This window comes from Triticum urartu, chromosome 3A (genome assembly GCF_056163025.1).
Source record: "Triticum urartu cultivar PI428250 chromosome 3A, HENAU_Tu73, whole genome shotgun sequence".
Classification (NCBI taxonomy): domain Eukaryota; kingdom Viridiplantae; phylum Streptophyta; class Magnoliopsida; order Poales; family Poaceae; genus Triticum; species Triticum urartu.
Window position 1 is genome coordinate 132,788,846 of NC_141875.1, and position 72,089 is coordinate 132,860,934.

Genomic DNA, 72,089 nt, shown 5'->3' on the forward strand with positions numbered 1-72,089 from the left:
GTCTCGACCATTTCGAGACTCCTCGTCATGTCCCTGATCTCATCCGGGACTCCGAACTCCTTCGGTACATCAAAACTCATAAACTCATAATATAATTGTCATCGAAACCTTAAGCGTGCGGACCCTACGGTTCGAGAACAATGTAGACATGACCGAGACACGTCTCCGGTCAATAACCAATAGCGGGACCTGGATGCCCATATTGGCTCCTACATATTCTACGAAGATCTTTATCGGTCAGACCGCATAACAACATACGTTGTTCCCTTTGTCATCGGTATGTTATTTGCCCGAGATTCGATCGTCGGTATCCAATACCTAGTTCAATCTCGTTACCGGCAAGTCTCTTTACTCGTTCCGTAATACATCATCCCGCAACTAACTCATTAGTTGCAATGCTTGCAAGGCTTAAGTGATGTGCATTACCGAGAGGGCCTAGAGATACCTCTCCGACAATCGGAGTGACAAATCCTAATCTCGAAATACGCCAACCCAACATGTACCTTTGGAGACACCTGTAGAGCACCTTTATAATCACCCAGTTACGTTGTGACGTTTGGTAGCACACAAAGTGCTCCTCCGGCAAACGGGAGTTGCATAATCTCATAGTCATAGGAACATGTATAAGTCATGAAGAAAGCAATAGCAACATACTAAACGATCGGGTGCTAAGCTAATGGAATGGGTCATGTCAATCAGATCATTCACCTAATGATGTGATCCCGTTAATCAAATAACAACTCTTTGTCCATGGTTAGGAAACATAACCATCTTTGATTAACGAGCTAGTCAAGTAGAGGCATACTAGTGACACTCTGTTTGTCTATGTATTCACACATGTATTATGTTTTCGGTTAATACAATTCTAGCATGAATAATAAACATTTATCATGAAATAAGGAAATAAATAATAACTTCATTATTGCCTCTAGGGCATATTTCCTTCAAGCGCCACCAGTCGGCCCAGTTGGGAGTCGGCCCCCAGGAGTCGGCCGGCCCCTCCCACGGGCCCCACGCGCCATTAACCAGACGCGACAGGGAGTGGCCACAGTGATCGCCCGCCAGACGGCGGAGCTTTCGCCACGACCCCAAGACCGAGCCCACGTCATTAGAGGCACGGCTACAGTAATCTGCAGCCGGCAAGACCCGCCCACGGTGGACGCGTCCTGTCGGCTCCGTACCGAGCCAGTCGGCGGGGCCCACCAGTCGGCGGGCCCCAGGAGTCGGCGGATAAGATGGCGGCCAGAGAGACTGACGGCTGGGCCCGCGTCCAGCCGGATTACCATTGTACCCCTGGGGTAGGCCTATATAAACCCCCCAGGGCACCCATGCAAAGGGTTGGAATCCATTAGCACTAGACCAGATCATATAGGAAGGAGAGAGCTAGCCTTGCCTTCTCCTACCTCCAGGAAACAGCTCAAGGAGCAACCGTGTACACACTTTGCCATAGTGATCATGCGGAGACCCCGCAAAGCAGCAGTAGGGGTATTATCTCTACGGAGAGCCCCGAAGCTGGGTAAGATTCGTCGGCGTGCATGCCTTCGCCTTATCCCATTTCCAGGCACCGACGACGTTCTACTCGCCCCACCATGATAAGCCATCATTTGGCATATGTCGCACCCAACCCCCGACATTTGGCACCCACCGTGGGGCCTGGTGCACCGTCGTCCGGAGACCTGCTCTGGACGGGAACCCTTTTCCTCCCTGGCGAGCGCAGCCAGCCCGGCACGCCAGACGGAGTTTGCGCCGACACGCTCCATGGCGCTGAGATCGCCTCCGCAGCCAGCTGCCTCGCCGATCTTGTCGGCGAGGTTCGCCTCTCCGACGAGCCTGCATCCGATGCAGGCACGGGCGGCCCCGAGAGCCTCCTCGCAGGCCTCCTTGACCAACTCCACGTTGCCGGCGAGCCTGCCGTGGACTTGGAGTGTGTAGGCTCCACCGACCCGATGTTGGTCGACTCCGACACCGCGTCGCTCGACGCGTTCCCCACCAACGTGGTGGTCTACGATGAGCCGCTCCCTCACGCAGAGAGCGAAGGAAGCACCGTCACAGAGGTGCTCGTCATCGGTCATGACGAGCCTCCCGGCGAAGGAGCGCATGACCCACTTGGCATGGCACTACAAGACCTGACCGCACCCATTCCGGAAGACGCTGACGCGGAGACGTTGGAGGCGCGCCGCCTTCAGCTCGTCGAAGGCGCGAAGAAGCTGGCTAGCATGAGACGCTTGCCAGAAGCCTACCAGCGTGAGATGGATCGCGCTGTGGGTGGCTCGCCAGTCCCAGCTGGGCCCAACCGCTTAGGCACGGTCCAGCAGCGCGGCGTGGCCATCGCCAACCTATTCGGGGCAAATCGCCCTGTATACGCCACGCCTGCGGAGAACATTCGAGCCGCCCAGGCGGCGGTGGACGAGCTGGACAACTTCGAGGGCGAAGAGCGCCGCCTGATGACGGAGCGAGTCCAGCGGCTCCTCGACGCGGCTGCCGCGCAGAACGAGGCCGGCTGTCGCACAGAGGCGCCGCAGCGACAAAACGACGACCCGCCTCCACGCCAAGACCAAGGCGCGACGTCTCGGACGCCGACTGGCGGCGCCCGAGGAAGGAAAGATAAGGATCCGGCTGTCAGCCGCAGTCGGACTCGCATTACCATAGAGCGCGACCAAGACGGCCGCCCGAGGGCAGTGGAACGACGGGACGACTATCCGCCTCCTCCTCCTCGCAGGGAAAGGCGAGTCTCCCCGCCGCATGTTTACCATCCGACTCTCGGCGAATGCCTTGGCCGCCGAGAGGGAGTCAGAGAAAACGACGCCCGCCACCGGATCGACCGACTTCACCGATCCCTGGCACGGGAAGAAGAAGACGAGTTGGGTCCGCCTTGTTTCGGGCCCTGTATTCGAGACGAACCCTTTCCCAAAGGGTTCACGCTCCCAAGAGACACGCCCAAGTACACCGGCTCCATGAAGCCAGAGGACTGGCTGGTTGACTACTCCACGGCCGTCAACATAGCGAACGGCAACAAGCGTGTTTCCGTAAAATACGTTCCGCTCATGCTCCAGGGCACGGCCCGGACATGGCTGAACAGCTTGAAGCCCCGCAGCATCAACAGCTGGGTCGACTTCACCGATGCATTCATTCGCAACTTCACAAGCACGTACAAGCATCCTCCCAAACCTCGACAGCTTTCCTTGTGCGTGCAAGGCCCCAACGAGTCGACTCGTGACTACCTCACGCGTTGGGCCGAGCTCCGGAACTCTTGTGAGGGCGTGCACGAGGTGCATGCTATCGAGTACTTCACCACTGGGTGCAGAGAAGGCACCCTCCTCAAGCACAAGCTCCTTTGCGACGAGCCAGAAACCCTCGACGAGCTGCTGATCATAGCAGACAAGTATGCCACGGCCGACTCCTCCATGAAGGCGGAGATTCAAGTTACTGCGACTGGCAAAGTGGCCCCTCAGGCTCCTAGAACTCCAGCTGGAGACGCCAGTCGGTGACTGCAGCCAAGCGACCACAAGCGCAAGGCCCCGCAGCCGGCTTCCAGCAGCCGGCAGGTGGCGACAGTCGAAGACCAGCAGCCGGATGGGCAGCCTCCACCCAAGCGACAGAAAGGCGGCAAGCCCAACTGGTTGCCGGCTTTCTCATACGAGCAGACTCTGGATGGTCCTTGCAAGTTCCACAGCAGCGCGAAGCCATCGAATCACACCACCCGGAAGTGCCACTGGCTTACCAGGATCGCTAAAGGAGACGACCTCCTGCCTCCCCCGCCTGCTGGGCAGCAGCCTCCGCCTCCGCCTAGCAGCCGGCTGTCAGGCCAGTCGGCACAGTACAAGACGAGTACCCCGAAGAGCACGGGGCCTACGTGGTATTTACCAGCGTGGCTGACGATAGACGCAGCAGGCGGCTGCAGCAGCAAGAGGTGAATGCAGTAGCATCAGAGACACCAGAATTCATGCACTAGTCCGAGAAGCCTATCAGCTGGAGCAGAGCTGATCACCCAGAGGTGATGCCGAGTCCGGGCTCCTATGCCTTGGTCTTGGATGCCACCTTTGCCACAGATAGACGAGCTGCTCGTTTCTCGCGAGTTCTGATAGACGGAGGCAGCAACATCAACATCCTGTACAAGGACACCATGGAGAAGTTGGGGATCAAGCAAAGACAACTTCAGAACATCCGGACTATGTTCCACGGCATTGTTCCTGGCCTTTCCTGCTCACCAATCGACAAGATCCTGATTGACGTCCTCTTTGGGGACAAAGATCACTTCCGCCGAGAGTCAGTTTGGTTTGAGTTGGTGGATCTCGAGAGCCCATACCATGCATTACTTGGCCGACCCGCCCTGGCCAAGTTCATGGCGGTCCCCCACTATGCCTACCTCAAGATGAAGATGCCTAGTTCCAAGGGGATTCTGACCGTAGCCAGCGACTACCGGAAGCCGTCTGCCTGTGCGGCTGAAAGTAGTCGGTTGGCCGAGTCCCTGGTGATCGCGGCCGAGAAGCAGCTCCTTGACCGAGTTGTGGCGATGGCCGGCAAGTGGCCAGAGGTGCCTCCTAACCCCAAGGAGTCGGAGGCCGAGGGTTCGTTCAAACCGGCCAAAGAGACGAAGAAGATACCCTTGGACCCGGAGCACCCAGAGAGGTACGCTATCATAGGTGCAAACCTCGACAGCAAATAGGAAGGCGAGCTCGTCGATTTCCTCCGTGAGAATCGGGACATCTTCGCATGGTCCCCCAAAGACATGCCAGGTGTACCGACGGAATTCATCGAGCACAAGTTACATGTCCGATCTAATGCAAAGCCAGTCAGGCAGCCCTTGCGCCGCCTATCAGAAGAAAAGAGAAGAGTTGTCGGAGAAGAGATAACCCGACTCCTAGCCGCCGGCTTCATTATGGAAGTATTCTTTCCAGAGTGGCTAGCCAACCCGGTTCTGGTACTGAAGAAGAACAAGCAGTGGCGAATGTGTATTGACTACACAAGCCTCAACAAGGCTTGCCCCAAGGACCCGTTTGCTTTGCCGAGAATTGATCAGGTGATAGACTCCACAGCTGGATGCGAGCTATTGAGCTTCTTAGATGCATATTCAGGATATCGCCAGATCAAGCTGAACCGGGCTGACAGACTAAAGACCGCCTTCATCACACCGTTCGGAGCCTTCTGCTACCTAACCATGACGTTCGGCTTGAGGAATGCCGGCGCCACCTTTCAGCGTTGCATACAGAAATGCCTCCTCAAGCAACTCGGTAGAAATGCCCACGTTTACGTGGACGATGTGGTGGTGAAGACGGAGAAGCATGGAACATTGCTGGAAGACCTCAAGGAGACCTTTGAGAACCTGCGCTGATTCCAGATCAAGCTCAACCCTGAGAAGTGCGTTTTTGGAGTACCAGCTGGCCAACTCCTTGGTTTCCTGGTCTCTGAATGTGGCATAGAGTGCAACCCTGTAAAGATCAAGGCCATTGAGAGGATGGACGTACCCAGCCGACTGCTGGACGTGCAAAAATTCACTGGCTGCTTGGCGTCCATCAGCCGATTCATCAGTCGGCTGGGCGAGAAAGCTCTCCCCTTATATCAGCTCATGAAGAAGACCACTTTTTTCGAGTGGAACCACAAGGCGGACGAAGCCTTTCTCCAGTTGAAGAAGATGTTGACTACTCCACCCGTTCTGGCGGCTTCGACTCCTAAGGAGCCCATGCTCCTGTACATCGCCGCCACCAGCCGGGTAGTCAGCACAGTCATTGTAGTGGAACGCAAGGAGGAAGGCAAGGCACTACCTGTCCAGAGACCGGTATATTACCTGAGCGAAGTGCTGTCGACCTCCAAGCAGAACTACCCCCACTACTAGAAGATGTGCTATGGCATGCACTTTGCCGCCAAGAAATTGAAGCCTTACTTTCAAGAGCATCCAATCACTGTGGTCTGCACGGCCCCACTTGCCGAGATCATCGGAAGCCGAGATGCTTCTGGCCGAGTGGCCAAGTGGGCCATAGAGTTGGCTCCCTACACCATCTACTACCAGCCCCGCACCGCCATCAAGTCACAAGCACTGGCCGACTTCCTCGTTGAATGGGTCGAGACCAAGTACCTACCACCAGCGCCCGACTCCACCCATTGGCGGATGCATTTCGATGGCTCCAAGATGCGCACCGGCTTGGGAGCCGGCGTTGTCCTCACTTCTCCTAAAGGCGACAAGCTCAAATACGCACTGCAAATCCACTTTGCCGCCTCCAACAACGTCACCGAATACGAGGCGCTCATTCACGGGCTCCGGCTTGCCAAAGAACTTGGCATTCGCCGGATCCTGTGTTATGGCGACTCGGACTTAGTGGTCCAGCGGTCGTCTGGCGACTGGGACGCCAAAGATGCAAACATGGCGAGTTAGCGTTTCCTCGTGCAGCAACTCAGTGGATATTTCGAGGGGTGCGGGTTCCTCCATGTGCCAAGAAACGACAACAACCAAGCAGACTCACTGGCACGAATCGGCTCTACCCGCCAAGCAATACCATCCGGCGTCACCCTTCAACGCCTCCTCAAGCCGTCTGTCAAGCCTTCACCAGAATCAGACTCCATCTTTGTGCCGGCTCCTCCCAAAGGATTTTGGCAGATGGCTCCAAAGCCGCCACAGTCGAAGCCGGCCCAGGGACTGCAGAACCCGGCTCGGGGACTGCGGCCGCCAGCCCGAAGACTCCAGAACTCGGCCCGAGGGCTGCACCAGTCGGCCCGGGGACTTCATTAATCCAACAAGAGGTTGCTGACTCCAGCCCGCCGCCTCCCAGCCCAGCCGCCCTCGTCCAAGTCGCAGTTCTGGTAGTCGAAGAAATAGCAGCACCCTCATGGGCCCAGCCCATCCTCAAATACCTGGTGAGCAAAGAGCTGCCGACTGATGAGACCTTAGCTCGGCAAGTACAACACCGAGCGGCAGCCTACACCATAGTCAACAGAGAGCTGGTCAGGCGCAGCGTCACTGGTGTCTACCAGCGCTGCGTAGAGCCAGAGCAAGGCCAAGCAATTCTCAAAGACATCCATCAAGGCGAGTGCGGCCACCATGCGGCTTCAAGAGCACTCGTCGCCAAAGCCTTCCGACACGATTTCTTTTGGCCAACGGCCTTAGAAGAGGCCAAGGAATTGGTCCAAAAATGCAAAGGGTGCCAGAAGTTCCGCTCCAAGCTGCATCAGCTGGCTTCTGCACTCAAGACCATCCCCATTGCCTGGCCCTTCGCAGTTTGGGGCCTAGACATGGTGGGACCATTCAAGACGGCACGAGGTGGCTTAACTCACTTACTTGTCACGGTGGACAAGTTCACCAAGTGGATAGAAGCGAAGCCAATCAAGAAACTGAATGGTTCGACTGCCGTGACTTTCATCTCCGACATCACAATTCGGTACAGCGTACCGCACAACATCATCACCGACAATGGCACGAATTTTGCCAAAGGCGCCTTGGCCCGTTTCTGCGCGATACAGGGCATCTGACTGGACCTAGCGTCCGTCGACCATCCACAGTCAAACGGCCAGGTGGAGCGAGCAAACGGCCTCATCCTGTCCGGCATCAAGCCCTGACTGGTCGAGTCTCTGGAGCGCTCGGCTGGCTGCTGGCTCGATGAGTTGCCAGCCGTCCTCTGGAGTCTGCGCACGACTCCAAATAAGTCAACCGGCTTCACGCCTTTCTTCCTCGTCTACGGTGCTGAAGCCGTCATCCCGACGGACATAGAGTTCGATTCCCCGCGAGTCACCATGTACACCGAGGAAGAAGCAGAAGAAGCACGTCAAGACGGCGTCGATCTGCTGGAAGAGGGCCGGCTGTTGGCACTCAGCCAGTCCATCATCTACCAGCAGAGCCTGCGCAGATACTACAACAGGAAGGTCAGGCCGAGATCTTTCCAAGAGGGCGACCTTGTGCTCCGACTGATCCAGCGAACAGCCAGCCAGCACAAGCTGTCTGCGCCTTGGGAAGGCCCCTTCATCATCAACAAAGTGCTGGGCAATGACTCCTACTACCTGATTGACGCTCAGAAGCCCCGAGCACGCAAGAGGGACGACTCCGGCAAAGAGACAGAGCGGCCATGGAATGCAAACCTCCTCCAAAATTTTTACAGTTAAACGCAGTATGTACCACGCTACCTTTTGTATTAAAAGTACCAAGACTTCGGGCCCCCCCGAGAAGAGCTCGGGGACTGCCCTCTTTTATCTATATGATAAGAATTACGCCTTCGAGTATATTACTCTTTGTTATGCCGCTTGGCACCGGGTTCGACTAGTCGGCCCGGGGACTTGCCGCCCTGCGCTATGAAATGCTTCCTGCAGCCGGACAAGTAGTGTGTGGCGCCTAAGCCGTCTCCTGTCAGAAGCCGCAGCTCGCAGAGCGACTGTCTGGTGGGCAGGAGTAAGGAAGAATGGGCGTCCACATGAAAAATGGCTAAGGACTCAAAGCATAAACATAGCTTAAAGCCGGCTTCCAGCCTTTTTTCGCAAACCGACACTTGAACAGTTGGCTTGCCGCCTTCTATCCGACTTGCTAAACAACTCTAAAACGGCTAAGTACCTGCCTTCCCAAAGTGACCAAGAATTTGATCCAGCGGCAGTCCGCAGAGCGGCTGTCCGACTGACAAAGACGGCAACTGAGGGAAGGCGGCAAAGGAAAAAGCCAAAAGAGCAATGAGCAAGAAAAGATAGAAGTCAGATGAATATTTACATAACAAAGGCCCTTGGCCGAATCTTCGAGCAGAATTTTAAAATACACCCCGCGGGTGGAATTGTATGAATTATATTAAAACAGATAAAACAAAGATAAGGCGGCAGCCTAGGAGGCGGCAGACGGGTTCGGAGGATCAGAGGAGATGGCGGTGTCGGATGTTGGGGCGGCCGGCTGGGCGGTCTCGTCTTGGTCACCTCCGGCGGCAGTCGGCTCGGGCGGGCACGGCTCGTTGCTGGAGGCGTGGTCGAACTGAGGCTGGCCGTCCGCTCCGTCTTCCGGTGCCTCCGTCTCACTTCTGTCCTCCGCCTCGTCTTCCTCCTCGACACTGGAGCCGATCACCTCCGCCGAGTCCTCGCCGTAGTCTGGGTTCATCCCAAACCACTCCGGCGGTACCTCCCCGCCGTCTTTAGCCCGCTCGGGGACAAAGATGCTGGTGTCGGTGTACTCGGCGATCGCCGCCACACGCTTGACAAGGGCGTCTTCCGCGGCTGCCAGCTCCAGCTGGGCCTTTGACCGGAGTGTGGCCAGCCGGTCTAGGTCCAGCCCCGGATACCATGCCTTGACAAATTCCAAGGCTCGGCGCGCTCCAGCCCGGGCCGAGGAACCCTTCCAGGACTCAAGACGGCCAGCCGCGACCTCCAGCCAGTCGGCAGTCCGACTGGGGGTGCGCGGAGCCTGCATGTCTGGCCACAGGGCGGCGATCGCTTGGGCGCCGACACGTTGAAGCCGGCGCAGCATCCGGTGGACCGGCCGCAGACGAGCCCCAATGCTCAGAATATGCTCGTCAAGGGTCCGGGGGGCGTCGGCGGCGATCTTCGCGCCATCTGCCCTCCGCTCCTCGCGGTCAGCCTTGATAGCTTGAATGGCGGCCTGCGAGTGGCCGGGGAAGAAGTCTTCCAAGACGGAAAGAATGAAGAACAAGTCAAAAAACCAGGAGTCGGCTCGACCTATAGTCGGTGGCTCGAAGAAGAAAAGCAAAGAAGCTCACCGTCGACGAGGTCCTCGATCTCGTGGAAGCCGGAGGCCAGCATTGCCTCCTTGTCAGTCCAGGAGGAGCGCTCGCTCGCGAACTCGGCCAGGAGGGCGACCTCCTCCTCTTCCGCCTCCTTCTGCGTCTTCTTAAGCAGCTCCTTCTGCTCTGCCAATTGTGTGGCCAGCAGATTGCGCTCTGTGGCGAGCTTGCTGCACTCCTCCCCCTTGGCGCGCAACGCGGTGTTGGCTTCGCTCAGCTGCTGTTGAAGAGTGGCGTTGGCCTTTAAAGAGAAAGAAGAAAGAAGGCGTTAAGTCATCAACAAAGAAGGTCGCCGGGGAGATCTGGCCCGACTGCTCAGCAGTCGGCCCGAATCTCGGGGACTACAGCCCGCGGGTGCGCCAGCGTGTCCCCGCAAAGAAGAAAAATGACTCACTCCGGCTCTCCGACAAGTCGGCGGTCCGCTTGCCCAGCTCTTCAATGTTGCGGTTGAAGGCGGTGACACGGAGGTTGTGATAGTCCTGCGACAAGTATTTTAGACAAAAGTTAGTACCCGAAACTCACCAATTGGAGTTCCGGGCCGCCTGCTCAGCAGCCGGCCCGAAACTCGGGGACTACACCCAGTGGGTGCGCTGGCGTGCCCCCACAAAGAGGAACAAAAAAAACAGAGACAAAGGAGAAAACATACCCGGATGGCTGCCCGCGACGCCAGGTGCGCCTTGGTGCAGTTTTGGATAGCGTCGCTCTTAGCTCGCAGCTTTGTCTGGACATCCAGAAGCGCTTGGTTCAGCGGGCCCATGCCGCCTCCTCGCACCCACCCAATGGGCGCGGCGCTCGTCGCTTTGGCGTCTGGGAGCGTCGAGCTTGCGGTGCCGGTCTCCAAGGGACGTGGCGCCGAAGTCGCCTTCTCAAGACGGCGGTGCGTTGGCGAGCCAACTTTAAGGAGTAGCCTTGCCACGGCCTCGTCTTCAATCGGCGGCAAGGGCGGGTCCGCCGGCTGTTTGCCTTGCGCGCTCCTAGACGGCGGCGGGGGTGGCGGGGGCGGCACGACCGCGCCCAGCATGGAGGCGTCGCCGCCGCCTCTCTCCACGATCGGGAACTCGTCGCCGGCTTCCCCTGACTGCCCCGTGAACTCCTGGGGCGGCGACACAGAGTTCAGAGGGGTGACAAACACCGTCGACCGCCGGTGCACGACTTCCTTAGCCTGCCGCCTTGCCGTGATGGTGGCCTCGGCCTCCTCCAGCTTTTTCAGGGTGGAGGCCTCCGCCTTCTCGGCCTCTGCTTTTTCTAGGCGGGCGGCCTCTTCCTCCTTGCGCTTCTCCTGCGCGTTCCGCTCCGTCGCCTCCCGGAGGTCGGCGGCGGGGTCAATCCGCCGAGTAGTGGCAGACGTCTCCGCCGACCCCATAACGGAGGCGGCGACAACCCTCTCAAGAGTGAGGGGAGCTCTGAAGTAAGGGAAGCATATGAAGGACTCAGACAAGATCAACAAAGAGAAAATAAAGATGAGGGACGGAGGCGCTTACGCAGAGACCAGCGGCGGCTTCTTCACTTCCTTGCGAAAGCGGTTGGCCTTCGCGACCGCCTCTTCCCGCTTGGTCGCGGCGGCCGCTCCCTTAAATTTCTTTGACCGGCCACCAAGCGTACTCGGCCCGGCCCGGTGCTTCTTCGCGCCGCCTTGAGCGTCCAAGGCGGCGGAGGAACTTGCGCTTGGCTGGCCAGCCTTTGGCTGGTGATGCGGGGCGACTTCCCCCTCGGCATCGTCATCAGGCCAGTCGGCGAAAGTGGCCATAGGCCTGGAGCCGCCTGCTTCTCCTCCTCCTTCCTCGGTGTCGGCCTCCATGGTCGGCGCCCCCAAGTCAGGATCGTTGACGTCGCTCTCCGCCTGATCGGGGACAAACTGACGAGCCGGCCCCGTGGTGCCGGCCGAAGGAGGGACGAGAGGGCTCTGATTCAAAACAAAAACGGTCAGACTGGACAAGTCGGACTCTGCAACAAAAGAAACAGAAGAAGGAGGAGGACAACTTACAATAGGCGGGGGGTTGGCGCGTGAGTACGGCTCCTTGCCGAACCGCCAATCCACCAAGAGACCGCAGTTCGCGATGTAGTTCACTGTGTCCGCCACCTCCGCGTGAGGCATGTCCTTGGAGCACATCCGACTCGGGTCCCGATGACCGCTCATCTGGCAGATCAGGTGAGGTCGGCCTTGGAGTAGGAGGACTCGGGGCGCCACGAAGGCGGACAGCAAGTCGGCCCCGGTCAAGCCCTCCGACTGCGTCAGCACTCGGAGTCGCGCGACGGCGACAGCACCAGCAGGAGACAACGTCTTGGCTCAGTGCGACCAGCTGGGGAGCCTTTCAGCCGGCGCGCCGGCTTCGTAAGCCGACAGGTTGACCCAGTCGCCTTCTGGGGCGACGTTCTTCACATAAAAATAGGACCGCTGCCACATCTTCACCGACTTAATTAGTGCGATGGTGGGAAACGGATTGTCGGCCACTGATCTCCGCATCGCGATAAACGCACCGCACTGGGCCGACACGCCGGCGACGTGTGTGCCGAGCTTGGACTGGAAGAACTCACCCCAGAGCTCGATGGTGGGGAGAACGCCGAGGAAACCTTTGCACAAGGTGGCGAAGGCAGCCAGCAGCACCACCGTGTTCGGAGTAAGGTGGTGCGGCTGGAGCCCGTGGAACTCCAAGAAGGAGCGGAAGAAGCCACTCGCCGACAGCCCCAGGCCGCGCATAAGGTGCGAGCGGAATATGACCCGATCGCCCTCCTCCGACGCCGGCGATATTTCCCCCTCCGGCGCGAGGCGGACCCGCACTAAGCCCCTGCCGGGCAGCCGCCGTGTCTTGCGGAGGATCTCAACGTCGTCGTTATCGACCTCGGAGCCGTCCCACACTCCGGAGCACATAGCAGGAGGCGCGGCGGCGAAGGAAGAGCTCATCGCTGCGGGCGCGGCATGGTTCGGAGCAGCAGCGGCGAGAGGAAGAAGAAACAAGAAGGAGCGAAAGGGAGTGGGGAGGATGGGCGCGCGTGCTTCGCCGCCCCCTCCCCCCGCCTACTTGTAGGCTCGTGGGCTGAGAAGCCGAGGGGGCAGTCGTGGGATTAACTGCGCCCAGGACACCACGACCCCCACGATTTACCATACGAAGTTACTGCGTGCAATAACCGCGCGGGAACCCCAACCGTCCGCACAGCCACAACGGATCCGTTCACATGTCGAGGTGCGGTAGCGGCGGGCCCCGCCTGTGGGCCTGTCCCGCCGCGCGCGTGGGTAGGTAGACTAGCTCAGCCACGCGGCGCCTCACGATGGGTCCACAACGGGCGGCAACCCGGAGGCTTATCAGGCACGCCGCCTGGGCTCCGCCGCGATGTTCAAACTTTTTTAGGGGCAACTCGGCCTTAAGCAAGCCCGGCTCCAACTAGTCGGCTTGACAGAAGACGGCTAGCGAGGCCCAAATCCAACCGCCGGAAAGAATAAATTGTTGAGGCTCCTCGACATATCGCCCTCGGTGCCTCACCAGATTCGGGGACTACTATCGGAGTAATGGGCCACGGGTAGGCTAACCCAGGCCAAGAACCTTCCAAGACATCGGGGCAGGCTGCACCCCTCAAAACTCCAGGACGAAGAGCCGCCTTCTGAGAGTCGGCTGCGAGGCAGCCGACTGCCCACTCGCGGCCGAGTCCCGAGGACGACTCCAGGATGAGTCGACTCCTGACTGGCGACTTCCAGAGAAGCCGGCCATGGGGAGCCAGCCCGCGACGCCAACAACCCCATGCCCTCATAAAGAGGGACGAGATGGGGAGTGGCCACAGTAAGGTCCACTCCCACCCTTTTCCAAGGGCAGGCGTGGCCACAGTACGCCGTACCCGCGGAGATCTCCGCCCGGCGCGACACTGTTGCCATGCCGGCCCTGACGTTAGCCCAGTGGGCGGAGTCCTGTGCCCACGACGGCCTGCCGGTACGACCCAGGGACGACGGGTCCCACCAGTCGGCGGGCGTACGGAAGACGGCGAGAGCGCCACCAGTCGGCCCAGTTGGGAGTCGGCCCCCAGGAGTCGGCCGGCCCCTCTCACGGGCCCCACGCGCCATTAACCAGACGCGACAGGGAGTGGCCACAGTGATCGCCCGCCAGACGGCGGAGCTTTCGCCACGACCCCATGACCGAGCCCGCGTCATTAGAGGCACGGCTACAGTAATCTGCAGCCGGCAAGACCCGCCCGCGGCGGACGCGGCCTGTCGGCTCCATACCGAGCCAGTCAGCGGGGCCCACCAGTCGGCGGGCCCCAGGATTCGGCGGATAAGACGGCGGCCAGAGAGACTGACGGCTGGGCCCGCGTCCAGCCGGATTACCATTGTACCCCTGGGGGGTAGGCCTATATAAACCCCCCCAGGGCACCCATGCAAAGGGTTGGAATCCATTAGCACTAGACCAGATCATATAGGAAGGAGAGAGCTATAGCCTTGCCTTCTCCTACCTTCAGGAAACAGCTCAAGGAGCAACCGTGTACACACTTTGCCATAGTGATCATGCGGAGATCCCGCAAAGCAGCAGTAGGGGTATTATCTCCACGGAGAGCCTCGAAGCTGGGTAAGATTCGCCGGCGTGCATGCCTTCGCCTTATCCCGTTTCCAGGCACCGGCAACGTTCTACTCGCCCCCACCATGATAAGCCATCCTTTGGCATATGTCGCACCCAACCCCCCACAGTGCTGCTCAACCACATCCCCTCATCATTGGAAGTGCTGTGAGGAAAATACATACTTTTTAATCGGTGCTTTGATTAGTTAACTGTGGTGGTCTGAAAAGATGATGGTTTCCGTTGTAAACTACTCCCTCCGTTCCTAAATATAAGTCTTTCTAGAGATTCCAACAAATGACTACATACAAAGCAAAATGAATGAATCTATATTTTAAAATATATCTACACACATCCGTATGTTATAATTCATTTAAAATGTCTAAAAAGACTTATATTTAGAAATGGAGGGACTATTATACTCCTAAGTCCTAAGAGATGACAAGTGTTCTTTACGGTTGTGCAGATGATAAACTCGTATTAGTACTTGTATATATATTTATTCTTTTGTTGATAAACTCGAATATGTTGAACATTAAGATCCTATTTGACGCACGCAGGCGTCAAAAGGACGTGGCTTTGCTGAAGCGTGGGCACCCGACGCCCCCGTTTGGGCCGGCCCACTGTCGCGTTGCTTTTTCTTATTTTTCCTGTTTCTTTCATTTCTTTTCTTTCCTGTTTCTATTTCTTTTTCGTAGTTTTTTCTTCTTGTTTCTTTTTCGTGTATTATACACAGTTCATTTCATATTCATATACAAAAATGTTGTATTTTTAAGAAAATGTTCAACATATTTAAGAAAATGTTCATCATGTACTTTAAAATTGTTCAACATATAATCACAAAAATGTACAATGCGTATTTAAAAAAAATCCAGTGTAGTATATCACAAAAATGTTTAATGTGTATTTAAATATTTGTTCTGCGTATATCAAAAATTGTGCAGTGTGTATTTAAAAATTGTTCAGCGTATATCACAAAATGTGCAATGTATATTTAAAATTGTTCATCATTTGAAATTAATTTTTTTTGTTCATGTTTACAATAAATGTTGACGTTTTCAAAAGTTTGATCAAATTTCTAAATTTGTTCATGATTTTCGAACGTTATTAATTTTTGTAAGAAATATTGTTCGTTTTTCTCCAAGAAATGTTGAAAAGTTTGCAAAAAGAAACGGATCTACTGTTGTAACATAGTAGTTTAATTGATCAGGCAATTCAAATTGGTTCTTAAAGCCGGGCGCCACAAATCTTGCACTAGAACATGTCATGTCCATTGGTTTGGAAGAGGTATCCGCTCAGGAGATTGCTTGTTCGAGATCTTGCCCGCGCAACACTTTTGTGTGGAGTTTTTCTTACGCGCCTGGATTTCGCTAGCTCCAACTGGGCCGGCCCGTTCGCGGTTCTCTTCAGCGAAGTCTCAACAGCCTGACACTCGCGGGCATCTATAGGGGGTCTCTCTCTAAGTGACCAGATCAAAACTATGTGATTGGGCTCTTTTCTGCTTAGATGGACAGTTTTTGGTCCGGGCCTCATTCCTTGTACGTAGTTGGGAGTGTAAAAGACATCACAGTGATCGAAATTGCATAGGAGCACTCGGCGACGCTGCCGACTGAAATCCTGCCCACCCACTTGTCTCGAGATCTGCAATCACTATATTAGCCACACCGTGTTCTCATTTGCTTTTCGCTCGTATATGTCCTAAAGTCCACGCTTTTCTGTTCTCACAGTGTCTCTGCTTCTTCTATTCGACAGCACGAGCTCAACTCAACTAACACCCGCCAACCACCTAACTCACTTAAATGCACTGATGCTACTAGTCCTCCAACGGTCCCCTCATCTCTTCTTCCCAAGGGTCTTCTTCCTCCTTACACCATATATCTTCTTCATTCTGGCACACACAACTACAGGAGACCCCTCACACCGTTTTAGCTCAATCTCGCACACACAACTACAGAGCCCCTCCACTTTGTGTTTTCTCAAGATGGTTCTCACCACCATGTCAAGCTCCAGCGCTCCGGTGGGACTAGATGAACAACCTCGGCTTGCACTCATGGTTTGCCCATTCTGTCGCAATGGAATGGTTCAATGATGGGTCTTTCACAGCTCCACTTGTTCGCCGTGTTCCAAGCTAGCGTGGAACAAAGCCAAGAGGAACTCCAAGCTTGCCGTGTCTTGCACTGCCATGGTCAGCGACACCATGTCCGCCCTGCACGTCGACACCAAGCCATGTGTTTCGGCGGCCAGTGAAAATGTGTGGGAAGAAAAAGCCAGGAAAAAGACTATGCAATCCATTATCAGCAAATCGAAGTAGCCGTCCCAGGCTTTGAGTTTGCCGCATCCTACGAGGCCACAACTAGCGACACCGCATCCCCCTGGCTGCTAGCACCATGTCTTGTGTTCCCACACCAGGTTCCAGTAGCTCTCTCTGTCTCACCTTGAAGCAGCAGCCACGGGTTCCCGGGAACGGTTGGCAGGAGAGGTCGGGCATTCGTCTCTCTCTCCCTCTTCCCCCGGCTAGTTTTCTTAACGAGGCCACTATTCTTCCCAGCAGTTAGTCGTTCCCAAAGAACAGGCTATGATTCAGAAATACACCTCGCTCCAATAGAGAAGAATCACCAGGTCCAGTCTCACCGATGTATACTCGTTGGAGTTTTTTCCTTTGTATGGACCTACAGAAGCAGGCTGCCATGGCCAACATCCGGTCTGCGAGTCCTCTTTACGTCGCAAGCATGAGGTACTTGCGGCCGTCAACCGTGGTGGTGCCCGTCCGTTTTGGCGGAAGTCCAGCCGCAGCTCGCCGGGATACCTAGGTGCCATGGCCACAACGACTTGCGGTTTATTATTTGCAGACATCTCCAACGTTTACTGTTGTGTCCCACAGGCAAATTAAATGTGGATGCACATGTATGCACTGTGCGCATGTACTCTTTGGCGGTGTATTCGCATATGGGAAATGATTAGAGCAAAATATGCATGCATCTCCAGATAGCATTGCGCGGCCTAGATTACAGGGAGGTGCGCCTCCGTATGCTCCTAGTTCGCGTCCTCACAGTAATACCCTATTCTATGCTTCGCGCGAAGAATATAGGGGCAAATCGCACACGGGGGTCGCATACTTGATCGACCCATTGGCTTCGGTGATTCTCCTTATGTTTTTTCCAGCGAGTTTCCTTTTTTGGTTTCGTAGTTATTTTTTCAGTAAATTAATTTTTGGTTTCTTCATTTGCTTTAACCAAAATTTGAACCCAATTTTTCTATGTTTCTTTCTTTTTGATTTCTTTGTTCTTTTTCGGGGAGAGGGGCGGTACGACAACATTGTGCAAAAATATGTGATTTTACTTTTCAAACCACATAAACTACATTTAGGAACCCGTGAAAGTTATTTAAAATACTTGAACTTTTATAACACATAATCATTTTCCTAATGAAAAATATTTCCAAAAATCATAGATTTTCTAGAAAATGCTTGAACATATGTTTAACAAGACCATTTTTCCTAATAATTATTATTTTGAAAACCCAAAACTTGTTTACGAGAATATTTTTCCTAAATACATGCATTTTGTAAGCATGATATGAACATTTTTACAAACATGAGGAAAAATATATTATTTGATATAATTTATGTTTGTACATACGCTGATTTTCGCATTTTATTACATTTACATAAAAGCGCACCTTTTTGGAATATACTAAAGAAATAAAATACGTTGTTATTAGGCCGCTTCTGTGCCAGCCCATATAACGATCTTAGAGGTCCGCACGGGCGGGCGATTTGCCTCCTATCCGTCGTATCCCTGCACATAAATAGAGGGCAGAGCAGGAGCGTTCTTTTTCCGGAACGCCGTTTGTTGTAGGGGAAGGAATAAAAAAGATTAGGGTTATCGCTCGCTCGTCCTCGTCCTCGCTCACCATGGGAGCATCGATGACGTGCGAAGCATGCGGTTGTGCGTGCAGCGCCGGCGGTGAGGCATCCAAGGAGGAGCTGGAGTCGTCGTTGTTGACTGGACCCATCCACACCACGACGCCGCCGGATGCCAAGACGGGGAGGATCACCATGTTCATCTTTCGGGTACCACGATTAAGATGCCGCAGCATAAATAAATAAAAACGTACCCCTTAGATCAATGTGAATAATGAATATCCTACACGTAAAATAGAAGATATTGCTACTAGCGCATAAAAGAACAGTGGGATGTCAGCAACAGTGATCAAGACACAGAAGCAGCAGAGAACCAAGTACCAGGAGTGGGCAGGCCCAAGAGACAGCCTCGCCTGCCGGCTCGGCTGGCTGGCCCGGAATGGGCCCATGTGGGCAGTGTACTTAAACCTAGCGATGGCGTGTGAGTGGCTGGCGAACGGCTGGCAGGCTAGCTAACTTTCCCCTTTCGTGTTGAACGGATAATCCTTCCTCCTCCTTCAATCCTCTCTGGATGAACTCGTGAATTGTAGCTCGATCTGGTGATAATGGAGGCGCGTTGAGTGAATTGTTGATTGTGTGCTAACAACCTGGTATCAGAGCCGTTCCGTCCTGGAGCTGCCTCAACACCACCATCGCACGCGCCTGGCAAATCGCCGACGAGCCGAGGCGATGGAACGGATCTCGCCGGAGACCAAGGCGATCTACGAGCTTCTCCGCGCCGACTTCGACGCCGCTCTCGCCAAGAGCTCCTCCGAGCGCAGTGAAGAGATGGTTTCCGCGCTTGCGAAGCTGGACTCCAAGCTCGACCAGCTATCGGGGCGACTCGAGGACATGAAGCTGTCCCTTGGAGTCGACATCGACGAACTGCGCGGGGAGATGGCCGCGGATCGGGGCGCTACGTCATCGCCCGCATCGCCAACTTCCCAAGGTCCACCTTCGGTGACCACCAAGTACACGGCTCCGGCAAGCGGCACCACGAGCCAGGAAGGGCTCCGACCGGAGGTCGATCCATGACCAGCAACTCCCAGGTACATTCCGCCACCGGCCAGAGGTATGCAGCAGGAACAGATTGTGATCAGGCAGCCGAATCAACCCCCAGAAATTTTTCGTCCCTTCGCTGCGGATTCTCCTGGTTTCGGTCCCCAGATCGAGTTACCCAAATTCGATGGGACAAACCCCAAGTTGTGGCAGACCCGGTGTGAGGATTACTTCAAGTTCTGGAACACTCCAGTACATCAGTGGATTCCTTTCGCTACTGCTCTGTTTGAAGGTGCAGCAGCGCGATGGCTTGAATCAGTACAATGCCGCGCTCCGGGCATAGCGTGGCCTAAATTTTGTTCATTGCTGCAATCTCGCTTTGGACGCAACAAGCATCAGCATATACTCAGGCAGATGTTTAACATCCGCCAGACCAGCACAGTTGAGGATTACATGGAGCGATTCTCAAAGTTGTTCGATCAGCTGACTGCATATGAGCCAAATCTCAGTCAGGTACATTATGACACTCGATTCATGGAAGGATTAGTGCCATCTGTTAGATTGCTGGTGGGAATTCAACAACCCGCTGACCTAGACGCAGCATATGCTCTGGCTTTACTGTCTGAAGAACTGGGAGATCACTCGTTCCAGCCAACAGTTTCAGTTAGCTCAGCATCTCACAACAGGAAAAATTTCCAGCCATCTGCTCGCAGTATTATTGTCAGTAAAGCAGTTGAGGACAAACATGCAGTAGAAACAAGCCGTCCAACCCCAATTGAGGACCGCTGGTCAGCTCTTCGTGCTTACAGGAAATCTAAGAGACTCTGCTTCATTTGTGGAGAACGTTGGGCGAGGGATCACTGATGCAAACAAGAAGTTCAGCTGCACCTAGTACAAGAGATGTTGGAATATGTGCAGAATATGCCAGCAGAAGCAAGTGACACTAAAGCTGAGAGTATTGGAGAAGTCAATGCGATTTGCATTTCAACTACAGCATTGGGAGATCCATCTGTTCCGGCGATTGCAACTATGAAACTGACAGTGCATTTACAAGGACACAAGCTCACGTTCCTAGTTGACTCAGGGAGCACTCACTCCTTCCTGGACAGTGTTGTTACTGCTCAAATTAAGGGGGTTTCTGATATGCCTGTTAAAATGGTTAAGGTTGCTAATGGGAATTTAGTTCCCTGCAGCCAGGAGCTGCTGGCAGGATCTTGGTCAACAGATGGGCACAAGTTCACCAGTGACTTTAAGATTTTTCCTCTGGGGTCTTATAATGGAATTCTAGGTTTAGATTGGTTGGCCACCCATAGCCCCATGCAAGTGGACTGGGCTGACATTGGTTATCTTTTAACCTGAATGGTACTACTGTCACTTTACTAGGCGAAGATGCTACTCCTAGTTTCTTGGCCATGATTGAACTGTCATGACTGCTCTCTTCCAAAAGCATAGAACAATCTGAGTTGCCTTTTGAAATTAAAGAAATTCTCAACACTTACGCTACTGCGTTTGAAGCTCCTTCTGGCCTTCCACCTAGAAGAAAATATGATCACACTATCCCTCTCATTCCAGGGGCTTCACCTATTTCTATCAGACCATACAGGCTTCCACCTGCCCTCAAGGATGAGATGAAGCAGGTTAAGGAGATGTTGGATTCGGGCATCATCAGACATAGCACGTGCTTTTTCGTCACCCATGATTATGGTTCAGAAGAAAGACAAAACCTGGAGACCAGTATTTGACTACAGACACTTGAATGCAATAACTGTAAAGAGCAAATACCCTATTCCTGTCATTGACGAGCTGCTGGACGAATTAGTTGGATCATGTTGGTTTTCTAAGCTCGATCTCAGGGCTGGGTACCACCAAATTCGCTTGGCTCCTGGGGAAGTGCATAAAACAGCTTTTCAAACACACTTTGGGCAGTTTGAGTTCCCGGTTGTGTCTTTTGGGCTGACTGGTGGTCCAAACACTTTCCATTTTGCCATGAATGACACTCTGGCCCCTTGCCTCAGGGAATTTGCCATATCATTCTTTGACGATATATTAATTTTCAGTGCAACCTATGATCTCCATTTGGAACACCTGGCAAGAGTTCTGCAATTGTTGAAACAACACCAGTGGAAAGTGAAGTTGTCAAAGTGTGCTTTTGCTCAAACTCAAATCAGTTATTTGGGCCACATCATCAGTAGTCAAGGGGTTGCAACGGATCCTGAAAAGATTACAAGCATTCAAGAGTGGCCTGTACCTGTGTCTGCTAAGGAGGTCAGAGGATTTTTGGGTCTGGCTTGTTATTACAGGAAGTTCATAGCTCGTTATGGTCTCATTAGCAAACCTCTTACCAATTTGCTCAAGAAAGGAGTGCAGTTCCACTGGACAAATACTGAACAACAAGCTTTTATAGCTCTCAAGCAAGCACTGATATCAGCACCCGTACTGGCTCTTCCTGATTTCTCTAAACAGTTTGTCATTGAAACTGATGCGTGTGACATAGGCGTGGGTGCAGTGTTAATGCAGGAAGGGCACCCACTGGCGTATGTGAGCAAGGCCTTGGGCCCTAGGAATCAAATGCTATCGGTTTATGAGAAAGAATATCTGGCGATTTTACTGGCTGTGGAACACTGGCGTCCGTATCTGCAATTGTCTGAATTCATTATCAAAACAGATCAACGCAGTTTGGCCAGTTTGTCTGAACAACGACTACATACCAAGTGGCAGCAGAAAGCCCTAACTAAGCTGTTAGGGTTACAATACAGTATTGTCTATAAAAAGGGAGTAGAAAATCATGCTGCGGATGCTCTGTCCAGGAAGCCACACACTGCTGCTGAAACTATGCCTGAACTATTCCCCATATCCACTGTGCAACCAGCCTGGCTAGATGATATTGTGCACAGCTACACTCAAGACAGGTTTTGCTTTGATCTACTGCAGAAACTTGCCTCTTCTGGGGGACACGAAGGCAAATTTTCCTTGAAAGCTGGACTGTTAAGGGTTGACAAATGCATTTGGGTAGGTGCAGATCCCAAGTTGCAGCACACAATTGTTAGTGCTTTCCACGACAGTCCAATTGGTGGTCACTCAGGCTTTCCGGTCACTTTCAAACGTGTCAGGCAACTGTTTCGTTGGCAAGGTATGCACAGTTACATTAAACAATATGTCTCGAACTGCACCATTTGCCAGCAAGCAAAACCCGAACGAATTCCATATCCGGGTTTACTGCAACCCCTGCCTATCCCGGACTTACCTTGGGAAATGGTAACTATGGATTTTGTCGACTGGCTACCAGTTTCTGGGCAGTATAATTGCTTGATGGTGATCATTGACAAACTGTCGAAGTATGGACACTTCGTTCCTTTGCATCATTCGTTTACTGCAGTTACAGTGGCTGAAGCCTTCCTCAACACAGTGTACCGTTTGCATGGGATGCCTCTTTCTATAGTTTCTGATCGAGATCGCATATTCACAAGCCAGTTCTGGAAGGAACTTTTCCAGCGAGCTGGTGTTCTGTTGCGTATGAGTACAACATGTCACCCTCAAACTGATGGACAGACGGAGCGAGTTAACCAACAAGTGGAATGTTTTCTGCGATGTTTTGTCAGTGCTCATCCCTCTCGCTGGGCTAAATGGATACCATTGTGTGAATACTGGTACAATACCAACTGGCACTCGACTACGGGTAAGACTCCCTTTGAGATCATCTATGGTCATGAGCCTCGTCACTTTGGGTTGTCCGCAAAGAGTACAGTGCAGTCTGCTGATCTGCAACAGTGGCTTGATGATCGCCAAGTGATTATCAGATCAGTACGTAAGCATCTGTTGCGTGCGCAACAGCGCATGAAGACACATGCCGATAAGCATCGATCTGAGCATGTGTTCAAGGTTGGGGATTCTATTTTTCTGAAGTTGCAGCCATACCTTCAGACATCGGTTGCTCCCAGGGCGAATCACAAATTGGCCTTCAAATTCTATGGACCTTTTGAAGTTCTGGAGCACGTTGGTGAAGTAGCTTACCACTTGGCATTGCTAGTGTCCAGTCGTGTGCACCCAGTATTCCATGTCTCTCCTGCAGAAAGTGCTCGGCCCAGCTCATGAGGTATTGACCCAACTTCCCTCCCCAGAAATGCAATTTTCAGTTCTCGAGCAGGTACTACAACAGCGAGTGATGCGTCGCGGGTCCAATACTCTGGTGCAAGTGCTGGTGAAGTGGAGCGACACTCCAGTGGAGATGGCGACATGGGAGGACAAGGTGCAGCTCAGGCAGAAATTCCCTAGAGCACCGGCTTTGGGGCAAGCCGTCTCTAACAGGGGAGGGATTGTCAGCAACAGCGATCAAGACACAGAAGCAGCAGAGAACCAAGTACCAAGAGTGGGCCGGCCCAAGAGACAGCCTCGCCTGCCGGCTCGGCTGGCTGGCCCGGAATGGGCCCATGTGGGCAGTGTACTTAAACCTAGCGATGGCGTGTGAGTGGCTGGCGAACGGCTGGCAGACTAGCTAACTTTCCCCTTTCGTGTTGAACGGATAATCCTTCCTCCTCCTTCAGTCCCCTCTGGATGAACTCATGAATTGTAGCTCGATCTGGTGATAATGGAGGCGCATTGAGTGAATTGTTGATTGTGTGCTAACATGGGGGTAAACCCTAATGCAATTTTTATGTTAGGATAAAAGAACAGAGCATGTACATATGACTAATCATTGTGCTCTGTTGTGGCTATATGGCTGCTTAGGGCAGGTGAATTTCATTGCTTGGATCATTGACTCACCTTATAAGTTTCCCACATACGTTGCTTGACACAAAAGGATTCTTGTAGGACAAGACTCATTTATACGTTCTAATTCTATCTCAAAGCGGTCATCCAAACAATACACTCGATAAATCTTTTATGCACTAGCTATAATTTAGTTGTTATACTGCTCCATCTAGTTCCTTAAACCCAATGTACCTCCCTTTATTACGGAGAATCCTTTCTACTACTCTTCGGTTGCCCTACTATTTACTTTGGCTTAATGACATGGATGAGTGAAATTGAAATTTAACTGGACCGATACAAATATCTAATTCAAGTACCTCCTTTCCAAATGAAGTGAAGGTTTAGGTTTGTTCTAAGTCAAACTTTTAAAAGTTTGACTACTCTACTAAAAAATATATCAACATCTAGAATACCAAATTAGTTTTCTTAGTTTCTTCAAGAAAAAATCTGGACTATATACTGATATTGTAGATCTTAGCACTTTCAGATAGACTTGATCAAACTATAAACAAATTTGATTCAGGAAAAACCTAGAACTTCAATTAATTTGGAGTGGAAGGAGTATGACTATTTATGAGGGTCTTCTTTATTTGATGGTAAACATATGTTCCAAAAAAGGGGGAAACTATCTAGAATTTCTAGGAATGAATGACCCTTTTTCTAGGCCGATATTAGCTTAAACCTTTCTGCCTTTTATCTACTGAACCATTCAAATAACAGTTTCGAAGAATTCTGGTATATATTGAGTACATAATTAAATAAATGCATGTGTTTTTCTATACACTTGTACTTTTCCTTCCCTAATATACACTTTGATTGATTGCAAGTATTGTTGGTCATTCTGTGGGTGTATTTATTTGATTCAATGAGAAGATATGCGATTAAATACACCGAGGGGGATACAAAGTTTAGTCTGTTTGCTGTGATTCTTATGGCCTTACCAATGACCGACCTCTTTTTAATAATTGGTGGTTGAGTTACTCGCAAGTTAGGCCTTGCCAATGAGTAAACTCTTATGTAGAGTAGTTCGACAACCCTATCTATATCTATATCTATACCTATTAATAAAGTAAGGTGTGTTTTTTCAATTTTTTCATCCGTTCACCATCAATTTTTTTTCTATCCAAGGTGGTACAAAACTTTTGTCGTCGCCTGTTAGCAAAGGAAAAAACGATTTCTGCAGAATTACGTGCGTGGGCCGCGCGCGCTATGGCCCAGTAAAGTCAGCCCAGTTTTCCCTGCCCACGCAGCAAATAAAATTCATATTTCGCGCACAATGCGACAAATAGTTTCAGCTATACACAGGGCGTCCAAGACTCGGCGGCCCATTTTTGCTCGTGTTCTGTTTCAATTTTTCTTTTTCTGTTTCTTTCTCTTGGTAGTTTCTGTTTCTTTTTTATTTTTCACATTCTAAGTCTTTTTCTACTTTTCTACTGAAATTCGAAATTTTCAAAAAATGTTTGCAATTTCAATTTTTATTTAAAATTTCGTAAAAATTTATGAATTAAAAAATTGTGTTCCTATTCTAAAAATGTTTGGATTTTTTTTATCATGCCAATAATTGTTCAAAATTTGAAAATATTCTCATTTTCCCTAAAAATGTTGTTATTTTCCAAAAATAAAAAATCAAGATTTTAAAAAAAGCATTTGACAAATGTTCTAAATTCGAAAAATATTTTGTTGTACCGATATGTGCAAAAATTGAAAGTAATGTTGGCATTAAAGAAACACATTTTCTAACATTCTTTTGAATTTTCAAAATATATTCTAATTTTCAAAAATTGTTCACAAATTAAAAATGTTCATATTGTTTATAAAGGTTCATGTTTTTAAGAAATTTATGTGAATTTCATGAAATGTTCCGTTCAATTTTTTTGTTCTTGCTTTGTCTTAAATTCTATGGAATTTTCAAAAACTTGTTCACGTTGCCAAATATATTCGGTAGTTCATGTTATGAATTCCAAAATTGTGTTCATTCTAAAAAATGTTTACAATTTTTTTTGTCATTCTGAATTTTAAAAATTATTCCATTGTTTTGGAAAATATTTAATTTTTTCGAATTTGTTGAAGATTTTTTTTACAAATTTGAAAAATATTCTTGTTATTGTGATATATTGAAAAAGTTGAAAATAATGTTTTCATTAAAATACACATTTTCTAAATTTCTTCTATGTGTTCAAAATATGTTCCTATTTCCTAAAATTGTAAACAAATTAAAAAATTCATGTTTTTCAAATGTATGAAATTTTCAGAAAAAATGTTCGTAATTTGGAAAATTGTTCACGTTGCCAAGTATATTTGGCAGTTCATAGTTATCAGTTTCTGAAAAGTTCAAAATAATGTTTTGAAGTTGATGTTGCATTATGTTCTTTAATGTTCACGCTGACCATTGGTTCAGTGCAGGTTTGTTTGAGTGACTAGCAACATGTGGTCGGGTTTTTGAGGCCGTGAGTTCGATCACTCCCATAGTGGGCCTGCTCCTTATCTGGCACATCGAGCTAAGTCAGCTTGTTCAGATTAAGGGATAGCATAAATTATTAACGGTGATAGCCTCCATGTGCCAATAAAAAAGAATATGCAGGTTAATTATAATTGAAAGAAATTATGGGCACGTGCCAATACAACAGAATATACTGGTTCGGCTCTAATTAAAGGGTGACATGTTGAACTAGAGAATACGGTCATGTGAGGGTCTTGATCCATTCTTATATTAAGCTAGAGGCATGTAATTTTATCATCCCGTTGTAACGCACAGGCATCTGTGCTAGTGTGAAACAATGAGATAAAGGTAGTGGTCAAAGAAATTACAAACTATCGATCGTATGCAATGAATTTGACAAAATTCATCTAAAATGAGTCCAAACTTGAACACAAAATTATTATGTTCGCCTATGTCCTCAAAACGGAGAATTTACAACATGAAAGTTGTGTGTAACAAGATGAAGCTAGTGGTCACAACAAATTTTAAACGGTCGATCGTGTGCGAATTTGACAAAAATCAACTAAAAAAGTTCCAAACGTAAACATGAAATTGAAGATTAACAATCAATGAAACTATGAACCAATCGCGGGAATGGATTCACAATGTCGACGTGCATCTTTTTTTATATAAAACTTCACTCGGACTAGCTGACCTCTCCAGAACAAACACAACCTAGGTGCTACTGCTACATTCAGTCCTATCGAGATACAAGCTGTTACCAACCTGATACAACGCAAGTCACAAGCTTGACATAGCGAGAATGGCTGCAAGTGACAACTCCTGCATCTGAGATTGACAACTCTAGTAACATAGAATGACAACTCCTGCAACAGATATTGACAGAGCATGACACTCTCAACCGAGCTCAATCCAGTTGTGAACAATAGACAACACTGGAAGTAAACAACACGGTTATCACAAAACTTGGATTCCGGATTACAACACTATAGGCAATGAACCACCACTGAATTTATGTCAAATTGAAGCACCATTGTGTAAATTAAAAGCGATTAGGTCAAGAAGATTGAAGGTGAGAAGAACAAGTCATGTGAGCCACCACCCCAGAAGGGGTGGCTTCACTCGGGTCTGGTTTATTGAAAGTGGCAGATTCAGGAATTCCACTGAACCACGCCGAGGAGTGCTTTGAATTTCATGCAGACCATTTTCTCCATGCAACCGAGGTAACCAAACAACCTAGATTTGCGTCCAAAAAGCCTGCACAGGTGTTATGCCTGCAACCAAATAGGGAAACAAAGATGAATGTGCTTACTTATAGCGGACAGATGTATTTAACACATCATTAACTTTGGCTACGATTGGCATTGCAGTGGATTATATATATTTTTGAAAAGGAGGATACACCTCCTGCATCTAAGTGATGCATGCCCTTTATTGATTATTCACAATTTACAAAGTAGTACATCAGTAAGTCTGAAGTCACCATCTTGACAACACTCGTCGCTACTTATATACCTTTGATAAAGGGGTGCCGAATATCCGAGCCGAATATCAAACAGACATCACACCAAAGCCTAAAATGCTTACTGATAATCATGCGGTGGATTAGGGAAAAAATTCTCATCGGTCAATTGATAATTATGTGGGTCCACCACCTCGGCCGTGCGCCACTCCTTCCTTTGTGGACCCATCATCATGTCTTTCATAACAACACGCGTCCATCTCGTACCTTATCCCCATCTCCCTCAATCCTATCATCTCGAATCAGCACCGCAAGGGAGACACTCGCCTATGTCATGCGCGTGCCCGTGCTTGTTGCTAGCCCGCTCCGGCAACCGCTATTCGCCAGCGAGGTATGCCTACACTGCCCAACTTCCATCCCTCATATTTTCTTTCGCCGCCCCACTTGTCATCAGCCGGGCAGCTGGCCGCCTTGCTGCTCACATCTCTTCTGCCCTACATCTAAATCGAGATCATTGACCCGACGTCCGCGACAGTGCCTGTGATCCACGCGGCCCCGCCATCATTCCAGCGCACGCGACGCAGCACACGGCCTCTCCGTCAGTGATGTTGGTGTCGGGGGAGCTCTCTCTGCTGGTCCGTCCCAGCCCTACGCGATATGTTTCTAAAGCAAAGCTTTTGTTGCAAAAGTTGTTTCTAAAACAAAGCTCTAGTTTCAAAGAGGGATCATACACAAAGATGCTTTTGCAACGTCACTAATGTTTATGAAGCAAAGCGCTTTTTGCAATAGTCACCGATATGGTTCTAAACCAAAGTTCTTGATCCAATAGTCACCGTTGTTTCTGAAACAATACTCTTGTTGCAAAGTGGGATTGTATGCTGAGCAACATATATCGGACGGCTCGCGAAAAGATCCGCCGGCTGAGGCGTAGCACACCCCTTATTATATTCATGTTTGCTTAACCGGCGTCTATTTTAGTGTTTACTATGTGACCCAGGTGTGCTTACATTACGTCTAAATCTACATTGCAAATTAATAAAATAAGCACAACAGCATCAAGCATAGTTTGAAATTGTTAGAGCAACTCCAATGGGGCGACCCATTTTGTCCGCCTGCGTCCGTTTGGGTTGGGGCGGACAAAAGTGGAGGCCCAACGCACCGACCCAAACCCAAATCGCGTCCGCTTGACGTCCGCGCTGAGCCATTTCTGGCCCAAGATTGTGCCTGAAATGCGCCGACGCAGACGCGAAGCGGACGCGCCGCGCGTCTCCTCGGTGTCCGCCGCGGCCCCACTTATAGGCCACCCAACTACCGCCAGTCGTCTAATTTATGACAACCATCGACAGTGGGCCCACTAGTCAGCTAGTGGAAGCATCTTTTTTTAACCACGCGTGCGGCGGGGCCCGGCCTCATCCACTTCCGTCCACATCTGGCCCCCACCACCCCCTTATGCTTCCTCACCGGCGATACCACCAAACCCTAGCAAGCAATGGGCCTCTTCGGCAGCAGCAGCGGCAAGGGCAAGTGCACCCCCGGTACCTCATCCTCCCGTGCTCCTCCTCCTCCTCCTCCTCCTCCTCCTCCGCCGGCGCGGTCCGCCCAGGTCGCCGGCATCTGCACATCCCGGTGCACCAAGCGCGGTGGCACTGAGAGTACAGGCAGCCGCTGCCCTACCCCGATGTCACGCTGCTGCACCGCTGACACTTGGATCCGCACCGAATCCCGGTGCCAATGGTTCCGCAGACCTAGCGGGCGCATGACGAGGAGGTGCGCAGGCGCCAGACGTAGCGGCGGATGCCCGAGTGCGCCGCCGACTCTCCCCACTGGGAGGCTTGGTTTGCCCTCGAACACGAGGAGCAACGGCGGCTAGGAGGAGGCCTACACGTGGACTGACCAGTCCCGCGAGTGGGTGAGCGCGCGTTCGGTCCACTACGCAGCGACGCCGAAGGAGGAGGTGGCCCACCTTGAGCGCTGGAAGGCGCACTGGCTCGCCCAGGAGGAGGCCGACGGCGAGCGGTAGATGTGCTACGAGTAGCTGCTGCAACGCGACGCAAAGGCGCTGCGGCTTGAGGAGGAGGAGAAGCGCGCTCGGCGAGCCGCAATGCTGCCGCCCCAGTAGATGCCGGAGGAGGCTGTCCTGGCAGCGTACCAAGCGGCGTTCGGGTGGGCTGGCCCTGCTCCCGTCTTCAGCGACCTCACCAGCGGCGATGGCGATGGCGACGTCAAGGGCAAGGGCAAGACCGACAACATCTAGGGCAGCATGCAGGCGTAGTCTTTTTTTATGTTTTAATTAATGTTTAATTAGGTTTAAGTGGACTTTGGCCAGCGGTTGACCGGCCACTTAATGTTTAATTATGATAATTTCTGCGAGCTTTTTTTCCCTATGTCGGCAGATTTTGGTCCGTTTTCTGTTGAGCGGTCAAGCCGACCCATTTGAGCGTCCGCCTGGCCGATCCAAACGGACGAAAAGCGGACAAAGGGCACGTCCGTTTAGGTTGCCCCGTTGGAGTTGCTCTTAAGTATATGTATAATGATCAAGCATGCTGACATGATACACAAAAGTACAAATAGGGAATGCCCTAGTGAGCATAGCATTTATACATGTTTCCGAAGAAGTTTGAGCGCAACGCATATGGTTTTTTCTTGTAAAAAGGCGCAAAGCTCCGTTTGCTTCAAAGTTCAAACCCTATAGGAACTCCAGAGGCATCTGTAGGAACAGATATGGACACACAGATTTGCAAGAAAACGATACCCACGAGTGCGGCCGAGAAAACAACAAAAGTTACGTGTAACGAATGGAATTCATTATCGTCGTCCATCAAAGGTCTCCTCAGTAAATCAACCAGATACAACCACAGCAAGAGCAACAATCCCTGCAAAACGCACAAAGTTTAGCCAATTACGATTTCACTGCACCAATGCGTTATGCGTAGATATGAGCAATTCAAGGAGCAAGTGCATTAGTCGCAGGAATCTGATGACACGCTCGATCCAATCTAGATGAAGTATACAAATACAAATCAAAGACAGGCGTACTTTTTTTGTATGTAAGTTCACCGGCGCTAGTGCATCCATAAATACGTACTCGGGCAATGGAGGTGACGATCATGAGGCCCTTCTCCATCCCGTTGTCGACCTCGCTATCCACCGGTGTCGCCGTGATGGGGCTGGGTCCGGTCTCGATATCCACCAGCAGTGGCGCCTTCAGCTCATCCCTGGGTGCTTCGCCGACGGCGCTGCAGGTGCAGCCGCACGCGGCGCACGCCATCGATGATCGGGTGAGTCGACAAGAGGGGCGATCGTATTTAGCTGAACCCTAATTCTCCCTGCAATAATCCTATCCGTCGGGCGCTCGGGTGCAGGCTGCGATGGTTATCAAGGACATATATTGCGGAGAGGTAAACTTAGCGTTTGATTATAACGGTATATACATCAATCAGTAGAGATGGAACTTTTCGTCCCCACCTCCATCTCCACCTACCACCGCCACCACCGTTGCCGCCGCGCACCGCCATGACACTCCCTGCCGCTCCGGTCGCCGTCGACGCACTCAAGCCCCGCGTCTCCCACCCCCATCTCCATCACCCCGCAGTTGCCCACCGCTCTGTTCCCCTCCCACGCTGATGAGAGGGCGCCTCAGAATCCCAGATCTGAGATGCCACAGCAGCGAGGGGGAGATTTCAGCGGAGGAAAGGGCAATGGAGGAGGAGCACCGCACGAGGATGGCGAGGTCGATGCGGCGGCCGGGGAGCAGAGACTCGCCGAGGAAATTGGTCGTCAAAATTTGTGTGGAGGCGTCGGAGGAGGAGATGGCCCACATGCTGTCGAGGGCGGCCGCCTCCCCGGAGGAGGTGATCGGATGGGTGCGAGCGGAAGCAACATCACACCTGCCGGAGCAGAGGGCGAAATGGAGAGCATTTTGGTCGCTGCAGAATCCTCTCCCATGACCTGTTCGCCGCGGAGCTGCGAATCCACCATGTCTCGTTCCCCAAGCTCAATAGGGAAAAACTCGAGGTTCGAATTTGCGACTCCTCTTCGATGGGCGGGGGAACACTCAGCACGCCGCCGCATCGAGTTCTCGGAGAAACATCGAGCGCTTCGGCCGCCGGAGTTGGTGACAGTTCGCTGGGATTCCGAGCCTGTGGTCGCCGTGGAGGATTGCCATTGTTACACCGACAAGCAGACCCCACCTACCAGGGACCGCAAATTAGCAGGCGTTGCTGACTTGGATTCAGGGGCAAAAGAGGAAGAAGATTTGGCTGCGAAGGAGTATTTTGGACAGCTGTGGCTTGCAGAGGAGGAGGAGACCGCAAACCAACTCCTGATCTGGATCGAGAAAAAGCCGCCTCCGCAGCCACATCCACTCCACCCACTCCATCACCGTCGGCGACTGCCACCTCGCCGCCGCGGCTGATCTACTCGAGCTCTCTCAACCTGCCACCCGAGTGGAGATCGATCCAGAACTCCGTTTGAAGATTCAAGCTATGGCGGATAACCAAGGGAAGGGGAGGGGAAGAGGAAAAGGGGGAAACCCTATAAGCAAACAAGCCGACCCCCCCACAGGTGAGCAACTGGCAGCAATTCGATCCACAATTCGGTCCGCCTCCACCCCAGTTTTAGTTCGGCTTTGGTTTCCCTGGAGGTCAGCAGATCCCACCGCCGTGGTTCCCCGGAGCGTACTATCGACCCCCCCCCACAGATGCCGCATTGGCGTGGAGGTCCTGGGCCATGGGGAGGAAATCAGCTGCGTGAGCAAGAATCTTTTGAGAGGCTTGTTGAGCAACACCAAAAAGATGGACAGGGAGGCCAGGCTATGGGAAAACAGATTGCTCAAAGCGCTGGGCAGAATCCACAGAATCAGGGGCAGGGGCAAGGGACCAATGCAGGAAGTAATACATTTCAACAGAAGAAGGGGATGAATTTTGGGAAGAGCAAACAACCTTTCCCTAAACCAGTTGAAGTAGAGGCAACATAATATGCAGATGTAATTTGCTACAGTTGTGGTGAGCCTGGGCATCACAAATCAAACTGCCCCAAACCACCTGTGTGCTTCATCTGCAAAGTAGTGACACATAAAGTAGAAGATTGTCCAGTGAGAAAGAAGCCAAGGAATCAAGCAAAGTTTGTTGGCAGTGGAGCCCCTGGCCTAGGATACCATCAAATTGATGTACCAGATGTGAATGATCAGCATATAGGGATGAGGAAGAATGTTGGCTTGGTCTATGTGGAGGCAGGACAAGTCAATAAACAGGAGTTAGGACACAACTTCTCCCTGATATACAAGATAAACTGGCCTTGGCAGATCAGGAAACTAGATGAGTGGACTTTCTTGGTCAAATTCCCCCCTCACATTCCTGTTGAGAGTGTGGCCAGGTATCCACTGTTTGGACTGCCTGAAATGGAAGGGGTGATAGTGAATGTGGAGGTTTGGAAAGGAAACCTAGAACATTATGGTGAGCTCCAAAAGGTCTGGCTTCAACTGGAAGGGATTGCACTAGCTTGGGCTGAATGGAGTGTTCTGGAGTAGTTTGCATCAGTTTTGGGAACTCTGATTGATGTGGACTGGCTTGGTAACTTCAAGTCCTTTGAAACTGTCAGAATCAAGATCAGGTGCAAGGATCATACAAAAATCCCTGCTAATAGACTGTTTGGAATTGGTGACCACCTGTTCAAGATAAAGATAATTGTGGAACCACCTATGGAAGAGGCAGACATGGAGGAACCCATAGATGAGGATCTAGATGACAGCAATACTGGGGCTGTAGTGGACAAGAACAGAAAGGAAGAAGAGATGAACAATAGAGAGAAAGGATCGTCTGGGACTGGATCCACACACTCCTTACAAAGCAATAAATCTGCTAGTGGCAACTCCAACTCAAACCACAGCTCAAAACAAAAGGTCTTCAACTATCTTCAGCAACTGCAAGAACCCTCCTTGTTAGGGCAGAGCTACAACCTCCTCCAGGAAATGGAGTTGATGGAGGATGAAGAAGAACTAGAAAGCAATAATTTTGTGGAGGAAAACATAGCTGAGGAAGAAGATGTGATCTTCAGCCCACAGCTTGCAGCATGTGTGGAGAAAGAAAAACAGAAAGCCCATAAACCTATTAGCAAATGGGGGCCAGTGCAAGCACAGAGAAAGAGTAGTAGAGTGGATGTTGGAGGAAAAACTATGATGGATATTGCCATAAACAACAAAAAAGTGCAAAATTTGGAGACTGAAAAGAAAAACAGCAAAGGTACTATTGTTAGAAATTCCTTTGAGTACTTTTCTGATCCTAATTTCATTGTAGTAGCTAGTAAGATATGGGTAGAAATAGATTCTGGTCAGGTAGACCATACAAATAATATGCTTGACAATGCTTTTCAAATGTCTGAAGGACAAAAATTTGAAAACATCAAGCAAGATAGGAGTAGAACTTTGACACCTGTGATAGCTTACAGAAATGATGTTAGGCCTGAAGGTCCACCTAACATTGATAGTTTAGTTGAGTACCCTAGATTAGGTGAAAAACCTGCTAGCAAGCCTGAAGGGCAGCCTAGTCAGGAAGAGCTGATAGCTGCTAATACCTCCCCCTTCACTCCTAAAGGGATTGGATGTGTGATCCCCCACACACATCTAAACTAGAGTGCTCTATGGGAGAAGATTTCCAACTATGGGCAGGGCAAGCACCCTGGGAAAAAAACTTTTTCAATGAATGCCATTTTTTGGAACATTAGAGGGATTACAAACCCTGGTAAAAGAACTTGCATCATTGAAACCCTAGCTAAGCACAAACCTAGTATTGTAGCTTTTCAAGAAACTAAGAAGGAGAGTCTTTCTACTTCTTTCTTGAAATCCATTAGTGGTAATATTAGTTATATCTGGCACCACCTGCCTGCTGTAGGCACCTCAGGGGGTGTGTTGGTAGGGGTTGACTCTGATATCTTTGATATCAGCAGTTGGAACTCCCTCCTTTTCTCTGTTTCTTGTAGCCTAACTCACAAGATCAGTGGTAAGAGCTTTAGATTTATAGCAGTGTATGGATCTCCTTATGAGGAAGGCAAGGATAATTTCATATCTGAGCTTCACAGCTTGTTTATTGAAGATCATCCGCCTACAATTATTGGAGGTGACAACAACTTGGTTAGATACCAGCAAGACAAAAACACAGGCAGAATCAAGCACAAATGGAGTGATAATTTTAATGCCTGGACAGAAATATGGAGCTTATTAGAAATTAAGATGTCTGGCAGTCAGTTCACCTAGGCTAACAACCAGGAGAATCTTGTCATGTCTACCATAGATAGGATCTTTTGTACTACTAAATTAGATACCCTCTTTCCTTTGAATAATTCCCAAGCCCTCCCTAGGACTGGTAGTGACCACACTCCACTCCTGTGGGACTCTAGCATTGGGAGCACCCCAAGAAGCTCTAGTTATAAATTTGAAAAATGGTGGATGCTGAGAGCTGAGTTCAAAGAACTAGCAATCAAAAACTGGTCTGCCCCCACCCTGAGCACCAAATCTATAGACATATGGCAAGAAAAGGTTAGAAGATTTAGGAGGTTCAGTAAAGGTTGGAGTAGAAATGTTGATTCTGAGATCAAAAAGCTCAAAATCAAACTGAAAGAAGAATATAACACTCTGGATGTTAAGTCAGAAACTACTCCACTTTCTGAATTAGAAAGACTTAGAATGAAAACTCTGCTCTCTGAACTACACAACCTATGGATTGTAGAAGAAGTGAAAGTTAGACAGAGAGCTAGAGATAGAGATATTTTGGAGGGAGATAGAAATACTAAATATTTCCAGGCTGTAGCCAATTAGAGGAGAAGGAAAATTATGATTAACTCTTTGGAGGGGCCAAATGGCACCACCAAATATATTAATGAGATGTTGGAAATTGCCACCGACTACTATAAGGAACTGTTTAAGAAAGAAAGTAGAGATGGCTTTAGCATTAGCAATGACTTCTTCTCATTAGATGAGAGAGTGAAATATTTAGATAACCAAGCTCTCCAAAAACCTTTTTCTGAGGAAGAAGTGAAAGAGGCCATTTTTGGATCTTACTCTGATGGAGCCCCAGGTCTAGATGGACTACCTTTCCTCTTCCTCCAGAACTTCTGGGAAACCATCAAACATGACATTATTGCTATGTTTGCTAATTTTCACAAAGGAGAGCTAGACATTTATAGACTAAATTTTACAATGCTGACTCTTATACCTAAAGAGAAGGAAGCTACTAACATGAAAAAATTTAGGCCTATCAGTCTCTTAAACTGTGTTTTTAAAGTATTTACTAAAGTTCTCACAAATAGATTGGCATTACTGATGAATACTCTCACCTCTAGCAATCAAACTGCCTTTATCAAAGGTAGGTATATCCTTGAGAGTGTAGTTACTACACATGAAGTGCTGCATTCCACTTACAAATCAGGCAATCCAGGCCTAGTCCTAAAATTAGACTATGAAAAAGCCTTTGATAAGGTAAACTTAGACTTCCTACTAGAAATTCTAGAGAAAAGAAATTTTGGGCCTCTGTGGATCTCTTGGATTAAACAGATTACCCATATGGGATCAGTAGGAGTGAAAATAAATGGTATAGAAGGGCATTCCTTTATCACATGGAAAGGCCTGAGGTAGGGAGATCCACTATCCCCTCTGCTTTTCAATATAGTAGTAGATGTTCTTAGTAGAATGCTTTCCAAAGCTGCTTCTCAAGATATGATTTGTAAGTGCATCTAGTGCCACCCCTAGTTGGTTTTGGAGTATTGACGACAAACCTAGTTGAGGGACTAATGTGTTTGTGAGAATTGCAGGATGACACAGGTAGAAGTCCCTCATTGATTCGGTTTTCCTACCAGAGATGACCCCTAAAAATGTATGAAGACATTGAAGTCAAAGGTGGTATATGAAGATATTCACATTGAAGACTATGACAAGAGAAGACACCACATGAAGCCTATGGAGCTCGAATACTTAGATCTTTCGTAGTTCTCTTTCTTCTGTGTTGAGTCATAGGAACCACCGTACTGTTAAGTGGGGTCCAAGAGAACCAGTCAGAATGACTGAAGTGATGCTTAAACAAAACCTATGTCTTCGAGTGAAGACTTTGAGAGCGAATCTTGTCCAGAGTCGGGCAAGTCAGCTTTGCTTGAAGCCCAAGTAAAGTTGCCGTGTGAGATTGAAATCTGACCATTGGAACACGTGTCAGTTCCTTAGTGACCCAGGGTCATTTCGGACAAATCAGGTCGGGTTGCCAAGTGGCTATAAATAGCCCACCCCCTACAACCATAAACGGTTGGCTACTCAGATTTAGAGTACGGCTTTTGTCGTTTGAGAGCAACCCACCTCGAAGCCTTTGAGAGAGAATTCCTTGCGAGGATAAAGCCCTAACCACCCAGAGCCAAAGAGAATTAGGCATCACTTAAGTCTTCTTGTCTGTGTGATCTGAAGACTTATTACACTTGAGGACTGTGCATCCTCCAGCCGGTTAGGCGTCGCGTTCTGAGCATCCAAGAGACATTGTGGATTGCCGGTGAACGAAGTCTGTGAAGGTTTGGGAGTCTACCTTGAAGACTTACCAGAGTGATTGGGCGAGGTCTGTGTGACCTTATCTCAAGGGGAATACGGTGAGGACTGGGTGTCTTGAGCTGCGTGTTCAGGACTGGGTGTCCGGGACTGTGTGTCCTAAGGTTTAAATACCTAGCCGCCCTAACCAGACGTACAGTTGTCACAGCAACTGGAACTGGTCCAACAAATCATTGTCTTCAGCGAGTCACTGGTTTCATCTCCCCTTCCCTTTACTCACTGTTACTCCTTGTGAAGTCATTGTATGTTCGTACTACCTTTTGTCTTCACTGAGTGACTGCGTGTTCTGTGTGGCTTCACAATATCTTCCTACCTGATCCTTACTACATTGCTGCTATTAGTCATTGTGCCTTCACTCTATTGAATACTTGACTATGGCTTGCCTAGTGTAGTCTACCTTCCGCTGCAGGGTAATAGGTTTATTTCTATCGTTTGTCTTCATAACTTCCACGTTTTGAAGACTTTCATAAAAATCGCCTATTCACCCCCCTCTAGTCGATATAACGCACTTTCATGATTAGTGGCTTATGCTCTAACCTAATACCTGATGGGGTCATCTGCCTGCAATATGCAGATGACACCATCCTGTTCATGGATAGAGATGAACACAAAGCTTCTAACATGAAAATTATCTTGACCCGCTTTGAAAAAGTATCAGGGATGAAGATTAATTACACTAAGAGTGAGATTATCCCTATAGATATGTCGCCCGAGGAGACTAAAATCTTTGTTGACATTATAGGCTGCAGAATTGGGGGATTCCCCATAAAATACCTTGGGATTCCTCTGCACTATGCCAAGCTTAGGAGAGAAGATCTGCAACCTCTAATAGATAAGATACTCAAAAGAATTGCTGGATGGAGGGGCAAACTTCTATCCTACTCAGCCAGATTAATGTTGGGGAACGTAGTAATTTCAAAAAAATTCCTATGCACACGCAAGATCATGGTGATGCATAGCAACGAGAGGGGAGAGTGTTGTCTACGTACCCTCGTAGACCGAAAGCGTAAGTGTTAGCACAACGCGGTTGATGTAGTCGTACGTCTTCACGATCCGACCGATCAAGTATCGAACGCACGGCACCTCCGAGTTCAGCACACGTTCAGCCCGATGACGTCCCTCGAACTCCGATCCAGCCTAGTGTTGAGGGAGAGTTTCGTCAGCACGCCGGCATGGTGACGATGTTGATGTTCTACCAACGCAGGGCTTCGCCTAAGCACCGCTATAGTATTGTTGAGGTGGACTATGGTGGAGGGGGGCACCGCACACGGCTAAAAGATCAACTTGATCAATTGTTGTGTCTATGGGGTGCCCCCTCCTCCGTATATAAAGGGGGGAGGAGGAGGGGGCCGGCCAAGAGGAGGAGGCGCGCCCAAGGGGGGGCAATCCTACTCCAAGTAGGTTTTGCCCCCCTTTCCTATTCCAACTAGGAGAAGGGGGGAGGAGGAGGTGGAGAGAAGGAAGGAGAAGGGGGGCCGCGCCCCCTCCCCTTTCCCAATTCGGATTAGGGCATGGGGGGCCGCGCGCCACCTCCTGCTGCCTCTCCTCTTCCACCACTTTGGGCCCATGAGGCCCAATAACCCCGGGGAGGGGGGGTCCGGTAACCCCCCGGTACTCCGGTATATATCCGATAACCCCCGAAACCATTCCGGTGTCCGAATATAGTCGTCCAATATATCAATCTTCATGTCTCGACCATTTCGAGACTCCTTGTCATGTCCGTGATCACATCCGGGACTCCAAACAACCTTCGGTACATCAAAACTCATAAACTCATAATATAACCATCATCGAAACGTTAAGCGTGCGGACCCTACGGGTTCGAGAACTATGTAGACATGACCGAGACATGTCTCCGGTCAATAACCAATAGCGGAACCTGGATGCTCATATTGGCTCCTACATATTCTACGAAGATCTTTATCGGTCAAACCGCATAACAACATACGTTGTTCCCTTTGTCATCGGTATGTTACTTGCCCGAGATTCGATCGTGGGTATCTCAATACCTAGTTCAATCTCGTTACTGGCAAGTCTCTTTACTCGTTCCGTAATACATCATCCCGCAACTATCTCATTAGTTGCAATGCTTGCAAGGCTTAAGTGATGTGCATTACCGAGAGGGCCCAGAGATACATCTCCGACAATCGGAGTGACAAATCCTAATCTCGAAATACGCCAACCCAACAAGTACCTTTGGAGACACCTGTAGAGCATCTTTATAATCACCCAATTACGTTGTGACGTTTGGTAGCACACAAAGTGTTCCTCCAGTAAACGGGAGTTGCATAATCTCATAGTCATAGGAACATGTATAAGTCATGAAGAAAGCAATAGCAACAAACTAAACGATCAAGTGCTAAGATGACGGAATGGGTCAAGTCAATCACATCATTCTCCTAATTATGTGATCCCATTAATCAAATGAAAACCCATGTCAATGGTTAGGAAACTTAACCATCTTTGATCAACGAGCTAGTCAAGTAGAGGCATACTAGTGACACTCTGTTTGTCTATGTATTCACACATGTATTATGTTTCCGGTTAAGACAATTATAGCATGAATAATAAACATTTATCATGATATAAGGAAATAAATAATAACTTTATTATTGCCTCTAGGGCATATTTCCTTCAGTCTCCCACGTGCACTGGAGTCAATAATCTAGATTACACAGTAATGATTCTAACACCCATGGAGCCTTGGTGCTGATCATGTTTTGCTCGTGGAAGAGGCTTAGTTAACAGGTCTGCAACATTGAGATCCGTATGTATCTTGCAAATTTCTATCTCTCCCACCTGGACTAAATCCCGGATGGAATTGAAGCGTCTCTTGATGTGCCTGGTTCTCTTGTGAAATCTGGATTCCTTTGCCAAGGCAATTGCACCAGTATTGTCACAAAAGATTTTCATTGGACCCGATGCACTAGGTATGACACCTAGATCAGACATGAACTCCTTCATCCAGACTCCTTCATTTGCTGCTTCCAAAGCAGCTATGTACTCCGCTTCACACGTAGATCCCGCCACGACGCTTTGTTAAGAACTGCACCAACTGACAGCTCCACCGTTTAATATAAACACGTATCCGGTTTGCGATTTAGAATCGTCCGGATCAGTGTCAAAGCTTGCGTCAACGTAACCGTTTACGATGAGCTCTTTGTCACCTCCATAAACGAGAAACATATCCTTAGTCCTTTTCAGGTATTTCAGGATGTTCTTGACCGCTGTCCAGTGATCCACTCCTGGATTACTTTGGTACCTCCCTGCTAGACTTATAGCAAGGCACACATCAGGTCTGGTACACAGCATTGCATACATGATAGAGCCTATGGCTGAAGCCTAGGGAACATCTTTCATCTTCTCTCTATCTTTTGCACTGGTCGGGCATTGAGTCTTACTCAACTTCACACCTTGTAACACAAGCAAGAACCCTTTCTTTGCTTGATCCATTTTGAACTTTTTCAAAACTTTGTCAAGGTATGTGCTTTGTGAAAGTCCAATTAAGCGTCTTGATCTATCTCTATAGATCTTGATGCCCAATATGTAAGCAGCTTCACCGAGGTCTTTCATAGAAAAACTCTTATTCAAGTATCCCTTTATGCTATCCAGAAATTCTATATCATTTCCAATCAGCAATATGTCATCCACATATAATATCAGAAATGCTACAGAGCTCCCACTCACTTTCTTGTAAATACAGGCTTCTCCAAAAGTCTGTATAAAACCAAATGCTTTGATCACACTATCAAAGCGTTCATTCCAACTCCGAGAGGCTTGCACCAGTCCATAAATGGATCGCTGGAGCTTGCACACTTTGTTAGCTCCCTTTGGATCGACAAAACCTTCTAGTTGCATCATATACAACTCTTCTTCCAGAAATCCATTCAGGAATGCAGTTTTGACATCCATTTGCCAAATTTCATAATCATAAAATGCGGCAATTACTAACATGATTCGGACAGACTTAAGCATCACTACGGGTGAGAAGGTCTCATCGTAGTCAATCCCTTGAACTTGTTGAAAACCTTTTGCAACAAGTCGAGCTTTATAGACAGTAACATTACCGTCAGCATCAGTCTTCTTCTAGAAGATCCATTTATTCTCAATTGCTTGACAATCAACGGGCAAGTCAACCAAAGTCCACGCTTTGTTCTCATACATGGATCCTAGCTCAGATTTCATGGCCTCAAGCCATTTTGCGTAATCTGAGCTCACCATCGCTTCTTCATAGTTCGTAGGTTCGTCATGGTCTAGTAACATAACTTCCAGAACAGGATTACCATACCACTCTGGTGCGGATCTTACTCTGGTTGACCTACGAGGTTCAGTAACAACTTGATCTAAAGTTTCATGATCATCATCATTAACTTCCTCACTAATTGGTGTAGGTGTCGTAGAAACCGTTTTCTCTGATGAACTACTTTCCAATAAGGGAGCAGGTACAGTTACCTCATCAAGTTCTACTTTCCTCCCACTCACTTCTTTCGAGAGAAACTCCTTCTCTAGAAAAACTCCGAATTTAGCAACAAAAGTCTTGCCTTCAGATCTGTGATAGAAGGTGTACCCAAAAGTCTCCTTTGGGTATCCTATGAAGACACATTTCTCCGATTTGGGTTCGAGCTTATCAGGTTGAAGCTTTTTCACATAAGCATCGCAGCCCCAAACTTTCAGAAACGACAACTTTGGTTTCTTACCAACCCATAGTTCATAAGGCGTCGTCTCAACGGATTTCGATGGTGCCCTATTTAAGGTGAATGCGGCCGTCTCTAAAGCATAACCCCAAAACGATAGCAGTAAATCAGTAAGAGACATCATAGATCGCACCATATCTAGTAAAGTACGATTACGACGTTCGGACACACCATTACGCTATGGTGTTTCGGGTGGCGTGAGTTGTGAAACTATTCCGCATTGTTTTAAATGAAGACCGAACTCATAACTCAAATATTCTCCTCCATGATCAGATCATAGATACTTTATTTTCTTGTTACTATGATTTTCAGCTTCACTCTAAAATTCTTTGAACTTTTCAAATGTTTCAGACTTATGTTTCATTAAGTAGATATACCCATATCTGCTTAAATCATCTGTGAAGGTGAGAAAATAACGATACCCGCCACGAGCCTCAACATTCATTGGACCACATACATCTGTATGTATGATCTCCAACAAATCTGTTGCTCTCTCCATAGTTCCGGAGAACGGCGTTTTAGTCATCTTGCCCATGAGGCATGGTTCACAAGTACCACGTGATTCATAATCAAGTGGTTCCAAAAGTCCATCAGTATGGAGTTTCTTCATGCGCTTTACTCCGATATGGCCTAAACGGCAGTGCCACAAATAAGTTGCACTGTCATTATCAACTCTGTATCTTTTGGCTTCAATATTATGAATATGTGTATCACCACTATCGAGATTTAGTAAAATTAGACCACTCTTCAAGGGTGCATGACCATAAAAGATATTACTCATATAAATAGAACAACCATTATTCTCTGATTTAAATGAATAACGTCTCGCATCAAACAAGATCTAGATATAATGTTCATGCTCAACACTGGCACCAAATAACAATTATTTAGGTCTAATACTAATCCCGAAGGTAGATGTAGAGGTAGCGTGTCGACCGCGATCTCATCGACTTTGGGACCATTTCCCACGCGCATCGTCACCTCGTCCTTAGCCAATCTTCGCTTAATCCGTAGCCCCTATTCCGAGTTGCAAATGTTAGCAACAGAACCAGTATCAAATACCCAGGTGCTACTGTGAGCATTAGTAAGGTACACATCAATGTAGGATCGAAAGTATGTCTAGAGGGGGGTGATTAGACTACTTGACCAAATAAAAACTTAACATTTTCCCAATTTTAGTTCTTGGCAGATTTTAGCTATTTTAGGATAAGTCAAGCAATCATCACACAATTCAAGCAAGCATGCAAAGAGTATATTGGCAGCGAAAAGTAAGGCATGCAACTTGCAAGAATGTAAAGGGAAGGGTTTGGAGAATTCAAACGCTATTGGAGACACGGATGTTTTTCCCGTGGTTCGGATAGGTGGTGCTATCCTACATCCACGTTGATGGAGACTTCAACCCACGAAGGGTAACGGTTGCACGAGTCCACACAGGGCTCCACCCAAGGGCAACGGTTGCGCGAGTCCACACAGGGCTCCACCCACAAAGGGTCCACGAAGAAGCAACCACCCACAAAGGGTCCACGAAGAAGCAACCTTGTCTATCCCACCATGGCCATCGCCCACGAAGGACTTGCCTCACTAGCGGTAGATCTTCACGAAGTAGGCGATCTCCTTGCCCTTACAAACTCCTTGGTTCAACTCCACAATCTTGTCGGAGGCTCCCAAGTGACACCTAGCCAATCTAGGAGACACCACTCCCCAAGAAGTAACAAATGGTGTGTAGGTAATGAACTCCTTGCTCTTGTGCTTCAAATGATAGTCTCCCCAACACTCAACTCTCTCTCATAGGATTTGGATTTGGTGGAAAGAAGATTTGAGTGGAAAGCAACTTGGGAAGGCTAGAGATCAAGATTCATATGGTAGGAATGGAATGTCTTGATCTCAACACATGAGTAGGTGGTTTTCTCTCAGAACATATGAGTAGGAATGGTGTGTGTGTTCTGATGGCTCTCTCATCGAATGAGAAGGAGGTGGAGGGGTATATATAGCCTCCACACAAAATCCAACCGTTACACACAATTTACCAATCTCGGTGGGACCGAATTAGAAAACTCGGTCTGACCGAAGTAGTAAACCTAGTGACCGTTAGGAATTTCGGTGGGACTGACATGCAACTCGGTAGGACCGATTCGGTTAGGGTTTGGGCATAACGTAATCTTGGTGAGACCGATTACACAAAGTCGGTGAGACCGAATTTGGTAATTAGCTAACCAGAGAGTTGGTCAGGCAAACTCGGTGGGACCGATTTGCTCTTTCGGTGAGACCGAGTGGAACTCGGTGAGACCGAAAAGTTACAAAGGGGAAACACTGAGTTTACATTGCAATCTCGGTGGGACCGATTCGCTCTTTCGGTGGGACCGAAAAGTTACGAAAGGGAAACAGAGAGTTTGCAACCCCATCTCGGTGGGACCGAGATCCTTATCGGTAGAACCGAATTGCTAGGGTTTGGCAGTGGCTAATGGCAAGTGAAACTCGGTGGCGCCGGATAGGAAGAATCGGTAGGACCGAGTTTGGCTTAGAGTTTAGGTCATATGTGGATATGGGAAAGTAGTTGAGGGTTTTGGAGCATATCATTAAGCACATGAAGCAAGAGGTTCATTAAACAACACCTCATCCCTCCTTAATAGTATTGGCTTTTCCTATGGACTCAATGTGATCTTGGATCACTAAAATATAAAATGAAGAGTCTTGAGCTTTTGAGCTTGAGCCAATCCTTTGTCCTTAGCATTTTGAGGGTTCCACTTTCACATCCATGCCATGCCAATCATTGAGCTTTCCTGGAATAATCACCTTGGAATAGCATTAGCTCAATGAGCTATATGTTGTTATGAATTACCAAAACCACCTAGGGATAGTTGCACTTTCAATCAATAACATGTATATCACATATACCTTTGTTCACTTTGCCATCCTTCTTATCCGCCAAATACTTGGGGTAGTTCCGCTTCCAATGACCAGTCTGTTTGAAGTAGAAGCACTCAGTCTCAGGCTTATGTCCAGACTTGGGTTTCTTCTCCTGAGCAGCAACTTGTTTGTTGTTCTTCTTAAAGTTCCCCTTCTTCTTCCCTTTGCCCTTTTTCTTGAAACTGGTGGTCTTATTGACCATCAATACTTGATGCTCCTTCTTGATTTCTACCTCCGCGGCCTTTAGCATCACGAAGAGCTCAGTAATAGTCTTATTCATCCCTTGCATATTATAGTTCAGCACGAAGCTTTTGTAGCTTGGTGGCAGTGATTGAAGAACTCTATCAATGACACTATCAACAGGAAGATTAACTCCCAGTTGAGTCAAGTGATTATGATACCTAGACATTTTGAGTATATGTTCATTGACAGAACTATTCTCCTCCATCTTGCAGCTATAGAACTTATTGGAGACTTCATATCTCTCAATCCGGGCATTTGCTTGAAATATTAACTTCAACTCCTGGAACATCTCATATGCTCCATGACGTTCAAAACGTCGTTGAAGACCCGGTTCTAAGCCGTAAAGCATGGCACACTGAACTATCGAGTAGTCATCAGCTTTGCTCTGCCAGACGTTCATAACATCTGGTGTTGCTCCTGCAGCAGGCTTGGCACTTAGCGGTGCTCCCAGGACATAATTCTTCTGTGCAGAAATGAGTATAATCCTCAAGTTACGGACCCAGTCCGTGTAATTGCTACCATCATCTTTCAACTTTGCTTTCTCAAGGAACGCATTAAAATTTAACGGAACAACATCACGGGCCATCTATCTACAATCAACATAGACAAGCAAGATACTATCAGGTACTAAGTTCATGATAAATTTAAGTTCAATTAATCATATTATTTAAGAACTCCCACTTAGATAGACATCCCTCTAATCCTCTACGTGATCACGTGATCCATATCAACTAAACCATGTCCGATCATCACATGAGATGGAGTAGTATCAATGGTCAACATCACTATGTTGATAATATATACTATATGATTCACGCTCGACCTTTCGGTCTCCGTGTTCCGAGGCCATATCTGTTATATGCTAGGCTCGTCAAGTTTAACCTGACTATTCCGCGTGTGCAACTGTTTTGCACCCGTTGTATTTGAACGTAGAGCCTATCACACCCGATCATCACGTGGTGTCTCAGCACGAAGAACTTTCGCAACGGTGCATACTCAGGGAGAACACTTATACTTTGATAATTTAGTGAGGGATCATCTTATAATGCTACCGTCAATCAAAGCAAGATAAGATGCATAAAAGATAAACATCACATGCAATCAATATAAGTGATATGATATGGCCATCATCATCTTGTGCTTGTGATCTCCATCTCCGAAGCACCTTCATGATCACCATCGTCACCGGTGCGACACCTTGATCTCCATCGTAGCATCATTGTCGTCTCGCCAACCTTATGCTTCCACGACTATCGCTACCGCTTAGTGATAAAGTAAAGCATTACAGGGCGATTGCATTGCATACAATAAAGTGACAACCATATGGCTCCTGCCAGTTGCCGATAACTCGGTTACAAAACATGATCATCTCATACAATAAAATTTAGCATCATGTATTGACCATATCACATCACAACATGCCCTGCAAAAATAAGTTAGACGTCCTCTACTTTGTTGTTGCAAATTTTACGTGGCTGCTACGGGCTTAGCAAGAACCGTTCTTACCTATGCATCAAAACCACAACGATAGTTTGTCAAGTTGGTGTTGTTTTAACCTTTGCAAGGACCGGGCGTAGCCACACTCGGTTCAACTAAAGTTGGAGAAACTGACACCCGCCAGCCACCTGTGTGCAAAGCACGTCGGTAGAACCAGTCTCGCGTAAGCGTACGCGTAATGTCGGTCCGAGCCGCTTCATTCAACAATACCGCCGAACCAAAGTATGACATGCTGGTAAGCAGTATGACTTATATCGCCCACAACTCACTTGTGTTCTACTCGTGCATATGACATCTACGCATAAAACCTGGCTCGGATGCCACTGTTGGGGAACGTAGTAATTTCAAAAAAATTCCTACGCACACGCAAGATCATGGTGATGCATAGCAACGAGAGGGAAGAGTGTTGTCTACGTACCCTCATAGACCGAAAGCGGAAGCGTTAGCACAACGCGGTTGATGTAGTCATACGTCTTCACGATCCGACCGATCAAGTACCGAACGCACGACACCTCTGAGTTCAGCACACGTTCAGCCCGATGATGTCCCTCGAACTCCGATCCAGCCGAGTGTTGAGGGAGAGTTTCGTCATCACGCCGGCGTGGTGACGATGTTGATGTTCTACCAATGCAGGGCTTCGCCTAAGCACCGCTATAGTAGTGTCGAGGTGGACTATGGTGGAGGGGGGCACCGCACACGGCTAAAAGATCAACTTGATCAATTGTTGTGTCTATGGGGTGCCCCCGTCCTCCGTATATAAAGGGGGGAGGAGGAGGGGGCCGGCCAAGAGGAGGAGGCGCGCCCAAGGGGGGGCAATCCTACTCCAAGTAGGTTTTGCCCCCCTTTCCTATTCCAACTAGGAGAAGGGGGAAGGAGGAGGTGGAGAGAAGGAAGGAGAAGGGGGGCCGCGCCCCCTCCCCTTTCCCAATTCGGATTGGGGCAAGGGGGGGGCGCCACCTCCTGCTGCCTCTCCTCTTCCACCACTTTGGGCCCATGAGGCCCAATAACCCCCGGGGGGGTTCCGGTAACCCCCCGGTACTCCGGTATATATCCGATAACCCCCGGAATCATTCCGGTGTCCGAATATAGTCGTCCAATATATCAATCTTCATGTCTCGACCATTTCGAGACTCCTCGTCATGTCCGTGATCATATCTAGGACTCCGAACAACCTTCGGTACATCAAAACTCATAAACTCATAATATAACCGTCATCGAAACGTTAAGCGTGCGGACCCTACGGGTTCGAGAACTATGTAGACATGACCGAGACACGTCTCCAGTCAATAACCAATAGCGGAACCTGGATGCTCATGTTGGCTCCCACATATTCTACGAAGATCTTTATCGGTCAGACCGCATAACAACATACGTTGTTCCCTTTGTCATCGGTATGTTACTTGCCCGAGATTCGATCGTCGGTATCTCAATACCTAGTTCAATCTCGTTACCGGCAAGTCTCTTTACTCGTTCCGTAATACATCATCCCGCAACTAACTCATTAGTTGCAATGCTTGCAAGGCTTAAGTGATGTGCATTACCGAGAGGGCCCAGAGATACCTCTCCGACAATCGGAGTGACAAATCCTAATCTCGAAATATGCCAACCCAACAAGTACCTTTGGAGACACCTGTAGAGCACCTTTATAATCACCCAGTTACGTTGTGACGTTTGGTAGCACACAAAGTGTTCCTCCGGTAAACGGGAGTTGCATAATCTCATAGTCATAGGAACATGTATAAGTCATGAAGAAAGCAATAGCAACAAACTAAACGATCAAGTGCTAAGCTAACGGAATGGGTCAAGTCAATCACATCATTCTCCTAATGATGTGATCCCATTAATCAAATGAAAACCCATGTCAATGGTTAGGAAACTTAACCATCTTTGATCGACGAGCTAGTCAAGTAGAGGCATACTAGTGACACTCTGTTTGTCTATGTATTCACACATGTATTATGTTTCCGGTTAATACAATTCTAGCATGAATAATAAACATTTATCATGATATAAGGAAATAAATAATAACTTCATTATTGCCTCTAGGGCATATTCCCTTCAATTAATTCTTATTAAAACCTTCCTAGCTAGTATACCCATTTATCTCCTTTCTTTCTTCAAATTCCCCAAATGGGCACTGCATGATTAATAGCCAGATGGCCAATTGCCTATGGAATGATTTTGAAGGGAATAGGAAAATTCACCTTGCTAACTGGCACCTAGTCAGCATGAATAAGCAACATGGGGGCTTGGGGTGCCTAATGTTAGAGATGTGAACCTTTGCCTACTAGGAAGCTGGGTGAAGAGATACATCAAAGATGAAGGGAAGCTATGGAGAGACCTAATAGATAGGAAGTATTCGAATGATGCTCCTAACATCTTTGCTTGCAGCCCACACAATCCCTCAGATTCTGGCAAGGTGTAATGTGGGCAGCAAAAGCATTAAAATTTGGATACAAATGGGTGGTAGGAGATGGCAAGAAAATTAGATTCTGGGAGGACATTTGGTTTGGGACCTCCCCTCTTTCTATCCAATTCTGGCCTCTTTACTCCATTTGTCACCAGCACTGTGTCACACTGGCTGAGGTGTGGGACAATGTGGAAATTAAACTGACCTTTAGAAGGGTTTTCACTACACATATGATGGGACAATGGTACTGCCTAGAACAGATCATTGAAAGCACCATTTTGCATGATTGTGATGATTCCCTGGTCTGGCAATATGAAGCTAAGGGTGAATACACTACATGATCTCTATGTAGCATCATTAACTTCAGGGGGTGCAACCAGTCTATATTCCTGTAGTTTGGACTATCAAAATCCCACCTAGGGTACAGGTCTTTCTCTGGTTGCTCTCTCACAATAAACTCATGACTAAAGATAATTTGGCAAAGAGAGGTATTGAAAACCCCCCTGATTGTGTCTACTGTACAGACAAGGAAACCATTGATCACCTTTTCTTTAGGTGTGTGGTGGCCAAACAAATCTGGCGGCAGGTCTCAATTCTGCTCTCCATTGACCTAGGTTCAGATTATCTCTCTATTGCCAGATTTTGGCCTGCCAACAAGAAACACATAATGCTAAACTCGTTTTGTGCATGCATTCTTTGGACTTTGTGGAAGAACAGAAATGCCCATGTATTTAATAATGCTGTGTGGATTGACTTGAAACAGATATGGAGGAAAGTGCTGGGGGCAATGAGGAGATGGACGATCTTATTCAAGGAGGAAGCAGCCCAGCAGTGGGAGGAGCTTTCAAACAAGATTTCGGTGACTTTGGAAGCCCCATTCCAAATCATGGCAAGGTGACTTCGTTGGGGATGACCTCCACTGATGAAGACGATCAGGTCCTCCTCTCCAAGCTGAACCTGGAAGACTATGGCACGCCAAGCGAACAGTACCCATTCGTTTCACCTCCGAGGAGCCCTTCTGGTGGTGCCAAACACTGCCTGCTTAGCCCAATCACTCGGATAGACCTGCTGGGATCGCCGTTGCAACCCTGGAAGAAGCTCAGAGACGCAATGGGAAAGTTGAAGGACAACAGGACAACTAAAGGCAGTGCTGAGGGCATGACGACCTATGAGATCGAAGCTTAGTCGAGCAGTTGCCGTTACAGTGGTGGCATGACACTCCCCACACTGTAACAGAAGTTGCTTATGGTTCTGTTAAAACTGTCTTTTATTTGGCCTCTGGGCATTCTGTTCTCTATGCTCCCCCTCTGAGGGGAAACATTTGTTCTTTCGACACTGTTCCTGGTTTCATTTATAAAAATGGGACCAAGGGGTTTCTATCCCCTTTCATCTAAAAAAAGCGTTTGATTATAACACGCTTTGAGTAATAGCCGTTGGATTAAATCGTTCGTTCGTGGCCATGCTTTTGTGAGTTGGTCCGGGCAACTTGGCGTCGCTCGCCTCATGCGCAGCCGCGCCTCCGGCGAGCTCGTCGCCGTCAAGTACAAGTGTACGACCACCGCGGCGAGAAGGTACGACCACCAAGCCACCGTCACCACAGTTCAGATATTTGATATCTGGACCTCTGGAGTCTGTAGTACGCCTTCAGAGTTCTGACGCGTCTTCAGGTTATTCTGACTCCGACGCATCTCGTAGTCTTAAGAGCATCTTCAATAGGTCCAAATGTAAAAGTAACTAACTTTTGAATCGTCTAAGGCCAAAAACGCAGCTCCAACAAACAGTTCATATGTAAAAAAAATTGGACCGCGGCCTCCTCATGATGTAAAATACAACATCTCGTTGTGCAAATTTATATCACGAGGTGCATCTGGTCCAAAACCAGCCGTCGCCCGCGAACACTGAACCGCCACTTCCTTTCCTTTTCCGCCCGCCCGCCCGCGACCTTCCGCCCGACCGCCGCCGCCACGCCGCACGCCGCCCGCATCAGATCCGGCCCCGTCCCGCCCCCCGCCGCTGTTTCCACGCCGCCCCGCCGCCCGCCCGCCGCGGATCAGGCCGCGGCTGCAGCGCACGCCGCCGCCCCATCCGCCCCGCCCCGTCCGCCGTAGGTCCGACCCGCCGCAGCTCCGCCCGGCCCCGGCCCGCCCGCCGTAGCTCCGACCCGCCCCGGCCCCGTCCGTCACCGCCCCGCACGCCCGTCGTAGCTCCGTCCCGCCCCGGCTCCCCCAGCTCCGCCTCGCCTGTCTCCGTCTGCCACCGCCCCTCAGCTCCGCCCCGCCCGGCTCCGTCCGCCACCGCTCCAAAACGTACCATTTATTGGAGTTGCTTTTTTGGACTTTCAATTTGAACCATCTGTTGGAGTTGAGCTTTTTTCGGAGCTCCAAAACGTACGTTTTGGCGGTCCAAATTTTACATCTTCGATTTTGGACCATCAAATTTTGGACCATCTATTGAAGATGCTTTAATGGAGTAAGCTTCTTCACAAGCGCATCTGCACTGCCGATCGATTCAGCCGGGAGGAGGTAGCAAACGTTCTGCCATAACTCTTGAATCTGTTGCAATTGCTGTATTGGTTAACTCAGTTTATATATATGCATGTTCAGGCTCGGTTCTTTTTCCAGCAGCTAATATCTGGAGTTAGGTATCAGTTTATTTCCCAAATTATACTACTACTTGGTTTTGCGTTTCTACAGTTTCATTTGCAATTTCCATTAATCTGTTGTATGCATTCCTCAAGCAAGTATGCATCCTGACATAAAGATCAAGAACACGTTAATCTGCTGGATGGAAGCACCGCTCCTTGTCTGAAGATATGGGGCTTTGGCTATCAGAAGATACTCTGTGGTCTGTGCTATTAATCTCGTGGTGTTGTGCCTGATTGCATGCTTATATGTTAAAAAAAATTGAGGCAAACATTGCATGCTTATGTGATGGGTATTCTTCACGATGGGAACGGGCCAACGTTACCCACTGAGACATTGGTCCGGCCCATATTTTCAAGGTTGATGGGTCCTCTAGGTCACCACCGGCCCACCAGGACAAGCGGGTCGACCCAAATTTAATTGCCTAAAGTATGCCATTACAATGCACATGCCGTTGCAAGGTTGTTACCCTTGTGTTTATATGAAAAATTTAAATTATTAGCCAACCTTATAATGCAAACGATTCATGGTAGAAGCCGAAATAATTTCTTTTTAAAAAACTCCCAGCATCTAAATAATGCTAGTTGAATAAATGTGGTTGGACAAATGCTTCTTGTTTTAATTTGTGCAATCTTTGCCACTCAGTATTGGACCATTGGGACGGCAGGGACCAAGTCCGAGCTAGAGCGGGCCGGCCCATTCCCATCCTGATTAAATATCATCTCTTAAATGTTAAATCTCGACAACAAAAATGTTTGTACCCTCTTACTGCAGGAACTCCTAACAAACAGAAGTTTGCTGAATACCAGATTTTTAAGTGAATTGCAGTCGTGTTGTTTTCTATTCTACTCCCTCCATAAAGAAATATAAGAGCGTTTAGATTACTAAAGTAGTGATATAAACACTCTTATATTTCTTTACAGAGAGAGTACAATTCTTGTTTCTTCGTTCTCGGCCAAAATCAAAATTAACTGTTGGACCTGAAGTGCTTTAAACTGTCTCCTGCGTACTCTGTCATTTGCTGCCTAACTTAATTCACTTTGCTCGGCCATAAAAAACTTTACGCGCTTTCTGAACCTTTCATTGGCATGAGCGGTGTATGGCCTTGAGGAGTAATCATTTAAATACTTTCTGTTTTTTTTTTGCTCAAGTGCTAATAATTTGTTTTCGAATGGAGATTGCCGATGTGTGGATGTGGTGACCCTTTATGTATTTGGTGCCTAGTGCCTACCCTTTCAAGGATAAAGAAGATCCCAAGAATTTCAAAATGAAATTTCAGGTATCTTGCTACTAGCCGTTCAGCTTTGCAGTTCCACAAGTTGTACTCATAGCCCAACAAGTAAATACAGAGTTTTCATCAAAAAAGTAAATACTGAGCCCAAATTGCAGAAAATATGGGTGTTCAGTACTAGATACATCCTGAAACTGTAGTGCCAGCGCCATGTTTTAGTTATTTTCTCCCCTTGCTTCTTTTCTTCTTCTAGCACACGTACGTGTTCCATGCGGGCAATGCATTATCCTACGGCGCATGGTCATCTTGCATACTAGTAAGAGATCAAAAACCTTTTTTTTTTCTGGTTCTGTAATTAGTAATACTATGCTACGGGATTGTGTGCTCCTCCACTCCACTACAGTGAGAAGTGGGTATAGGAAAACGAGGACGCTGCAGCAACCAACACATCTCGCAAGCAAAGTATAGTACATGAATAAACACAACAACGTATACAAACAAACAATGGGGTCACTAAATAGAAATTAGATGTGACATATTATGTCACATCTAGATGAGCACTAGACACGCACTTTTTAGTTTATATGTTTTCGCTATTGGCGGGGATCCTACAGTGCACCGCCCGGTGGCAGCTTTGTCAGACAGAGCGATACGTGTCGGGAAATGATAGGCACACGTACAGTCGAACAAGCGTGCATGCTGCTGTTCTGCCTACGGTTCTCTAGGCCTGAAAACTCGAATCAAAGTGCTCCCACACGCACTGCATCGATCATCTCTCCCGGCACGCACAGAACCACGCTCACGCACAAATCAGTGCAATTATTTGTCTTATCATTGCAGGTTTCCACGAGAGGTTTACTCATCTCGGAAACTCGCAAGTGTAGGAATCATATCATGATCAGCGGTTCGAGAGGCCGACTCCACTCATCAACAAAACCTCCTCCTCTTCCTTGTCTTGTAGATTTCACAAGTCAACCCAAGACCTTAAACCACTCACATTAGGCACCCAAAGCATGCGTCTAGCCATCTACCCATGCATATAGAAACATGACCCAAAAGTCAGACACACACTGCCATGCATGTTGGACAGCGAAAGAGAGTACACGCATGAGCTTATAAAATACTACCGCTACACAGATTCTTTTTTGACTAATTGCTCATTCATTTATAATCACCATTACATTGCAGGGTTCAATCTTCAAAGGCGTCCTCTGAATATCAGTAGACCCTAGCTAGTAAGATCGATCGATGAAGAACTTTATATATCTATATTACTGCGGCTAGTGCTAATTAAGTAGTAGTACGTGGTATATAAAGATAGTAGCTAAGCTTGAGCTGACACTAGAGTCAACAAAGCCATGGGAGATCACACAAAAACACACACCGATCGATACACTTACGCCGCAAAAGCAATTGACTAGTAGCAACTGATCAACGTACTCCGGCCTTAGCTTATAATAAACCAAGCTTCCATAGCTATGGCAGATGCTCAAAGCATCTAAATGATTATGCTTATAACTTCGCCTGGATGTTGGCTGGTCAAGCAAGCTCCTGGTTCTTCTCCACCACCCTCACCTCCTTGGCCGACCTCAGCACGCTGGCCTGCATCAGTATATAGTTAAGTCGCTCATGTGTGCAATCAGGGTGTAAGAGAAGATTCATGTACAGTAGAGGTGAGCATGTATGAGGATCCATGTACATCCATGATGCATGTGAGGTTATAGGCGGGGCGGTGACCTGAGCGTCGGTGATCTCGACGGCGAATCCGTCGACGATGGCCAGCGAGGACTTCTTCCAGTAGGTGTCGGGCTGGAGGAGCTTGGCGAGGAGCTTATCGTGCTTCTGGCTCAGGTACGCGTCCAGCGTCGCCGACCCCTGCTTCGTCCTGCACCCAAGCCAACAAACCATCCATCAAAACCGCGCACATATATTGGATAGAAGATGCAAGCCATTATAGTTATGTGCAAGGTATACAGACCGATCGGCCCTTAGGCGCTCGTAGACAGGGTCGAAGTTCATGAAGACGAAGTAGACCTCCTGCTGCGGCTTCGCCATTGCTCGCGCTCGTTGGATTCTCTCTCCCTCGAGCTACACAGGAAGCTAGGTAGCAGCACTAAGGTTTTCAGTGCGGGTAATGACTAATGATATGAGTGAGAGAGCAAGTGCTAGCTTGGCTTGGTTCCATATCATTGCTATGGGCCGGTATTTATAGCCGGGGGAGAGGAGGTGGTCACATGCCGATCTTGTCACCGGCCGGGAGGGAGCTAGCTTGCATCTTTCTTACTGTGTCCAGATTAGCCTAGATCTAGAGTGATTAGTCAAATTAGGGAAAGCGCGACGCAACTAACAAACATGCAGCCAACTGCGCGAGCTTAGGCCGGCTTGAACTTGGTCAAGGGAATCTCGCCTATAAAACGCGCACGCACATGCATGTGCGTACGTCCAGCCACTAGTTAACCAACCCTTGCTTGTCCATGTAGCAAGCTTGCTGCAGGCACTGTGACGCGCATGTATATTTTATGTGGGTTGCAGTTGCATTGCTGGAGAAGATAAGAGTATATACATACGCATTTTTGTATGGTTCGTGAGCAATATCCAATAGAATGTCTCTGATGGTTGGGCAGAGGGGAGGGGGCATGCGATGGTGACACAGGCCTGCATGCAGGCGCAGTGGATATGTACGTAGCATGGAATCTCGCACAGAGCTGGAAGAGGTCAAGGGCTCGAGATCTCTGCGCTGCACCTGGGACTCAGAGGGAGAGGCGCTGTAGGCTGGAGACTGGCCGGATTGTACGCATGCATGTCGTCGCAGCTGGCGCTGGTCAGTGGTCAGTACCAGATCCGGATGGGATGGGGTGTGAGCAGAGCGGGCAGCTCGCAGTACGTACGGCCGCGAGCATGCATGCATGCGACGCAGAGCTGGCTGCCGCCCGGCTGCTGCGTGCATGGCCAGAGCGAGAGGAGAGGAGAGGGCCCGGACCGATCGGATCCGGCGCAAGGACGGCACTGGCCGGCAAGGATCTCGGCGAGGGGCCGAGATCGGGCTAGCTGCCATGCATGCACATTTTTGGTAATGCTGTACACTTGTATGTTTGCATCTCTAGAAACGTGACCGAGTCGCTGATCATGCATGCATGCACGACAGGTTACATATACTTCCTCCATACCATAATGTAGTGCTTCCTCTATCCACGTGCTTCAACTTTGACCGTAAATTTAATTACCAATACTGATTACGGCGGGAGCAAAAATTATATCAGTGAATTAGTATTCGAAAGAAGTTTTCAATTATATAATTTTTTTCTTCCGTCGCAGTTGGTCTCGTTGGTTAAATTTATGGTCAAAGTTGAACCTACTATATTTTGAAATGGAGGTAGTATCAACTATACCATGCATGCTAAGCTTGTCTTGTACCCTTTTTTCTGGAGGTAGGGTCATTGCATCCTCGGATGTATGCAAGGCAATCAAAGCTTGAGTGCACATATTATACTATTTTTTTGTGCCGTGTCACTTCGTAGGCTGCTGCAGGCTGCAGCCTAATGAGTTTAATTAGTCCGCGACGAGTTAATATCACCACCGGTACATGAACTTGCGCGGCGTTAGCAGATACATACATAAAGTTAGAAAAACAAGAAAAATGGTCACTTCACTCCTTATGTTGCAACAGTTTGGTCCAAAACGGTCTGAAACAGTCTACTTAGCTTGCTTTGTTACCATGAGGTCCTATTTTTTCCTGATTGCAAAGTGGATCAAAAAAACTTTTAAATATATTTTCAGGAAGTCTTCAGCTATAGGGCGGGATGAAATATTGTAAAAATGACCGTTGTTACCATGAACTAGCACATAGGTCAGATAACCCTTCCCAACCCCCTTGGTCTGTTCGTTTCACCTTCCACCTCAAGCGGGACCAAGGCAGGGCAACGAAGCAATTGATTTTGTGGGCAACGATCGCGGCAGCATGGAGCCGATCTAGAGCCTCGCGCCTACCCTCCGGATGTGTTCTAATCAAGTTGAGAGGTCAGGAATGTATTCTCTTGAACTAAACAACGCTGAAACTAGATAAATAGGAGTAGCTCACAAGTCTAAAACTGAAATTGATTCATCCATAGACAAATGTACAATTTTCAGCATCACGAGAGCACTGCAAGTCCAAGTTTAATTGGCATCAATGCCACATCCAATCGCTGTTACGAGGAGTCTTCTATGTGCTGAGGTTTAGGCAATGACGCACAACGGAGAGACTAGCTCCAGCCGGACACCTGCCTCCTACATCCTCCTTTGATCCACTTTGCAATCGGGTATTTAAAAGTTTTTTGTACAAGTTTGAATCACAAATACAAAGAATTTTCTGTGCAAACTTACAACACAAAGATGAGGCACAAAATGCTACATTAACCTCCTCAAGCCGCCGCCACCGCTCATGTCGCCACCACCAGGGAGACTGCCTTCTGCCTTGCATGGGAGATGTACAAATGCCCCAGCCACCGCTCATGCCACAGCTACCAGCGAGACCACCTCTCCCTCGTGCGGACGATGTCTCAATTGCACGTTCAGCACCCTCTTTTGCGACACCGACGTGTGTGGCCACTATGGGCCCTCGATGGCGGGAGTGCAAGCGCGGGCTTGGGCTTAGGGATTTGAGTCGGGTGGACATGTGAGGAATAGGAAACACAAGACATTATAGTACCTTTATACTATAACGCCAAGGGGTTTTGTCATAAAAAAATATCGCAGACACATGCCACTTCATGGCATGGCATTCAATCTGACAGCTATGAGACCGTTTTGTACCAAACAGTTACGACATCAGGAGTTAAGTAATCATTTTTATGGGGTTTTCAAGTTTATGTATGTATTTTTTTTTGAATTGTTCGGATTGCTTACCACATGTTTCATGTGGTAAGTTTATGTATGTATTTGTTAACACCGTGCAGCGGTGCAAGTTCATGTACTTAGGGTGATATCAACTCTTCCGCGACACGACCTTTGAAACAGTGGGGAGAGAGCACACGTCTGATTTCTTTGTACCGACGTTGATATTTGGAAACCATCTGCAGTGCCCAAGAGGCCAAGACCTCGTCATATCACTCCACGAGTTATTGAGTTTGGCTTTGAGGCAACGTACGTACTGGCTAGCTAGCCAGTGTACGACAAGTGATGGACGCCGGGCCGGCCCCGGGCATTGATGAGCCCCACGTGTACGTGTTGGACACCTGCCGTCCAGCGAAAGGTCGTCGGAGCTGTGGGGGACTGGTTTCCCGCCGGGGCATCACATGCTCGCTACGCTGCCTGCCTCCGTCCAACTTTCGGGTCATTTCCGGGGTCCTACGCTGAGCCAAGAGAAAGACTTTGTTGGCGCCTCTCCCTTTGTCGTTCCATGCATGGATGCCTCCACGGCAACAAACTCTGTGGACTGTGGCCATGAATGCATGCAGGCGTACGGCCTCAACTCCTGAAAACAGCTTGCATGCACGGAGCAGGCACGTGCATGTTTGTGCCTTAGGCCTGGCCAGTGTAAATCTTGTTTAGGCTCCGTTTGAAATCGTGGAGCCTTTTCAAAGTCGCCTCTCCACCCACTTCCCAAACTGTGACAACAACCTGGCATGCCTATTTTTTTCTTCCAACCAAGCTAACTGTTTTTCCATTAGTTGCTCAACGGAAAAAAAATCTTACAAGTACTACTCACTAATAGGGTGAGCGTCCGCCCTCCAAGAACGGAGGGGCGGGGGCGGGGGCGTATCTTTCCATTTGTCTGGCGGAAAAGCACGAAGGCGGGGGCTGGAGGGTCGCGAGCGAAGGAGTCGAGGATTTTCTCCCCGACCTATCGACATAGGGAGAACTAACCGGAGGTGGGCTGTCGAAAGGTCAGGGATCTTCCTCCCTCGCGTGCAACCAAATAGGGATGTTTGCTTGCCCAGGGCCAACTCAGCCCGTGGTTTACCCACCCGGGGAAAAGGCAGGGATCCCCCTGAGATCCCTTACAACCAACCGGTTCAAGAGATACATGTCTTAGAAGGGATCGCAGTTTTAAAAACCAAACCAGACCAGTGGTCCGACCAAATATACCGGAGTCGAGGCCTCGTTTGGCTAATAAGGTGTGTTGGTCTTTTAGAAGAAAAAAATGGCAAAACATCTGGAAACCGGTGTGTCAACTGGGATTCAAACCTTCAACCTTGAGCCAAATCATGCCCAAAAGCACTTCACGAACTGGGCTAGCCCCGAGTTCTAATATATTGATGGACTACATCTGGTATTAAGTGCATTCATTTGATCATATGTTGTTTTTATAGAAAAAAGGCTTTAATATTCATGTTTTCTTCATTATGAAACCGGCTGAACCGGCGGTCTAACTGGTAAAAACCTAAACTGATAGTCTCACCGGTTTGATTTTCGGTCCAGTTTGGAAGGGATGTAACCAGAGCGACTAAAAGCCCAAACCTTCCTGACAAAACCTCAATAGGGAACTGAGAGCAACTCAAGTACTAGTGATCATTCATGTTGCACGATCATTAGCTAGAGCTGCACATGATACCTGCGCAACCAGAGAAGAAGTCATTACACGCAATTAAAACAGACTAACATGTTTGTTGTCAAAAAAGCTTTATCATAGTCAGAATAGAGTAGTAGATTGTTTGGGCGAGATACAACCGTACCGAGTGTAGCATAGCTGTGTGGCTACACAGACGAACCCCATATGTACCGAGGAATTCTTTCTTCTTGACTGTAACTCTATAATTCTGGAATAAAACACTCTTACGCTCGCAAAACAACATGTTTGTTGTCAAAAAACAATGCATTGTCCATCCGGGTGAACATGAGCTCGGGAGCTAAACCCCTTCCCCATGCAAAAAAAAAAAAACTAGTACTCTAGCATACATAGGACTCATCATGCATGAGTTCATGACGGTGCTTCCTATAATTGGAGTGCACAGGCTATATTGTCTTTGTTCGATTGATACTTGTCGACTGGATACTGCACTAGTTTTACCTTTGGCCTTGCTTTCGGTGATAGTACGTGTGTGCACCATATGCATCTCACCACCAAAAACTTCTTCGTCATTTTTGGGCCGGCATACATTGATAATGCGTGCATGCATGTATGGGCGTATGGCGCTACAGGGAAAGATTTGTCCTGGGTGGAGGCGCCATGCATAACGTTGATTTTATCATATGGCATCGAATAAAGTGGCAGTCATCTAGCGTATGGTCTATCTTCGCGAAACGATACACACTACGTTTTTTTTTCTTTTTTGATGGTGATTGAGGGGTCGATGCACACGGCGTATTTTTTACAGAGCGATACACACTACCTTTTTTTTTAGTAACGGCATCCTTTAGTAAGTGCAAAGATTCAAAGGAATACAAATAATATTGGGCAAATCTAAGAGCAACACATGGCACCTGGTAGAAAGAGAGGATGCCGCTTTGGTAGAGAGAGCGATACATTAAACGGTTGTTTCTCGTGGATAAATTTGACGTCTCGAAACAAACTACGTTGAAAGTTGATCTCACGTTTTTGAGAACAGGGTGTCACCCTGTTGACTAGGCCCGCATTGAGCGTGCTAGCCCACCCGGGTTCGAGACTCGAGTGACTCATGGTGTTTATAGTTTCTTCTATAAAAATATGCTTTCATGGGCTAGTCCCGGGTGGTCTTATTTTTTCTAAAAGTGTTGATCTCTTGCAGAATAGTAGCATACCGACAAAGAAGTATCATATGCAATGTTAGCCACCACTTTCAGGCAGTCAGAAGCAATGCACAACGGGTTGAGGTGTAGATCCGTAGCTAATGTAGGGCACATCTAGATGTGCCCTAATTATTGCACATCTAATTGACTCAGTGAAGCACAAAAAAGAAAAAAATAATACCAGCACGAATCTTCGCGTAAAACCATTGGTATAGGACTTCAGATGTACAATACTTATGACACATTTAAATGCGCTATAGCAAAACTGAATGCCAAAGCCTCTTTGCATCACGATAAACACTGCATAGTATACCTGGAAAAAAAATCTACATAGTACGCTACCACTCCCTCCGTTCCTAAATATAAGTCTTTATAGAGATTTCACTATGGACTACATACGAAACAAAATGAGTGAACCCTAAATATAAGTCTTTTTAGACATTTTAAATGGACTACAATATACGAATGTATGTAGACATATTTTAAAGTTTAGATTCACTCATTTTACTTCGTATGTAATCATTTGTTAAAATCTCTAAAAAAAATTATATTTAGAAATGGAGGGAGTAGATGCTTGGCGACAAAGGGCCAACCATGCAAAAGAAAAAAGGACAAAGGGCCAATCATGCACAAGTAGCGAGCCCGGCCACTAGCCAGCACCAGCCCCAGCCCGGCCCAGTAAGTCGACAGCACTTTACCTACTTCCTACTATCCAAACCTAATTTGATAATATCCGGAATAGTGGGCTTTAGTTTGAGCCCTCAGATTCTTGCATGAATCCACGGTGCTCTTCGTTTGCCGACACACAGTAGCAACACTGCCCACTCCCGTTCTACATGGACGTGCTGTAGCTAGCTTTGGAGTGGTGCGGAGTGGATATACCTATACGTACGTACCTAAACGTCCACTGATAAAAAATGCATGCTCATGTCTTGACAGCTTTAATTGTGACGTTGCTGGCTACCACTAGTGACCCACATGCTGTCACCTAAACTACAGCGTACAGTGGCTATAAGCCACGTGAGGTCGAGGTGACGTTAGTCGTAGTGCTCCAGATAACATGCTTGGGAGCGCGCAAGTCAACAATGGCGACAGTGGGGGCATGCACGCAATAGCTTTGCTAGCAGACGCAGCGCGGCGACGCATGCGACGCCGGGCGGCTGGTGCGTGAATCTGGCCGACGACCTGCACGCGACTACGCCGGGCGACCGAGCGGCAGTAATGTGAGGTGGATGGATAGATCCATGCAGGAGGTTAGGTAAATCGTAACTATCGGTGGATGGCCGAAAAAGTTCCTTGCCCGTCCAGTTGCTCCTCAAATTTGTATTGACTCGAGCGGCCTCGGTTGAACTATCACTGCAGTTTACGACCTTACTTGAACATGATCTGTTTTATAAGCTCGTACCGCTGCATCCTTTATGAATAAGGAGGCAAGAACTATCACTGCAGTTTTACCTGCCTAGTCTAACGTTTTCTTTGGTTTCTACAAATAGGTGCTCTTCGATTCGCCAACATGGACCGCGCAAACGACTGTTTCCTTTTGTTTCTCAGTTTATCTAAAAATATTTTTTCACTTTGTTTTTTTATCTTTGTTTTTCAATTTTTATTATGTTTTCATTTTCTTTTATTTCTTATACTACTCCCTATGTCCGAAAAAGCTTGTCCTAAGGTTGTTCCTCAAATGGATGTACTAGCATAGTGCTAGATATATCCACTTGAGAGACTGAGGGAGTATTATGTGTATCCTTATATTTATTTTACCTTTTTGTTTTACCCTTTTTATTATAGTAATTATGTTTTTGAATAAATGTATGCATTTTTGTGACATATAAATCTAACCACCATGCATAGATTTTCTTATAAGTGAACATTTTTAAAATACACATCATTTTTAAAATAATGTGAAACATATTGAAATGCATTATGATTTTTACTAAATACATTAAAAAAATTAAAATGCACAATTAATATTATTTAGTTACATGAACAAATTATTTTCTATTTTTCAACTAGAACTTTTGTATTACATTAATACTTTTTAAATAAATGATAAACATCATTTCAAAAGCATGGTGAATGTTCTAAATAAGTTATGAAGATTTTTGGTATACAGAATGATTTTTTTCAAATATTTGATAAACATTTTTAAATATATATTAAAATAAAAAATTCACTTATGTGGTGATTTTTTAAATAAGCGAACACAAATTATATCTGTGTGTTGAAAATTAAATTAAATATGCGAAAAATATTTTTTAAATTTATTATTATTATTTTCAATATGTGATGAATCTTTTTTAAATATGTGATGCACATATTTTCAAATATGCAATCCTTTTTCTAAATACATTACGAACATTTTAAATACATAAGCAACAGTTTACAAACAACATTTTTAAAATAAAGTGATGAATTATTTTCAAATGTGGTGTTTTTTATATATGCTATGAACATTTCTGAATACGCAATGAATACTTTTTAAATGTATGATGAAAACTTTTAAGTACATGATGAACATTTTCAAATATGCAGTGAATGACTTTTCATATACACTGTCATTTAAAAAAAATACTCGATGATCATGTCTCCAAAAATGCACTGGATAAAATAGATTAATTGTTTTGGAAAATACTTGGAAACTTTTTTAAAGTACATGTTTTTTCATGAAACTGCAACAATATTTTATCAAAAAATGTAAGATTATTGAACAAAAAAGAAACAAGAAAAGGAAAAATGCATGAAAAGTAGATCCCGCTGCTATTTTGTGCCCAACCCAGGTGGGGTGTGCTGCCGGTGACGCAACCTTAGCACTTGCGAGGAGCTTGGCGGCTTCTTTTACTCATCGGGGTGTCATCAAAGAAATTAAAGCTTGGGCAACTTCTTTTACTTATTCTACTTTTACTCATGAACTCAGAAGCTCGAATTTTGAAGCTAATAAATTGGCTAGGTATGGCATGTTTGGTTAGGATCTCCTCATGATCCTATGTTGACTCTAAAATAGAGCACTTGCAACGAGAGAAATATAGACACACCCGTTTGTGCGGCAAATTGACACAATCAGGGTCAATTCAGATTTGCCGAACCAAAGCGCGGGAGCTATATGTCTCGCCTTCAAGGCGACATTATTGGGCGGACTTGATACTGTAACTCAGCTCACATTCTTTTTTCCTTTGTTTTTTATTGATTATTACTGTTTTTCAGGGTTACTTTTGTTTTTCTAAGGTTTTATTCGACTTTTATTTTTATTTTTAGTCTTTATTTGGTTTTTTGTTTCTTTATTCGTGTTTTTTTCAACACATGTCTAAGTTTTTCATACACATTGTATATTTTTCATATACATTAAGAACATGTTTTTATACATGTTCTACATTTTCTAAATACATGATATTTTTTCAAATATATGTTTTGATTTCTTTTTTCATATAGATATATTGTATATTATTCGTATAGATATAATTATTTTTGTATATTCGTTTAACATTTTTCCAAGTACTTGTTTTGAACATTTTTAATACATGTTACACATTTTTCAATACAAGTTAAAACATTTTTTGTATGATATGAAACTTTTTTAAACTATGTGCACATTTTTTTCTATAGGATAACTTCTAAGAAAATCGCAAAATGATTTTTTGAGATATGTGAATATTTTGTAAATGTAACATACTTTAATTTAATGGTTTGAAACATTATTTTTATTACATGAACACTTTTTAACATTGTATAATTTCACGTACATTTTTTTGAAATGTGTGAACATTTTTTAAATGCCACATGCAATTTTTTGAATATACGTCATTTTCTAAAAGTTGAGCAAACATTGTTTACATGAACATTTTCTAAATGTGTGATGAACAATTTTAAAAAGTTAACTAGTTTTTTCCACAATATATGTCTTCAGTACTTTTCAAAAAATAAACAAAAGAAAAAAAGTATATGCACAGTGTCAATGTGATAAAACACTTGGTTACTTTGCTGGCCTACTCCCCACCCTGCTGGCGGTGCGTTCTTCTCTCTCGCATAAAGTGAGACATAGATTCGCCCGCACCAAAGGCCTTCTTCTTCGGAGCAGAGGCGTAAGCCTTGTGGGCATCAAGCTCGTTCAGCCACGAGGCAGAGGCCAGAAACAAATCCATCAATTGACCGGTCATGCATTTCTCAAAAAAAAAAAGACCGCTCATGCACACAGGCGTGTTAATCTTACCTCCCCATTACTCCATGAGGCGAGGTGAGAAGAGATTAACTTCGGCAATGATTTGATGGCGAAGGGCTGATGAGCATTGGCGGATAGCATGCACCTTTTGTTCTAGTTCCCAAGTCGCGGACCGCCTATCCAATCAGTCTTCGTCGTCAATCTTTCCCAAGATTCCATTATTTGGTCGTAATCAACATCAGATGGCCGATATTGATCATATGGTTCTTCACACCTTGCAAACTTCATCGGACATGGATTATGTCGACAGTTTATCTAATAGTGTATGCATGAATATTCTCCATATCCTATGAACTCTACTACGTGTTTCATCGACGGTTTAAAGCATGCAGTATGCATGTTGGTTGTGAATCAGAAGCCTAGAGACCTTGACTGCATGTATGAGCTAATGCTGCTACATGAATAAAGAGGGGATGGTTCCCCTGTTACTAGCGCCAATAGGGGTGCACATGCTCTCCCTATGCCATTTTCATCGTGTCCCAAAGCTATTGTGATAAGTACATTGAAGTTTCTCCATCATTTCTTGTCGAGGACAAATGGACCGAACTGCGTAACTCTAATATGGCCTAGGCTTATGCTTAATTTGCGGTAAAAGTGGTTGCATCACCACCAATGCAAGCAATCTGTTGATACGTCTCCATCGTATCTACTTTTTCAAACACTTTTGCCCTTGTTTTGGACTCTAACTTGCATGATTTGAATAGAACTAACCCGGACTGACAGCTTGTGCATCCAACTCCATAAACCCCAAAAGTTATTCCATATGAGTCCACAATACCTTCCTATATGCGGCATTTACCTACCGTTCCAAGTAAATTTGTATGTGCCAAACTCTAAACCTTCAAATAAAAATTATGTTTTGTATACTCGAATAGCTCATGTATCAACTAGGGATGTCTGTATCTTCCATGCTAGGCGGGTTATTCTCAAGAGGAGTGGACTCCGCTCCTCACTCACGAGAAAATGGCTGGTCACCGGGATGCCCAGTCCCATGCTCAAATCAAATCAAAATAATTGCAAACAAAACTCCCCCAGGATTGTTGTTAATTGGAGACACCCGTTGTTTCGGGCAAGCCATGGATTGATACTTGTTGGTGGTGGGGGAGTATAAACTTTACCATTCTGCTTGGGAACCGCCTATAATATGTGTAGCATGGAAGATATCGAGATCTCTCGCTTGTTATGTTGACAATGAAAGTATACCGCTCAAAATATTATTCATCTCTATTTCAAAATCGAGCTCTGGCACCTCTACAAATCACTGCTTCCCTCTACGAAGGGCTTATCCATTTACTTTTATGTTGAGTCATCATCCTCTTATTAAAAAGCACCAGTTGGAGAGCACGGCTGTCATTTGCATGTATTATTATTAGTTTACATTGAGTATGACTGTGACTGGATCTCTTTTACCATGAATTACAATTTCCAGTCGGCCCTTGATCTTCAGGGGTGCTCTGCATTTATGTTTTGCGGTCTCAGAAAGGGCTAGGAAGATACCATTTTGTTATATCATATTATGATTGTTTTGAGAAAGTGTTGTCATCCGAGATTTATTATTATTGCTCGCTAGTTGATTATGCCATTGATATGAGTAAACATGAGACCTAAATGTTATTGTGAATATGGTTAGTTCATAATCTTTGCTGAAAACTTGAATGTTGCCTTTACATATTTACAACAACAAGAGCAAACAGAGTTTGTAAATTTTTTTCTTTATCACTTTCAGTTTATCAACTGAATTGCTTGAGGACAAGCAAAGGATTAAGCTTGGGGGAGTTGATACGTCTCCATCGTATGTACTTTTCCAAACACTTTTGCCCTTATTTTGGACTCTAACTTGCATGATTTGAATGGAACTAACCCGGACTGACGCTGTTTTCAGCAGAATTGCCATGGTGTTATTTTTGTGCAGAAATAAAAGTTCTCAGAATGACCTGAAAATCAACGGAGAATATTTTTGGAATATATAAAAAATACTGGCGAAAGAATCAAGGCCAGCGGGCCCACACCCTGTCCACGAGGGTGGGAGGCGCGCCCCCTGCCTCGTGGCCCCCCTGGTGCTCCACCGACCTCAACTCCAACTCTATATATTCACGTTCAGGGAGAAAAAAAATCAGAGAGAAGGATTCATCGCGTTTTACGATACGGAGCCGCCGCCAAGCCCTAATCTCTCTCGGGAGGGCTGATCTGGAGTCCGTTCGGGGCTCCGGAGAGGGGAATCCGCCGCCATCGGCATCATTAACCTTCCTCCATCACCAATTTCATTATGCTCACCGCCGTGCGTGAGTAATTCCATCGTAGGCTTGCTGGACGGTGATGGGTTGGATGAGATTTATCATGTAATCGAGTTAGTTTTGTTAGGGTTTGATCCCTAGTATCCACTATGTTCTGAGATTAATGTTGCTATGACTTTGCTATGCTTAATGCTTGTCACCAGGGCCCGAGTGCCATGATTTCAGATCTGAACCTATTACATGAATATATGTGAGTTCTTGACCCTATCTTGCAAGTCTATAGTCACCTATTATGTGTTATGATCCGTTAACCCCGAAGTGACAATAATCGGGATACTTACCGGTGATGACTGTAGTTTGAGGAGTTCATGTATTCACTAAGTGTTAATGCTTTGGTTCGGTACTCTATTAAAAGGAGGCCTTAATATCCCTTAGTTTCCAATAGGACCCCGTGCCACGCGGGGGGGGGGGGGGGGGAGGGGGGGGGGTAGGACAAAAGATGTCATGCAAGTTCTTTTCCATAAGCACGTATGACTATATTCGGAATACATGCCTACATTACATTGATGAACTGGAGCTAGTTCTGTGTCACCCTATGTTATAACTATTGCATGAGGAATCGCATCCGACATAATTATCCATCACTGATCCATTGCCTACGAGATTTTCACATATTGATCTTTGCTTAGTTACTTTTCCGTTGCCACTGTTGCAATCACTACAAAACCAAAACTATTACTTTTGCTACCGTTACCGCTACTATCATATTACTTTGTTACTAAATACTTTGCTGTAGATATTAAGTCTTTCAGGTGCGGTTGAATTGACAACTCAACTGTTAATACTTGAGAATGTTCTTTGGCTCCCCTTGTGTCGAATCAATAAATTTGGGTTGAATACTCTACCCTCAAAAACTGTTGCGATCCCTATACTTGTGGGTTATCATCTGTTCAATTGCTTGTGGTGGAAGAACTCATCGACACTTGAAGTCAGGAATCTCTAAGGCATTCACTCTTAAATCATGAGGATAGTCAAAGGCTCCTAACTTCACTCTGATCATAACAAAACGCATCGTGCGTGCCTCTGATCAACTTCAAAATTTTCGAGTGAAAAATGTATGGAATGTTCGAGCGTTGCATGGACAAAACATCTCTTGGGAACTTTTATGAAAACTCTTTCAAGACCTTCGGAATCTCATGATCTTAGTCTATTGAACCTTACCTATCCATTCACTAGATCATGTCTCTCTTCTTTGTTTTCTTGTTTGCGATGCCTAGTCTAGTAGGTTAGTTAGACCTCCTATTTTTCAGGTATTTTGATGCCAAAGGGGGAAGGGCAAGATTGCTTTTGTGGTGAAGTACCCTCTACTTGTGCCAAGAGGTTCTGGGCTCATTGCGGCCTCACTGATTTGCACTATGCAGAGGTAAGGCTTGCCTCATATAATTCTTCCACAGACCCCACCTGGTGTGGGAGCTTCTAGCACTAGGTTTGTCATTTTTTTCATCTTGATGCTAAAGAGGGAGAAGGAGTTGTAGATCTAGATTAGCTTTGCGGGAACTCTAGTGAGCTAGTTATTTAGATAGAGGGAGGGGGAGTTGTAACTCTAGGGGAGTTATAACCATGCTTTTGTGAATTGCAAGACTTTCTCCTTTGAAGATCAACTGTGGTCATCTTAATGTCCAGCATACTCCATTTTTATCTTCCTTGTGTGCTTATATATACATCTATATGTTGCATGTGCATTCATCCTCATGCACGTCTTTCCCATGATGCCATAAAAGGAGAAAAGAGTTCTTGTTACCTAATCCTTTTATATTCCAAAACCAAACTTTTAATAATGCACAAATTTAGGGGAGCTCTTTTATATCATATGTTTCTCACAGCATCGTGATCTTCATGATTATACTTTATGTGAAGTTTTGACCTTTGTTGTCATCAATTAACTAAAAGGGACAGGTTTGAAAGTGCATCCTAGTTCCCTAGGTGAATCTTGGTAATTACTATCACATATTTCAAGGGACTAATGCTTATGAAGTCTATTTCAGATTGTGTCCCAAAAGATACAACAAGGGAAATGAATGACGACCCCGATTATTTCAGCGGCAAGTGTTGTCCAAGACAAGGACTTAGATTTTAGTTTCAGTGTCCATTGGGTCCATAGGTATGTCGATACTATAAAAGGATCAGGTTGCTAATCTGAGTTTCTTTCTCCATGTTTTTAAAGATCAAACTCCAAAGCCCTAAAAAATTCCATCATTTTTCCCACTACATCTTTGCATTTACTCTATCTGGAGCCTCAGAACCTTTTCCCTTCGTATCCTCCAAAGCACTTCCATAGATAGCCCTCGGGGTCACTTTGCTCATTCTTCTTCTACTGCTCGAACATTCCAAACCTTTTTCGGTTAGAATTTCCAAACGACTTACGAAGCGTGTGCACGCAGGTGAGTTGTTGGTTAGTTGGAGCCTCCGAAGTACTTTTGGTCAGATCCTCTGAGCTATTTGAAAGTTGCCACTGACGAAGCTATGTACCTAGGGTAGGGTCATGGATCTGTCCAAGATACCCTCCCCAAGGACATCTCTAAAAGAACCAGAAGCAGTCGAAGAGAAACCATCATCCAGTCGACCATGAAGTTATGTTCACTCGGCCATGCGAATAACCACTCGACCACCAGAAGATGTGAAGCCACTCACTCCGCAATGGTCGGGATTTAAGTCATAGCTTTATGGTCATTTATAGCACTTTACTTCGGACGTTACCAGTAACGCTCCTCCTTTATGAACATTGAACCCTGTGTAACGGAGGGGAGCTGGGGTCCTGGCGCACTCTATATAAGCCACCCCCTCCTCTGGGACAAAGGTTCGCACCCTTTGTAATTCACACGCATATATCCAGTCGACCGCCTCCGGGCTCCGAGACATAGGGCTATTACTTCCTCCGAGAAGGGCCTGAACTCGTAAAACTCGCGTGTACAACTCCTCCATAGCTAGGATCTTGCTTCTACATTCCTACCCCCCTATTCTACTGTCAGGCTTAGAACCACGATAGTTGGCGCCCACCTTGGGGCAGGTGTCTTAGCGACTTGTTGGAGAAGTTGCAATTTTTCCGATCCCCTTCATCATGGTTTCAGGCGGAGGTTTGGCTGAGGGCCGCGAGATCCGTCTCGGCGCGCTTGTGTTTGTCGCAGACGACTCCGCTTGGCTTCAAGAGGCTCCACTCGACGTTGACGCACTCCCCGCCCATGGGGCAACACACTTTCGCGCGTGCGTCCGCGGCATCCTCCTGCGGCAGCCGTTGACCCAGTATCAGTCAGCTCCAGCAGCTTTCCCCCTCCCTGCGACCCGCCGGAGCAAATGTCCCGGTCGGTCGAGGCTTCAGCGGTGGGTGAGGCATGCGGTGGCTCGCTAGTCGGCCACCCCCCAAGTCGCGGCAATCGAGCCCGACGAAACTCTCTAAGGCCTGTTCGTTCTGTCGACTGGCTCCGTAGAGACTGCATCCAAGTGCGACAGCAGCGACCCAGCGGCAGAAGTTTTGATGGTCAATGGACCACGCGGTCCTCCTGGCTTCACCCGTGAAGACGGAGGCGATGGGGACGGCGATCCGTTGCGCGTTCATGAAGAGTACCGCCCCGAACCCCTCTCTTCACAGCGGAGGGATGAACTTCGCCGCCGGAACATGGATGCACTGCATACTCCTATAGTTGGAGAAACCCATGAGGCCCAGGCCTTGGAGCAGGCGCGCCTGGCCAACTTGGCTGAGTGCACTCGACTGGAGAACCTCCAGCGCGCACTCGACGATCGTGCTCGGCAGCGTGCTCCTGAATCCAGTTGACGCCAACTTTTTACGCCTCCGACTCAGGTATACCAAACCCCGATCCAGAATCTCACAGCTGCAGTCCGGATAGCGGAGTCGATCCAACCTTCCCAGTCAGAAGCTGGCCGAGGTCTGATACAGATCCGAGCTTTGCTCCGTGCGGCGGGAGAACAGAATACAGCGGTATCTCAGTCAGGGAATAGGATCCATAGCAGATCCATAGATGCTAATAGAGTTCAGTCGGCTCACAGCCCAAGATCGCCCCCGAGGCGTGAGGGACGCGGAGATCGACAAGATCAGTACAGAAACCGTGAGCAGTATGAACACCGAGTCGATTGCGATGATCGCCGTCGAATGCCCACGCCTCCCCCAAGGAGTGGGTCGTACGTGCCTTGGCAACATTATGACAGGCGCCCTCACAGTGTTGGGCGAAGGATTCTAGTCAACCCCAGGGAACCAGGATTTGATGCGAGATCTATTCTCGTTCAGGGCTTGGTCGACAGAAATAGAGCTCACCTAGAGTGTCATGACAGAGATCTACCAACCAGCAGCAGAATGCATGTCTCAGGTCCAGAGTGCTTCAGCAGAGCCATCAGGGCTGCAGTGATTCCCCCCAACTTCAGGTTGGCGACTGGAGTCAGTAAGTTCACTGGTGAGTCCAAGCCTGACACTTGGCTTGAAGACTACCGAGTGGCTGTCCAGATCGGCGGTGGCAATGATGAAGTGGCCATGAAACACCTTCCTCTGATGCTGGAGGGCTCGGCTAGAGCATGGCTGAATTAGTTAGACTAAGCATTATTTATACTTGGGAAGATCTAGCCCGAGTATTTGTCAGAACGTTCGAAGGGACTTGCAAACGGCCGACAGGGCTGACAGAATTACAGTGTTGCATGCAGAAACCGAATGAGTCTTTGAGAGATTATATCCAGAGATGGATCATGTTGCATCACACGGTGGAGAATGTGTCTGATCATCAAGCAATTTGTGCCTTTAAAGAAGGCGTCAAGTATCGGGAGCTGAATATGAAGTTCGGTCGGACAGGAGATATGACTCTGACTCGGATGATGGAAATTTCCACCAAGTATGCCAACGGTGAAGAAGAAGACCGACTCCGGAGTGGCAAGCACAGAGCAGTCGCCCAAGAAACCGGAGGAGGTAACCCT

At 47.5% G+C, this 72,089-nt stretch overlaps 2 protein-coding genes and 1 pseudogene across 2 annotated transcripts; 1 reads left to right on the plus strand and 2 right to left on the minus strand.

Moving 5' to 3' along the window:
* Nucleotides 1–30,456: 30,456 nt before the first annotated feature.
* LOC147978935 (uncharacterized) lies at nt 30,457–31,052 on the minus strand. Its single transcript, XM_087516687.1, has 2 exons — nt 30,870–31,052; nt 30,457–30,657 (listed from the first exon to the last, which is right to left on the minus strand). Exons 1-2 carry the CDS (start codon nt 31,050–31,052, stop codon nt 30,457–30,459), a joined length of 384 nt encoding a protein of 127 aa, XP_087372813.1.
* Nucleotides 31,053–31,760: 708 nt separating this feature from the next.
* LOC147978936 (uncharacterized) lies at nt 31,761–50,294 on the plus strand (annotated as a pseudogene).
* Nucleotides 50,295–54,103: 3,809 nt separating this feature from the next.
* Nucleotides 54,104–55,171, minus strand: LOC125548169 (uncharacterized). Its single transcript, XM_048711840.2, has 3 exons — nt 54,961–55,171; nt 54,720–54,867; nt 54,104–54,584 (listed from the first exon to the last, which is right to left on the minus strand). Exons 1-3 carry the CDS (start codon nt 55,035–55,037, stop codon nt 54,522–54,524), a joined length of 288 nt encoding a protein of 95 aa, XP_048567797.1. The 5' UTR covers nt 55,038–55,171; the 3' UTR covers nt 54,104–54,521.
* Between the last annotated feature and the right edge of the window lie 16,918 nt (nt 55,172–72,089).

Excerpts from the sequence above, each read along its gene's own strand:
- LOC125548169 (XM_048711840.2), bottom strand. The coding sequence starts at position 55,037 with ATGGCGAAGCCGCAGCAGGAGGTCTACTTCGTCTTCATGAACTTCGAC. Across the intron at positions 54,868-54,960 it reads GAGCGCCTAAGGGCCGATCG|GACGAAGCAGGGGTCGGCGA; the intron begins GTCTGTATACCT and ends GCTTGGGTGCAG. Across the intron at positions 54,585-54,719 it reads TCGAGATCACCGACGCTCAG|GCCAGCGTGCTGAGGTCGGC; the intron begins GTCACCGCCCCG and ends ATACTGATGCAG.
- LOC147978935 (XM_087516687.1), bottom strand. The coding sequence starts at position 31,052 with ATGGCGTGCGCCGCGTGCGGCTGCACCTGCAGCGCCGTCGGCGAAGCA. Across the intron at positions 30,658-30,869 it reads TCGTCACCTCCATTGCCCGA|GGATTGTTGCTCTTGCTGTG; the intron begins GTACGTATTTAT and ends TGCGTTTTGCAG.